This window comes from Spinacia oleracea, chromosome 4 (assembly GCF_020520425.1).
Source record: "Spinacia oleracea cultivar Varoflay chromosome 4, BTI_SOV_V1, whole genome shotgun sequence".
Classification (NCBI taxonomy): domain Eukaryota; kingdom Viridiplantae; phylum Streptophyta; class Magnoliopsida; order Caryophyllales; family Amaranthaceae; genus Spinacia; species Spinacia oleracea.
The window spans coordinates 27,429,905-27,501,993 of record NC_079490.1 but is presented as its reverse complement, the minus strand read 5'-3'; the positions used below and the strand labels follow the sequence as shown (position 1 = coordinate 27,501,993).

The following is a 72,089-nucleotide window of genomic DNA, read 5'->3' as shown; positions in this document are numbered from 1 at the left end:
CTCGGTGGGGAGTTCAGGAAATCAAGGGAGATCAACAAGAGTCCAAAGAGTGCTACAAAGCGGCCCTGAAGCCTTCGGCCACTAACAAATCCTCTTTATAGCAATTACAGTCCAGTTCTGAACCGGTAAGCTACAAAGAGCCCAAGTCCGAACAGCTCGATGAGGTCGTCCTGGATCCCGCAAAGCCAGACCAGGTTGTTTTTATTGGATGCGATGTTCCTGACAACATCAGGTCGGAAGTTGTCGCTTTTCTCAAAACCAACGCAGATTGTTTCGCGTGGTCCCATGAAGATATGCCCGGCATTAGCCCAGACGTCATCACTCACAAGCTCAGTGTCGACCCCAATCATAAGCCCGTCAAGCAGAAGCGACGAAAGTTCGCTCCTGAGCGCAACCAAATTATCAATGACGAAGTTCAGCAACTGCTAGATACAGGGAAGATCAGGGAAGTGAAGTATCCGGACTGGCTAGCCAATGTCGTCGTAGTAAGAAAGAAGAACGGGAAGTGGCGAGTCTGCATAGATTTCACCGACATCAACAAAGCATGCCCCAAAGATTCTTTTCCTCTACCCCACATCGACGCCATGGTTGATGCTACTGCAGGACATGAGATGCTCTCATTCATGGACGCGTTCAGTGGGTACAACCAAATTTTGATGCACCCAAAAGATCAAGAGAAAACCGCCTTCATCACGGAGTGGGGTACTTATTGTTACAAGGTCATGCCATTCGGCTTAAGGAATGCCGGCGCCACCTACCAACGCTTAGTCAACAAAATGTTCAGAAACCAGCTAGGCGACACAATGGAAGTCTACATCGACGACATGCTCGTAAAATCCAAAAAAGCCTCGGATCATATCACACATCTCCGACAAGCTTTCGACGTTTTGCGAGAATACAACATGAAGCTCAACCCCACCAAGTGCTCATTTGGGGTCTCTTCTGGAAAGTTCTTAGGCTACATGGTTACGCAAAGAGGGATCGAAGCAAGTCCTGATCAGATCCGTGCAATTATCAACCTACAATCACCTCGGAACCAGAAAGACGTGCAAAAATTAGCAGGCAGAGTGGCCGCCCTCAACCGCTTCATCTCCAGGTCGTCCGACAAATGCAAATTGTTCTACGACATTCTTAGGAAGAATGAGAAGTTCAGCTGGACCGACCGCCACGAAGCCGCTTTACAGCAACTCAAGCGGTACCTGACGAACCCTCCCCTGCTATCCAAACCAAAAGACAATGAAGAATTACAGGTGTACCTTGCGGTGACGGAGTCGACCATCAGTGCAGTATTAGTACGAGAGGAAGACGGGAAACAACTACCTGTTTATTACATCAGTAAGTCTCTACTTAGCGCCGAAACAAGGTACTCTCATCTCGAAAAACTTGTCCTTGCACTTGTTGTTGCTTCCGTTAAATTATGTCCTTACTTTGAATGCCATCCTGTTATTGTTAGAACTAACTATCCCATGAAGTCAATCATGAGGAAACCCGAGTTATCTGGCAGGATGTCCAAATGGGCGATTCAATTAGGTTGTTACGACATCAGGTATGAACCTCGCACAGCCATCAAGTCACAAGCTCTAGCAGATTTTGTGGCCGACTTCAGCCCGAACCTACAACTCGAAGTCGATCTTGAAGTAAACACACTAATCGACGCTGGATCCTCCTCAACATGGACCCTACACACCGACGGCTCCTCGAATATACGAGGAACAGGCCTCGGCATCGTGCTGAAATCACCACAAGGGGACACCATACTGCAGTCTGTCTGTTGCGAGTTCAAAGCTACCAACAACGAGGCAGAATATGAAGCTTTGATCCTAGGATTATCACTAGCGCTCGGCATGAACATCCGCCGACTTAAGGTACGTTGTGACTCTTTGTTAATTATCAGTCAGATTAATGGTTCGTATGCAGCGAAGGATTCAAAGATGCAGGCTTACTTGGAAATAGCAAAAAGGCTCGTGAACAAGTTTGACTCATGCATTTTACAACAAGTACCAAGAGATCAAAACACCCAGGCCGACGCCTTAGCCAATCTCGACTCCAACATCAAACCTAAACTCACCTCCATCCCCGTAGTCCACTTAATGTATCCAGCCATCACCAAAGATAACCTGCCCATCACCGAACAGCCCCAACCCACTCAAACGCCCTCATGGCGCGACCCATACATACACTGGCTCAAACACAACACCATCCCACCTGGAGTTACCCACGAAAGGTCCTTCCGCATGAAAGCCTCCAGATTCATCCTCATCCACGGAGTATTGTTCAGAAAATCAGTTGCAGCACCATACCTGAGGTGCCTAGATCATGACGAGATCGAATCGACACTGCGCAACATACATGATGGCGAGTGTGGAAACCACGCCGGAGGAAGAAGCTTAGCCCACAAAACCCTTACCATGGGATATTTCTGGCCCACCATGAAGAAGGACGCAATCACCTTTGCAAAGAAGTGCGACTCCTGCCAGCGGTTCGCATCCATCTCTCACCAACCTTGTGAAGTATTCCACCCCATCCTATCCCCTTGGCCCTTCATGAAATGGGGGATGGACATAGTGGGGCCATTACCACAAGCGTCAGGGCAGCGCGTCTTCATGCTGGCAATGACTGACTACTTCTCCGAATAGATCGAAGCAGAAGCTTTCAAGCGAGTTCGAGATACTGAAGTCATCTCGTTCATCAAACGCAACGTCCTCAGTCGGTTCGGTATCCCCTCCGAGATCGTCTGCGACAATGGTTCTCAGTTTATCAGTAACAAAACCAAGGAATTCTGCAGCAGGTATAACATCACCATGCACACTTCAACACCGAGATATCCTCAAGAAAACGGCCAAGCCGAATCCAGTAACAAAATCATCATCAAACAACCTCAAGAAACGTCTCGACGACGCCAAAGGGAGATGGGTAGACGAGTTACCTATGATCCTCTGGGCCGACAGGACGACACCCAAGACGGCGACCAATCACACTCCTTTCTCCTTGGTCTTCGGTTGTGAAGCAGTCATTCCTCCCGAAGTCGAGCTCCCCACAGCAAGAAGTAACTTCATGACTCCAGGGATGAACGACTCAGTCCTGGATTACGACATCGATACCGCTGACGAACTCAGAGAAGCAGCATTGGTTAGGATGGCATCCTACCAGCAAACAGTAGCAAACAGCTACAATAAGAATGTAAGGGTTCAAGTATTTCAGCAGGGAGATTAGGTTCTACGCAAGGTCTTCCCAAACAAGAAGGATCCTCGACACGGTAAACTGGCCCCGACATGGGAAGGTCCCTACCGGATCGTGAGACGAACAGGTCATGGAGCGTATGAGTTGGTTGACAAAGATGACACACCCATCCCAAGAAGTTGGAACGCAACACACCTAAAACTGTACCACTTTTGAACACTCACATGTTTTTTGCTTTCTAGTTTCTTTTTAAATGCAACAAGCACTCTAGCAGTCGTCACCATTATGTCGACATCCCCGAGATAGGGTGCGCACGACATATTGTGAAATCGAGAATATCTCGGGTTGTATGCACTTATAAGCAACCAGAAGTTAAGTTCTTCCCCTCTATCTTTTTCCTTTCCTTTTTACATGGTATCACCATTACTGACTTAAGCATCGGAGGGCCGTTGGCACCACCAACTGCCAAACCTCACGCCACCATCTCGTTTTGTAGACAACATCATGACGACATCATAAGTGTATACTTGGGAGGAACAGCAAACATAAGGATTCGACTCGACCTCGTCCAGTATTCTTCCTCGAACTCCCTCTTTCTCTTTTTTTCTCCTTGTCGTAATTTGCTTTCATTTTCATGTCGCTCCATACTGACTTAAGCATCGGAGGGCCGTTGGCTCCACCAACGGCCAATCCTCACGCTCTGCTATGTTGACAGTATGATGCCCACATGGTGAAGGTACAACAAGGAGAAAACAGATGAAACAAAAATATGCAGTACAACATACAGGAGAACATAATTGAAATTGTGTACGCGTATTCAGAGACACAAAGTGATGAGAAATAAACGCCTGTTTTATTCAAACTTGATTGTATACATTACATGTTACGAAGCTTACATTTGCAATTACATCTTACGAGTTGGGCCATACAAAATGCCTGAAAAACAACTGTACAAATTACAAAACACAATTTGGGCCATTACAAAAGCGCCTGGTACACTACAATGTACAATACACATACAATGGAATACAGTTATACATTTTCTACAGTTTACATCTTGCAGATTCTTCTCTGACAGGCTGGAGGCGTCGCCAAAGTCAATCTTGAGGTATGTGCCCAACCTGCAAAAACAAAACACATTTTTTCCAAACACAAACAAGCAAACACAAGATTGGAAATCCACACAAATATTTACATGACTTGTCCCCTTGGACAAGCCCAAAAACATCCAAAAGACTGCCGCCTTCAAGGCGAAACACAGCCACAAATATTTTTTCGACCTTCCCAAAGGCCGAACACACAAACACATTGTTTAAAAAACAAAAAAAACCATTGTTTGACAAACACAATATTCAAATACTTAATTTTTTAAGGAGGGGGGACAGAACTACTCCTGATGGTCTGCTGGGCCTGCATTCTCCCCTTGTTCGCCATCGCCTGGTGCCGCCATCGTCTCGACATCGGGGCTGGTTGCAGTCGCACCCTCCTCGACGTCCTCTTCATCGCTAACGGCACCAGGGGGGATATAGTCCTCGGGGAATGCAGTGTTAAACTGAGCAATGACCTCGTCAGGAGTCCAGTTCACATGTTCTCCCGCCTTGAACTCCTCCATCATCTCGGCCTTCATTTTCCAAGTGTAGTAACCAGCACACTCGTAAATCCTCGCCTTGACTTTGGAGAGAGACGTCTTCAGCTAGTCAACTTGGACAACCAACGTCTCCTTCTCAGCATTCAGCTGCGCGACCTCAGCAGCCCCCTTCTCCTGACTCACCTGCAGCGCCTCAGCCCTTGCCGTCGCCTCCTTGGCCACATCGCCAAGACGACCAGCCTCCTGCTTTGCCTTCTTCATGTCGTTTTTCAATTTTACTATTTGATCTTCTAACATTATGACATGATGACGTGTGGCTAAAGCAGATTGCAGGGACTGTTCAAAAAAAAGAAAATAATTTAAGTGTCACTACACTGACGAAACGAAGATGGCATGCAAGGAACGAAACTACAATAAAATAACAAAGGGAGTTGAGACATACCCTCCAGGCATCCGAGACGCTCTCAACAGTTGCAGCAACTGGGGACAAGGTCTCTTGACGCTCCCGGCTTGACGGCATCCACAAACGATCAACCTCGGGCCAAAGCTGAACCCTTGGCGCGTCTGTCGACCCATAGTCGTCAGGGAACTCCACTACAAACTTCCTCTTCCGGGGCGGAGGTGGCAGTTTCTTCTCAGCAGGCATGAGCAAGCTGGTCTCCCCTGTCATCGTGGTGTCCGTTGAAGTCTTTGGCGGCTTCGGAGGTGACAACATGGTGATGGGTTTGGCTCGGGACGTATTCCCTAGCGACTCGAGCCGCTTCTTCAGCAGTGCATCCGCAGAGGGAGCCTTACCAGAACGAGTCGGGGGGCCAGTTCCTGTTAAACAATACTTATTGACGACTTAGTCTCGTCTCAACGATTGTAATTTGAAAAAGGGCAACGAACCCGAAGGTGTAAACTAATCCTAACCCATGTTTACCTGTTGATGTCGACATGCTCACAGGTTCAGAGATCTCTTCTTCCTGAGGCTCTTCGTGCTTGAACTTGGTGCCGACAAAGGCTCTGTCCTTTAGAGGAATTCCCAGCAACACAGCAGTCTTCTCTATGGCTTCAGCACCGACACCAACTGTGTCGAAGGATGCACCTACAAAAACAAAAAAGTGAGACAAAGTCAAATCAACAACCCCATAAACATCAAAAAACAAACAAATACCTCTAGCCATCCACTCTCCCGTCAAAAAGTCGGAGTCAGACCCTAAACTAGCCAACTCCACAAAAAAGAACTGACCCATCCACCCACGGTCGTTCGACTTATCCGCACCAAGAAGGGCCTCTCTGTCATCCTTGACATGCAGCAAGTACCTACCAGCCCCATAATTCTGGACCTTGTAGGTGTACACAAGGTCCTCGACCCGGAACTCCATGTCCAGTTGGCCCGCCAAATGGTCAATCAGGCGCATTACCGTCCAGACCTGTGGCATCAGTTGCGCCGGCTGCACCGCCAGCGCCCTCAGAACCCCTCTCACCAGAGGCGAGAAAGGATAAGTGTATCCAATTTTGAAGGGGTACTCGCAGAAGCACACCCAACTGTCCGATACCCAGTCGGCCCGTTCATTGGGCTGCGGCAACCGAATTACCGCCGACGGAGGAAAGCCACACTCCTCCCTAAGTGCCTCCACATTCTGCTTTCCCCAAGTGGCCGGCCGAGCATTCTTCTTGTCCAGTATATGGGTAGGGGCGAAAATTGGGCGCTCAACCAGATCGCACTCCACCACCACCTTCTTGTTCTTCGCGCGAGTGGACTTCATTCCCATTCGCTGCGACATGAGGAAAATCGGAGAAGAAGAGGGAAAGTAAAGAAGAAGAAGAATTGAGCAGTTACATGAGGAAAGGAGAGAGAAAGGGCGCCGATCGTTTTTTCTGGGAAAGAGAGGAGAGAGATTGCAGAAGTGATTTCGGATGGTTGGAAGTGCAGCCTTATTTATTGGCGCAGTTGGGCGGTTGGTTTCCCCAAGGCAGAGATCATCATGACTCTAACGCCGTCAGTGTTGGGGAGGTTAAGAGGCAGTTTCTCCTTTTCCTATTTCATGAAACCCATTTTTCCTTTTTGAACTTCCCGGAATAAAATTCAAAATGGGTTTGGGGACAATTGTTAGGGGGGAAAATACCCTCTTGGTGACGTGGGCATACGTGGCAAGAATTGTGTGCGTGGATGCCAACAAGGCGTGAGGTGGTACTATTCGAATGGTCTTCCCAACTGCTGGGCTCAAAACGGACGTTACAACCGTTGATGGAGCCGGATTTCATTACGAATTTATTATCTAATTATGGGCAATTATTCCATAAACGTTACACTCATGTTGTAAATGCCTATAAAATGGCTTAGTCGTGTTTGTTTTAGATACGCAACTCTCAAACAATAAACTTACAATTACCTTATGCTTTTACAACTTGTTCTCACCATATTCAATTATCTAGCTCGATCGATTGTTAGCACCATCATCAAGACAAGTTCGTCCCTAAGTCGAATTTGTCCAAAACAGCCTACTAAAATTAAAGGTCCACTATAGGCCTACCAAACGAGGCTCACTCAGTCTCGCCTCGTGACTCAAAGACCACAACCATCTACCTTTTAGCCCAAATAAAAAGGGGGAGAAATCCCAAGCAAAACAGAAAAAAGAGAAAGAGAAAAGGGAGAGCGAAAAGAGCGAGCCATGAAATACTTAGCCCGTACCTCCCAAAGTGCGAAATTTACCCAAGTAAACGAAGGAAAAGAATTGAGTCAACCAATCCAAATCATACCACAAAAACTACATAAAGTTCTACGATCTTCTACCCTTTCCAATCCTCATGCTTGACTATACCTATACAAATTATCCTATCTCATTCAACCCATCTTTCAAGCCGTCTTGAGTCACGAATAAAAAAAAGACAAATGAAAAGTACATTCTACGCTTAACGTAAAAAATAATAATAATAATAATAATAATAATAATAATAATAAAAAAAGAAACTTTGCAAAGCGCCTGTAAAGTTCGTCTAAAAAAAAAAGCATTTAGCGCACAGAAAAGATTCGCAAATATTTGGCACAAAACAAAAAGGAGCAGCACAAAAAGGCAGCCCAGAACACGTTTTCAACGACCAAACCTGGGCGCTAAAAATAATAACGCCCAGCCCTTGGCGCCGTTCTTGCTTATCACTTTTCAACTCCCAATTCCTAAAAGTGTTCGTATATTTTCCTATATACATGCGGAAGAATAACGAACACTTGGGGGTAGAAGATCATATAAAATACGCAAAATACGCGCGCTCCAAAATTTTTGTACACTTATTTCACCCTATTTTAAACATTACGATTCCACTCGAACGTACTTGTTTAAAATCGGCATTCTAAGAAACCATTTTCTGGCTAAGAACTACGCAAGACCTGATTCCAAATTAAATCTATTCAAGGCGGATACGTAGGCAATCCATGATTCGGTCCAACCAATTTGCAAAAATGTTAAAGTCTATAGAATAACAAGAATAAAAAATAGAGTCCCTTATTGAAATCCAAGTCGAAAGAAAAATTTAAGTCAAAGGAAGATTCCGAGTCATCAAGATGCCAAAATGAGCACACATCGAAAAATAATAAGGGCACGTACCCTTGCCAGAAGGAGCACTCACACTCCTAGGCACTTAGCCAATACTCAAAAGATCGCTTTGCCTCAATTGAATGGGGGCTAGCGCGAGCGTCCATGACCTCTAAAGTACTCGACTTGACCCTCCGTAAAGCAAAGTAACTCACTTAAGACCTCCTTTCACCACTAGACACAGTCGTAATCGCCAAAAAGTGGAAAAGGCAGTAAGCTTGCAATAAAGAGGATTGTTCTACGGCATCGCCCCATCGTTCCTTCGAACTCAGGGCACCCGTTCATGGTAATTCAAATGCTTGCGAATCCCCTTTGAAAAAATCAGACATTGTCAATAGGACTTGGCACTTAACCAAGGCTCACCCTACTCAGACATATGACACGGGCATCTAAAATCGAAATCTGAAAGCATCATTAATGAGAAGACATAATAGCAACTGGGGCTAAAAATTGAAATGAAAGAACTAGGAAAAGAACTAAGTATACCTTGACCTTTTGTGCAGACATACACCAAGTAAATCTAAGTCAATTTGAAAGCGGTTTATATTCCCGCAATTCTGGAAAAGATGGCCCTAAAAGCCTAAAGCATGCGCCACACGGGCACAAGTAATATCTTGACGCCTGCACCCTGGCTTCCAGCAAATCCTTAGACAGCATTCCGAAAATCGTAACAGTATTTTGATTCACTCATGTAATCCTGTACGAACCCTTCTATAAGTCAACTTACTTAGGACACCTCGGATTGTACACAGTAGGACTCGGATTTCAAATAATTTTCAAAGACTTCTTCGAACATAATAAAGTGTCGTTGGTTTAAGCTAAGTATGCGTTTATCTCGATGTTGCAAGTGAGTCAAAAAGATTTCTAAATATGATTATGGGTAAAGAAAGGTACCTACCTTTTGGTCAAGGCACACTTCAACATGTGACTACCTTGACCATGGAAATGTCGCACAATACGACATTTACAAGAGAAGTAGCAAATCACTACTCGAACGTACCTCGAACTAAACGATTCTGGTTCAAACTATTCATGATCCATGTCACCATGAATGCGTAAAAACGTATGCCAAGCATTATAGCACCAAGCCAATCCCGTAGCTACAATTGGGGGCTTGAGAAAAACACTCTAAAAATGCTCGAAATGACGATTTTATCGCAAATTCTCGATGCTAATGCTATACACACGTCATAGGGACACAATCCTAAGGTTTGATCGTGTAAAACGAACCTTAGAATGGCTACAACCCCTCCCAAATTCTAAGCGCTACTTAGAATATATAAAGTCACCCCACTAACAAGGGTAACTGAAAATCGCGAGTCACCAAAACTCCGATCAAACTACTGCACATAACGCTCGCCCTACAAGCGCCCGTTACACAGTCTACGTCGTTCCAAAGCAAAAGCGAAAGAAAAATCAAGGATAAAAAAAAGAAAGAAACATCTATGAATCCTTGCATCGAACGAAGTAATAAGTCGTGCACACCCACGCAGAAGGTGCTACACTTGTTCGAGTACCTGAACGAGGCGTGAAGAAGTACTCCAATGCAAATAATAATAATGATATCCCAACACCTGGAGGAATGTTCTAAGACACGCTGTTAGGCCACACAAGCCTACGTCGCACCATAAGTTTAACCATCCCACGGTACAAGTCTAAAAAAAAAAGAGCAAGGCATATTGCACTAATGCGGGCACGACCAAGAGTATGAGGCAAAGACTACTTATCGCCCAAATTCAAAATGCAAGCCACACGACTTCTACATTAAGGATTAAAGGTAGCTAAATATTACCTACCACGGAAGGGATAGCTCGCACCTACACGAGCGGGGCCCCAAGGCATATTTCTCGAAAGAACCTACAAAAATCGTACGCCAAAAGAAAGCATCCCAACATGCATACTTGGGGGCTCCAAGCTAAGAAACGAACGTAGAAAAATAAAAAAAATATATACGCGATCAAAGTCTTATGCCTCAAGGTATGTTCCTCGGGCCATATAGACTCGCCCAACTATTGCAATAACTGTACGCCTTAAGAGCGACAGTTCCTTTAAATAATCGCCCCAAAGCGACAAACACCGTAGTCCACCAATCGGCTACGGCTTCTTGAGAAATCATCACGATCACTCAACTCATTGTAATCTCTAATAAAATTCTACGTTCCAAAAATAAAGAAAAACAAAAGAGAAGAGAATAAGTAGAATTTCCAAGTGAAATAAACGAACGAACAAGAGGCCAACTGTGTCATCAAAAGACCATCCCAAACAATATTTTCAACGCCCCACTTGGGCGTGAATTATTTCTAAAGCCCAGACCTGGGCGCCGAAAATGAGCCCAGGCCCAAAAGAAGTCCTGACTTCTATAGGGCCTTGCCGTATCCATTCGACTCAAAAATTGCCGATTTCTTTACTGAAAGTCGCACCTCACGGCTTTGTTAAGAGTAGCACACCACTACAAAGATCGCTCGCACTTACGAGCACGATCCCAAACACGATTAAGGACATTACAAAATGTGTATCCCCAAGGAACCTCTTTGACAAGAAATTACCGTCAAGCACGAGCGCTTGGGGGCTCGAAAGAAAATATATATTTCAAAAGAGAGTATGCAAAGTTAAAATAATATTCCCAGACTACGCTGTACGAAGTCCCGTGTTTGGATAATCTCAAAAGATAAAACTGGATTACGACCTCAAGATAAAGGTCGTCGTTGATACTTATACATAGTCCCCTAATCAAGGACCCAGGTAGTGGCAAAATTGAGCCGTAAAGACCAGCTCAAAACCATGAAGATGATGACCACGAGACAATGGTCTGTCTAAGCACGTTGTCAACCCACATTCAGGTTGCAACTAAATCCGAGCATCCCTCGAAAGAATTCGATCTTACAAGAATGAATAAAAAGAAATTCTCAAAAGAAATCACAAGAACAAATAAAATAGGGACTTACCCACCTCAATCGGGCAAGATCGCGGCACGTACCACGCGAGTCCCAAATCGAAAAGACGAATTCAGGTTCGCTCACCTCCAGCGGGCGGGGCGTCCACCCTTAGCGGACAGGGCTCGCCCACCTTCAGCGGGCGGGGTCTGCGTCACTAACCGCGCAGGTCCTCAGTTTTCGAAAATGAAAAGAAAATAAAATCTTCAAAAACAAAAGCAGGCTCGCCATCTTCAGCCGGCGGGGTCTACGTCACAAACCGCGTAGTTCCTTATTTTCAAAACATCAAAACAGATTCGTCCACTTCTATCGGACGGGGCGTCCACCCTCAGCAGACAGGCTCGCCCACCTTCAGCGGGCGGGATCTGCGCCACTAACCGCGTAGGTCCTTAGTCGCTGCAGCGATAACTTTTTCCTGGTTTCCCTTTTTCCAATAATCAAAGGATGGTTTCCCTTTTCCAAAAATCAAAGGTTTGGTTTTCCGTTTTTCCAAAAAAGAGCGATGTGCTGGATTTTCCTTCGTTTTACGTCCTATAAAAACAAGGGGGTTTTCTCGTTTAGCTAACCCTGAAAACGAGAATCTTTAAAAATGTTTTACCTCGTGATTGGGCTTGGCCAGGCCTAGTTACACTTTATAGCTTTGATTTCGAAAACATCTTTAGATACTTCCAATGACAAAGTGAGGGAGTTTCTATACTATCAGTTAACAAATTCCAATGACGCGTGAGGAATGTGTTAATGTTGGAGTTTTGTTCACTCCAAAGGGTTTTTGCTTCAAAAGAACAAATGTTTCCCGTTGCTAAAATACCCTCTTATATTTTGGGACAGAATAAGTGATTGGATTCGTGATTGATTTCGTGAAAGGTCATAATAATATGTTTGACCATTCAATTGCATTTTCCTTGATTTGCTCACTCTAATTATGGGCTAATTGATTCACCTTCCAACTTCATTATCACAAATTAATTACCTTCCTTTCTTGGCTCATTGATAAAAGAATATATAAGACATTCTCTTACCAAGGAAAAAGACACACAAAAATATTCTCTAGCTTCTCCATAAAAATTGCTTCAAACACTTTGTTCTTCGAGTTCTTGGGCAGTGTCAATTCGGTTCTCAATCTACCTCTTTGCTACACCAACGAGGTAGACGTCGTGTAACCCAGGAGGTTGATTGATAAGAGGCCGTGTGTATGTAACGGGGCAAATTCAACTTTAGGGCAGTGATATTTTGTCACGCCACGACATTTTCAGACAAGCCTTTTACATTTTATCTATTATTAATTTAGATACGTTTGTTATGATTCATTTGCTATTAGTCATATTTACTACAATCTAAAGTTGAATTTTTTCTGTTTTTGTTACTATGGCTAAATAGTATTTTGTTGAAGCCTATTTTGTTGTTATTCGACGATTTTCTAGAGTTTATGTGATTGTAAATTTTGAATTGATGGATAATAATCACTGATCGGAGGATTCAGAAGCCAATGCTGAGGTTTTTTTTGTAATTTTGTATTGAATATCGTGTGAATATTTGTTCTTTTGTTGATGCATTTTTACTTTTTTAGGATGATGATTAAAATGTATTCATATGAATGTAATGAGAATCCAACAAATTCCAGTTGCTTTCAATCTCAACTAATCGGGTTGATGCGTCATTATGTGTAGGACGGGCGCGACTTCTCGGTTGTTAAGAATTTTCTTTCAGAGTGATAGTGAGGGATATGAACTGATAATAAAATGCTGGGCGGTTCTTACGAATAATGTGGGAGGGAGACAACTGTTGTTTGGAGTAAATCAATTGGGCTTCCTCTTTGTAATTCCATTGTTTGGTTCGATGTTCTTCATTTATGATTATCAATTTATCATATCTCCCAAGCTAATATTTTTCATTACCTTGACAATTTTTCTGGGCTTTTCGTAGTCCTTGCCCCCCAAGCTCATCCAACTTTTCCCTTTTTTCTATTGCCTTGTGTGACTACCTAATCTATGTGTTGGTATCTTGTAATTAGCGTTTATTTCGAGATTATTATGGGTTATTATCCTCACGTTCTTATTAACTGGTATTTTTATTTTGTGATATACGCTGATAATACTTGCTTCATATATTATTGGTGTAAAATAGAGGCAGCAATACAGGAATGTATTTTGGTCATAATTGTACTATTTCGTCCGAACCTTTTTGTTTGTATTTTCCGGTAATGTCCAAGGATGTTGTTGCTGAAGTCTTGCGTACCAATATACTATTGTGCAAGTTTTTTCTCTAATTACATGAAATATGTATGGTCTGGTTTAATTGTAATGGCTATGTGTGTCTGTTTTGGTTGGTTAAATTTTCATAACTATGCGTGTAGGTATGAGATCAATGTCTCGTTTGATAATGACCAGAAATACAAAGCTCTTTCAGATGCTCTACTTACTTTGAAATGTAGAGTTTGGGGAATAGTGGAGACACTATGTCATAAGAACGAGTGGAATAAACAGATCTCTATAATATTAATATTCGTGCAATCTCTGGTATTATTTTGTCAATACTTTGTGTTGGTCAATGTGGGAAATTGAACTATAAAGAGTAAATTCATGAGGACTTTAATTGTTGGAATTGTAAATCTACTTTGTATAACTTCATATATTTTCTGTTTCATATACTTGAATCTCGAGGTATAATAATTTCATGTCAAAGGCCTAAGTGAGACCAATTCGACCTCATTCTTTATGTTTAGCGAAAGTTAAAAGTCTTATTTGACCAAACTCCAAATAAGTGTGTAAACATAAGCTATTATGTTCACCTGTTTGCACGAGGTATTGCATTATTGTTTCCTTTGAAATACCTAGTTGAGGTGGTTTCATTTATTTTTCTTGTATTGTTCATTAAGCAGTAGCAAGTTATTCTTGTGTCAAATGACTAATAAGGTCATGAGGTGTTTTCTAATAGTGAATGAGACTCATATGTTGTATGATGAATTAATGAGTATAATTTGACGCTAATGCCTTGAGTGTAACCAATTAAAGTGGACACATGAGTGCACAGTGATCCATTATCCTTGAGAGAATAGAGACTCGTCAAACGTTGAAGGAGCCAATACCTAATGACAACCTTTAAAATTATTTCGAGAGGAGAAGGTTGGTGATTAATGGGTTCTCTAAAACCTTGGTGTTTAACTATCTTGGTTACCTCTAAATCATGAATCTATCCTGAGTGGAGTTAATGCATGTGTGTGTTCAAATATGATTGGATTTGATCGTGTTCATATGGCTTGTGTGGATCATATTTTGTTGCATTATACACACGTTAATGCTTCGGATGAGACTACAGTTTTTTTATTTTTCACAAACAAGATGAAAGACAAAATGGGACAAATAAGTTGGTAAAGGTGCTACCCAACTAAAATGAATACGTAGAACAGGTGTTTGGTAAGAACCAATTTCCTATGGAGTTGCCTTCATTATATAGTATATTTCTAGCATATTGTTGTTGAATTTATGTGGAAATAGTCTTCCATGATTAAATATGCTAACGTGTTTGAAGGTCTAATGATTTATGTTTGGTTCTCAACTCGATGTTGCTTATGTGATAAGCATAATATGTAGACAATCTTGTGTTGCAGGTGGAGAATGTGAAGCGTTCTCCATTAATCACTGAAATGTACCTAGTGATGATGGTCAAACGAGTATGGTTGAGATGTCCGTTGGATTAATTGAAAGTGATAATTCTATTATGGAGTTGATATCCATATCAATGGATTCTATCATTAGAAAAACGTTTGGATGCTAGCTCATTGTGGGGGTAAGGTGGTTTTTCTGTCTCTCCACATTGTTATTTACATATTACTATGTATGTGGCTTGTCAGGTACTATGAGTTAATTGTAAAATGTGAAATCCATTGTTGGTAAAGTCAACTCCATTAGTATTATGTGTTGTGGCTTAATTACAAGCTTTAATTGAGACAGCTTGTAATGTAATTAGAATATATATACATGCTTGAGGCATGGACATTGATCATGAAAAAATGTTATATCGTGTGAAAATGAGAGGAATATTGAGATTCTCTCATCAAAGGCCTTTGTATAAATTTTTTTTGCTGGAGTCAGCATTGAGGAATGGATTTTAAGCCTATGTGGAGTGAATTGTGATTGATACCCGTCTTAGAAATAACTAAGTTCAATGGGTCAAACGAAGTCACAAAAGAACTCAAGTAATGTACTACAACCATTCCTATTAATAAAAGTGTAGTATTTTTTCACTGTCATATGTGTAAGGTTGAGCCAAGGCTCTTAATAAATTCATAGCCTTGTAAAGGTGGTTTGTGACAGTACAAACTTGATGAGCTTACCTATGTGAATGTGGGGGTTACGCCCAATCCCCTATGAGAGTCTTAAGGCTTAGACCTCTTGAGAATTCATGAAAATACAGGTAATTGTGGGGCAACTAAAATTACAAATTGCGAGAATACGTCTTGATCTGAGTGAAGTTTAGTGCGCATATATGTCTCACTAACATCGTGATAGGTTCAAAGAGAAATCTACCTAATACGACTGTGAGACATGTTTGTATGTACTGGGTGTTAATTCAAGTCCAAAAGACATTGACACTTACACAACTGAGTCTCCATTGCCCAACAACTCTCTATTCATTTTTTTGTTCTTTGGAATCATGTGGGGGATTGTTGGAGTTTTGTTCACTCCAAAGGGTTTTTGCTTCAAAAGAACAAATGTTTCCCGTTGCTAAAATACCCTCTTATATTTTTGGACAGAATAAGTGATTGGATTCGTGATTGATTTCGTGAAAGGTCATAATAATATGTTTGACCATTCAATTGCATTTTCCTTGATTTTCTCACTCTAATTATGGGCTAATTGATTCACCTTCCAACTTCATTATCACACATTAATTACCTTCCTTTCTTGGCTCATTGATAAAAGAATATATAAGACATTCTCTTACCAAGGAAAAAGACACAGAAAAATATTCTCTAGCTTCTCCATAAAAATTGCTTCAAACACTTTGTTCTTCGAGTTCTTGGGCAGTGTCAATTCGGTTCTCAATCTACCTCTTTGCTACACCAACGAGGTAGACGCCGTGTAACCCTGGAGGTTGATTGCTAAGAGGTCGTGTGTATGTAACGGGGCAAATTCAACTTTAGGGCAGTGATATTTTGTCACGCCACGACATTTTCAGATAAGCCTTTTACATTTTATCTATTATTAATTTAGATAAGTTTGTTATGATTCATTTGCTATTAGTCATATTTACTACAGTTAACACTTCAAGTGATGACCCTTAAGTCAAATGTTATCAATCGGGGGCTCGTGAGACCCTCGTAAAACAGGTCACATACGCCATGGCTTGTATGACGCACTCCGTCTAGTACTTTGACCATCGTCTCATCTCGAGACTCAGTCAAAGTGGGGGCTAACTGTAGACACCTACTTTTGTCCCCATTCCCGAAAGGGAAGGTTCGATGATGAGAACATAAATCTCCACTTGGCAACGCATCTCCTATAAAAATAACGGATCTCAATCACCCTTTCATTTCAGCCAAAGCTGCTATTTATAGAAACCTGCTAAGAATAGTAACTGCCGTAAAAGGTAGTTGTTAAAAGTGGCAAAGTCATAAAAGATAGAAACCTGTCAGAATTAGGTGTTGCACTCCAACATAAATCCTAAGAGAGATAGAATTTGCATTCCTGGTATAATTCGAAAATAAGAGTTACGTATTAATTAAATTCCTGACGAACCTAGAGTTCGTAATGGGCCCAGACGCATTCTGTCATAAGTTAATACGCACTAAAAGACTCGGATAAATCTCAAAAGCTCCGCGTTCTAAGAGTCCAAATCTGACAAAGAACTCGGCCCAGATCCCATTTTCAACGCCTAGATCTGGGCGCTGAAAGTGCCTGGGGCCGTTTTATCTCCGGATTCTTTTTGGATTCGTATCTTAAAATCTACAGCCTAAAACCGTCGTGAAAAGAACACACAATTCCATAATCTGAGTATTGACTCTAGCCTTAAGCCTAAGCCTCACGCTGCGAAATTGATCCAGCGTTCTGTCGCAATCGACCCAAAAGTCGAACAGAACGCATCCTGCCCCTTGTAGCTTGATGAATTAAGCCTAAATACTGGAACATTGCTTGGAAACCCGAGATTCGTTAAATAAAAGGAGAAATAGCAAAGCCAAGTGGTTAGTTTTCTGAGAACCACAACGCACCTCTCAAGGGTGCGTTGTAATGTGTCCCTCACATGATTTAATCGCTTTCATCACCCTTTTATAAAATTGTCAAACTATTAATTTGATTGATCTATCACGCCTAATAAGATAATACCTTGGACAATTGAATTATCATGCTAGGTACCTTAAATCAGTCTAAATAAGATAATCACGATCGATTTAGTATTATGTGTTGCATATTGCTAAAATCAATTCAGAATAGTTTAATAGTTTAACGCATGTCCCTTCAATTATTTATGTTGAGCTAGTAAGGATAACCTGCCTCTGGAGTATTATCGATGAGCACTCCTCTCGGTAGTTACAGTCCCCCGAACTCTCAATCTCTGCCATGCGGGTGTACGTTGAGCGATCCCCACACCAAGGATCACAAGGGAACCTATGGCCGTCGTGGTCGAACATAATGGCACTCCCTTTATGTCACGATAACCGGGTTTTGTCAGTTTTTCTCATTGTCGTTAAAAACTGAATGACGACTCCTATATTACTAGTCGATTGGGTGTAAAATCACACGAAATCCAATTACACTTGATCTGACAACGTTACGCCCACGAGGGACGAGGTCATGCATTAGCCTCGTGCTTTTTCGACCCCCTCACAGTCACTGAGGAAGATCTTGGAATCTCACCAGGTAGTTAATGATGCTGGTGGTTGGGACTCTTTATGCAAAAATGTTAGATTCTCTATTAAGAGTATGTACTAAAAGCTCTTGGGTTCTCATGAGAAAGTTAACTGGAGAAGAGTGCTTTGTAATAACAATGCTACCCCAAAAAGCTTGTTCATTACTTGGCTCACCTTATGGTGTAGGTTGCCTACTCTAGATAGATTAATCACTTGGAAAGTTGTGAACACCAATGTCTGTCCTTTGTGTACCAGCTCACATGAGTCTATTCAGCATCTATTCTTTGAGTGTTCTTACTCAGCTGTTATACCAGAACCCCTAGCACATTTGATCATGAACTGATGTGGATGATAACAGTAGCAAAGAGAACCAGTGACAAATGCAAACTTCTGATGATGTTCTTTGCTGAGTGCATTTATGGAATTTGGCTGCAATGCAATGCAAAAGTCTTTACTCAAGCCTGCAAGAGCCCTACTGATGTCTTGAATGAGATTAAATTTAAAGTAGCTTGTACAGCTACTGATAAACAGAAGTAGTTACTTTTGTTCTAGGCTAGGTTAGCCTTGTTTTGGTGTCTTTGTTGCTGTTGTTCTGTTGTTTGGCCTGTTGGTCTGTATTATTGGTAGCTAGCTTGCTAGTTGTAATCCTATTCTTTGGTAATAAAGAAATTTATTTGCCAAAAAAAAAATTTATTCTAAATTAGTAATAGGAAAAATTGATTTTAAAAATACAACCTTTAAGCGATTACTTAAAAAGGGTTGATGTTTATCTAAGAATAATACAACCTTTTGGACCTATCTTCTTTTAAAATGCTACTCTCTATAATAACTTTCTAAAATAGGTAATATTCTACAATATTTTTTAATCTTCATGTTAATTATATAAAGAAATGATATTTAATTTGTGAGGTTGGTTTTGATATTAGCTATTGTCGCAAGTCATTTATGAGGGGACCCCTTTAAAAGAAGACAAGTCTAAAAGGTTGTGTTATTCTTAGTTAAACGGAAAGTCAACCCTTTTTAAGCAGATCGCTTAAAGGTTGTATTTTTAGAATCAATTTTTCCTTAGTAATATTTTAGTCAAATGACTATATTAATAATGGAAAATATATCACTCAATATTTTGATCAAATTACCATATTAGCATTTTAAATATGCATATTAGATGAATAAATTTAAACGAGTATGTTAAAAATGTTATAACTATGCATTAATTTGGGAGATATTCAGTTAAATATTTTGTGAAAAATGATCAAAATCCGTGCGTGCACGGGATCTAATCTAGTATTATTAAAGTAACGTGTCAAAGTCCTCTAAAACCCCAACCAAGCTCTCTCATTCAATCCCTCCAATTTATCATTTTCAAATTCAAAATCCTTAAATCAAGCTAAATATAAAAGGCAAATTATCTCAATCCTAGATTAATAAGTCAACACAAAACTTGAAATTACCAACATTTTAACGTTTAAGATAGGAAAGTTGAATAATCTATATTATTAAAGCAGAGTGGTGAGGAATGTGGGGGCTCCAAAACCCCAATCCTCACCTCTCATGCTCGTTATCTAAGGAAACTTAGGAAATAAAAATATTAACAAAATTCAACATCACCCCACACACAATTAATGGGGAGACTAAATTGGAAATAAAAATAATAAAGGGTAATTAATGAACATGAAAGAATAAGGAAATAATGTAGAACAATTATTCACTTTCAAATTTCATGCAAATCTATGGTACAAAATGAAAATTTTACATATTTCAGCTTCTACCAAAAAAAAAACATATTTTAGCCATGTAAGATCGAATTATACATCGTTGCACAATACGAAAATAAAAAATATTATAACTTTGGCAGAATTATACATTGAAAATCAAATTACACAAAATTACTTCTAAGCCTACATGCACAATTGTACATATTTTCAACAACTCTGCATTTTCCACTTGCCGCTACATTTTAATTTCTCTAGTATTGTAATATGCATGTCTATATTCTACCAAATTTCATTTCATTGTAATTAAATTAAACGGGCAAACTCCAACAAAAGGGGAAAAAACTAACACATATATAAGAATATGAAGAACAAAATATTAACCGAGGATTATATCAATTAAAAGTAAATTTACAACTAAAGAAAAACAGAATAAGTGAAACTAGATCTGTGAAATTATTAAATCTAGAAAAAGGACGTTTTTCGAGTGAAATTCGCCTTTTCAACCATCGAAGCAGAATTGAAACATACCCTTAGAGTTTGTTTTTAAGGGAATACTCTTAGTTTACCAAGTATAAAAATATATGCAATTACACAAGTTAGCAAACCTATTAATTTTGTTGGCGTAAGGACGAGTAATTGTGTACATATTGTTGAAGATTGAAAGAGGAATCTTAGAAAGAGTAGAAAGAATGAAGCTTATGCTTAATAATTTGAGCTAGATGTCCTTTGAATAAGCTTGGTTACCACTATACCACATAGATTTTTTAACACATGAAAAAGATGATTATATTCACAAAACCTCAAGGTAGGTTCGGTACAAAACTAGCTTCCCTTCTGGTGAAGCAAATAACGATAAGATTAGTAATTAGCTAGTCCCAAGAACGACCGTAGTTCAGAGGCGTTATTTGGGGCTTCCAATCACGTATATCTTGAATTTTCTTCGGATCCATTCTGATATGGCCAGCTCCTACAAAGTGACCAAGGAAGCCAAACTCTGCCTGCGCGAACGCGCACTTCTCCCGCTTCACAAACAAGTGATGTTCTCTCAGTTTCTCGAACACCTTTCTCAGATGCTCAATGTGTTCTTCAAGTGTCTTGCTGTAGATTACAATGTCATCCAGGTATACCACTACAAACTTGTCGAGGTATTCATGGAAGACTTTATTCATGAGTGTGCAGAACGTGGCTGGAGCATTAGTTAGCCCAAAGGGTATGACGAGCCATTCAAACGCTCCGTACCTTGTAACACATGTTGTCTTTGGTTCGTCGCCTTGAGCGATCCGAACTTGATGGTACCCCGACCTCAAGTCTAACTTAGTAAAGTAGACTGCATCCCCCAACTGGTCGAACAAGTATGCCATTAGTGGAATTGGATAGTGGTTTCTCACGGTCACCTTGTTTAGCGCCCTATAATCGATGCACAAGCGGAGACTACCGTCTTGTTTTTTTCTGGAACAGTACCGGAGCACCATAGGGAGCCTTAGAAGGGCGGAAAAATCCACCTCTCAACAAATCATCTAACTTTCTTAGCAGTTCAGCAAGCTCTGGGGGAGCCATTCGATACGGACCTCGTACCGGAGGCTTGGCTCTGTGTACTAGTTCAATCTCGTGATCAATGGCCCTCCTTGGCAGGAGGACATTGGAAGTTCCTCTGGAAGGATATCAGCAAACTCTCTAAGTAGGTCCATGAGATCCGGTGGGGTATCTCCTTGTGTTTCATCATCTTTCATCAGGAATGTAGGCTCATTCCTCTTAAGCCCTTTCTTCAACTGCATAGCTGATAAAAGATGCCTCTTTTGTTTCTTTGTCTCTTTGCCAGGGGCACAAGTCTTGAGAAGGCATGGTTGTTGCCCTGCCACCAGTAAGGAACCCAGGTGCGACATTGGGACGGCTTTGCTGGCACGGAGGAAGTCCATGCCCAACACCAGACTGAAGTCGTCCATAGTCGACACTGAGAAGTTGAGATGTCCACTCCAGTCTCCCAACTTGGTGGGAACATTCTTTGCAATGTCGTGAATGGGCCTCGCTGCCGAGTTGAAAATTTTCATTTTCCCCCCTTCACGCATCAACTTTAACCCGAGCCTTTTTGCTTCGCTTTCAGTAACGAAGTTGTGAGTGGCACCTGTATCTACCATAGCTCGGGCTCCCTTCCCATTCACTTGGACTTCTACATACATCAAGTCAGTACTGTGGGGTTTTTCTCCTTGAGGTTCTTTTCCCATGGCATGCATCATGTGGGCGGCACCCAGTTTTGAGGGTTCCTCTTCTCCGTAGTCCGATTCTTCTCTATCATCCTCTTGATTCGGCTCAGAAGTGTCTGCAAATTACCAATTTCTCCTTTGTGCTTACATTCAAACCATTTGTGTGGTCCACGGCACAATATGCAAGTGAGGGTTTTGTTCCACAACGAAGATCCGGAATGAGCTCCCCCTTTATTCGAAGAGGAGGAACCACCATTCCTCCGTGAGTCTTCTCCCCCACTTCGGTACTTGTTCCCCACACTGTTGGAACTAGCTTGGGAGCCATTCCAAAAATTATTAGGAGTGCTCGCCGTAGAGTTGTTGTTCCCCTTCTTCTGAACGGATGCTCTATCGGACGAGTAATCCATCAATCTTTTTGCCGCCGCAATGGCCCCTGATAATGTGTCGATTTTTGAGCTCCAGATATCACGCTGAGCCCACTCCTTCAATCCCTTGACAAAGATGAACAACCGATCTTTCTCGGTCATGTCTTTAATGTCGAGCATACACGCGGAGTACTCCTTCACGTACTCACGAATGGAGCCCTTATGTTGCAAGGTTGTTAGCTTCGTCCGAGCGATGAATTCTGTGTTTTCAGGGTAAAATTGGGATATGAGAGCTCTGGCTTGAACTCTTCCCATGTTTCTATCACCACCTTCTTGGCTTGGATGTCGGCGTACTTACAATGCCACCAGAGTTTAGCATCATCCGCTAAATACATTGTTGTAGTGTCCACCATCAGGTTGTCCTTCAGTTGGAAAATCCTGAAGTATTGCTCCATGTCGAAGATGAAGTTGTCGACCTCTTTGGAGTCCCTCGCACCACAGAAGGTACGAGGCTTGGGTGGCTTGATTCGGCTTGTACCGCCACCACCATTGGCTCTATTAGCAAGCATCAGAGTAGCGCACTTGTCCTGCGAGTCATCAACCATTCCCTGTACATAGTTGAGATGCCCGCGCAATGAGTCTTTTTCAGCTTTCAGTTCTTCGACGTCGGCCTTAAGATCGTCTATCCGCTTATCTTACCTAATGACGATCTCTTTGGTCTGGGTCCATGATTCAGACTTGCCCTCTAGCCAGGCTAGTCTTTCCATTATTGCTTCCATCTTGAGGTGCTCCCCCGGATCTCTCGGGTCTAGGCTTGAGCCTTGGCTCTGATACCAACTGTCACGGTCCGGATGTTTTGGGCACCGGATCGTGCGGCGCACTCCTACCTAGTGGGCGGTAGGGACGCAAGCCTTGTGCGGAACGAATTCAAAGGGGCTCGTAGAGCACGAGTAAGAAAGGTTTCTGAGAATGAGCGCTCTTGTCTTTTGGCAACAAGAAAGGGACGCAGACGCCGATCGGGCACTTGTGTGAGCACAACAGTCACAAGTGGGGCCAACGACGCGAGTGTATTTGTTTGTGGGACTTTGTTGAGGAAAGAAAGCTTAAAAACGAGCGACAGCACAATATCTATAAAGGCATACAACAACGCTAGTGATTAAGCAAAGGCAACTTCTGGTGAGAGATATGGATTCATACCCCTCACAGAGGTTTATTTTGAATTAGCTAAAAACTGCCAGTGAACACTGGAATGACAGTAACATAATAATCTTATCTAAAGCCTAGGAACTTCAAAGAAAAGTCCTAGAAAGTTTAGATAAGATCAATACAAGGGAAAATAAGAAAAGTACAAGGCAAGGAAGGTTGGATTCTAACAACGGGCACATACTAGTGTCTAATATTTTCAAATGAATTACGAAATCAATCAATACCCGGTATTTAAAAAACATAACTATCATCATTTAAATGACACATAAGAAACACCATCTTGATGACATGTGTCCAAACCTTATTAATCTTCCTATTTACTTTTTGTTATAAAAAAATAATAGTCATTCATTATTCCACTTTATTGCCATTAGTTTTCACGTAGTATACTTTTAATCCCCGTTTCTTTAATTTATAGGAATTGTACTCCCTCCATCCAATATTTATACCCCTGTTGACTAAAAACACTGGGTTTAAAGAAAAATGGAATATAGTACATGGGAAATTAGAATATAATACATTGATAATTGATTTGTATGAGAAAGTGAAATATAGTACATAGAAAAGGGAATATAGTGCACGAAGAATTGATACATAGTACATGGGATAAGTTTGTTGGGTTTTCAATGCATTTTAAATTAATATAGTACATGGGAAAGTGGAAAAATTAATGACCAAAAATAGAAACATAACTATAATTTTGGGACGCTCAAAATAGAAACAAAACTATAAAAATGGGACAGAGGGAGTACCAAAAATTAGGATCAATACTAAACTTGATTATGCCTAAACAACCGTCCCCTACTTTATCTTCCCCATTCTTCAACTTCCCATTAACTCTCCAGCCTTAATTAATTTCAATGTCAATTTAATTCAATCCCCAAATCTTCTACCCTTCTGTAGCATTCATTCAAAATTTAACCTCCCACTAATAGACTCTTTGACTGGTCCGTTTTGAACGGTAGGAGATTATAAGGTGTTTTAATTCAACATTTAGATTGTTTATTTTCATGCATGCAATTCAAGTTATAGTACCACCTCCCCCCCCCCCCCCCTCTCTCTCTCTATCTCTCTCTCTCTCTCTCTCTCTCTTAGCACATGGTTCTTGATTTTCCTTAATTTTGGGACGCTCACAATAGAAACAAGACTATGGAAATGAGACAAAGGGAGTACCAAAAATTAGGATCGATACTCAACTTAATTATGCCTAAACAACCGTCCCCTACTTCATCTTCCCATTAACTTTCCAACCTTAATTATTTTCAATGTCAATTTAATTCAATCCCCATATATTTCCTCATTCTCATGTAGCGTTCATTCAAAATTTAACCTCCCACTAATAGAATTTTTACTGATCCTTTTTGAAAGGGTAGGAGGTTATAGGGGGTTTTAATTCAACATTTTGATTGTTTATTTTCATGCATGCAATTCAAGTTGAGTACCACCTCCCCCCCCCCCCCCCTTTAAGCACGTTGTTCTTGATTTTTCTTAAGCATATTGGAAGCATGTTGTTTATTTTTTTTTTGCTTAATTAGTTGCAATTCATTTTGCAGAGAAGGAGAATATTATAATGTATGGTTTCCATGCAAATGATTAAAGGTAGGTAAATTGTCATCAACATTTTAAGACTTTTAGGTGGGTTTTGTTTGTATATTTATGTTATTAGGGAACTTACAATTAGTTTTAGTTCTCCTGTAAGAAAAGTTTTGTCAATATAGTTCAATAGTTAGAATTTGTTAAGCCTTTCCCTTAATTGGATACCATGAGTATAGTCGTATACTATAAAAGTTTTGTTTGGTTTATGTACAAATGATATGTTATTGGTGGTAATAGGTGATTTAAAGTTGATCTATTTTTTCAGGGGAGATGAACATAAGTAGAAAAATGTAATGATTAAAAAGACAAGACTTCATAGGTCGTAAAGTTTTATTATTGTCGTTTGGTTTTAACACCTTCTAATACCTGCTTAAAAACAACATAACTTCTAAACTACACTACCAACATATAACCTGCCCGTTCATCGAACGGGCCCAAAAACTAGTTCCAAGTTAAAAAAAAACATGAGCAAATGCATAAGGTGTCAATGGAGATGGAGATAGAGAAAATTAATAATACGCACTCTAAAGAAAATTGATATACTACGTATCTATACTATTATTAAAACTCAATGACATTTCATGTCATCCCGCCACATGTCGCCCCCATTACATGGCAAGTGACATGGCGCCAAAAAATAGACACATTGACATATAATATTTTCTTACAAAAACATGAAGAAATGCTAACATCAATGCTTGAACCCACAACCTCATGTTCACGAGCTAGAACTTTGACCACTAATCCAATTACACAACTCATAATATTTAAGAAATTCAAAACATATAAGTGATGTTTATTAATATCCATATTAAAACTTTACTTCCTACCATAATTATATATTTTAATAATTTCTTATGAAACTAAACTATACTTACAGTTTTTTCATTTACATTTACTTTTTATTTTCATAGGTTCATTTTCAATTACATTTTTTTAGCACGCCAGTTCATTTACAATTACTTGAACTGTAGAAAAGGGAGAAAAAAAAAGTAATTGGAACTTAAGCTAGTAACCGACTACTACACTTTAAATTTAAATTTAGTTTACTAAGATTTTGAACCAAATTTTATATTCAATCACCCTTATAAAAAATAAATCATGCATAAAATATTTATCTCATATTATATGTAAGCATTTAAATATCAAACTATTGTATTTTTTTTATTTCAACTTATTTTTTATTAAGATTAATTCTCAAATTTCATATAATTACCGAGGCATCGCCCGGAGCAATAACTAGTTGTTTTCTATAACCAAAAAAATAAAATTGTCTATCGATAAAATAAAGTAAGTCAATAAATAAAGTAAAGAAACAAACATGCAAAATTTAGATTAGAGACTTCAATAAAATAAAGTTGTTTAGTTGAGAGAGGATATTGCAATTTGAAAGACTATTAGAGATGCAGAAAATGAAAATGAAAATGAGTAATATGCACTTTAAAAGTTGATAGAAGTATATTATTTTAACTAATGTGCTCGTAATTTAATCAATTTAATTTAATCAATAGACTTAAACGTCAGGTTGCGAGATGATAACAAACATACATGTGACCATCTAGTCGATGCATCGATTAAAACCATAAAGTATCTAAATGGTCCACGTGGGGATGTATTGGCCCACAAATATCCCCTTGTATACGTTCTAGAAAATAGATTGATTCAAAATTTATCTTAGCTGGTGATGGCTGAATTATTAACTTTCCTTGTGAGCAAGCAACACATGAAAAGTTATTATAAAGAATTCCTTGGCTCTTTAGTAAATGCCCATAAGAATTTCAATGATTTTTCGCATCATTATTGAACCGGGATAGCCTAACCGGTCATGCCAAACTATGAAGCTATTAGTAAACTTCTGGTTTACAATAACATGTGTTTCAATCGAATTAATTTTTGTGTAGTACAAACCAGTGGAGAAGGTAGGTAATCTCTCCAAGACAGTCTTTGTGCCATTGGTTATGCCCGTGATTTGAAGGAATTCGTCAATTTCTTCACTAATTGTCTCAATATTCTTTCTATTGTAGCGTTCATTCAATATTTTTAAAACTCAAAAAATTTCCTTGAGGATTGGGAGAATATAATGCATCAATGATGTCAAATTTAGTTCCCATAGGCAACAATATATTTTCTCTTCCGGAGCCTTCTATAATATTTGTACTACCTGATATAGTACTCACACTAGTCTTTATCATCATTAATTGAGAAAAATATTTCTTATTCTTAAGTATAGTATGAGTAGTTGCACTGTCTACAAGACATAATTCTTCATCATTTATTTCCCACTGAACTTGAGAGGTATTCATATTCTTCAAGGAAATAAAAATTTGTGTCAAAAAAATTAAATTTGTCCAAAATAAACATTATAAAACACCAAAATTCATAAAAACACCCAAAATAATACAATATCTTATAAATCATACAAAACACAAAGTTATAGTACAAACACAAAGTTCACAACATAAACAGATAATGTCATATATAGTTAAACTACTACAATTAATTTTATATCAAATCCAACATAATATATTAAAAACTTAATTATTCCCTTTAGGGTAAGTAAAGAAATCTGCAACTTCTAAGTGAGTTGTATCACCAGAATCAAAATCACCTTCGCCATCTTCAAACACAAGATTGTCTCAATATTCTTTCCTTTCCTGTTCAATGATTGTTGATAAAGATCTACAAGATGTTTTGGTGTGCGACAAACATGTGACCAATGACCTTTTCCTCCACAACGATAGCACACACTAGTCACAATGTCACTTTTACCTTTCTCACTTTTACCATCTTTGCGATCCCACTTCTGGTGGGAATGTGAGTTCTTGTAATAACCTTCAGGGCCTCTACTATATCCACCAAAACCACATCCACGACCACGGCCTCGCCATTGACCACGACCTGACCATTGCTGCTGGCATGGTCTTTTTTCTGTAATTCTTTCCCATTATGGGGTGTCACATTCGCTTCAAGGAATGGAGTTGAGCCAGTAGGGCGTTCTTCATGATTTTTCATCAACAACTCAATATTTTGTTCAGTCACAAGAAGACAAGATATCAATTCAGAATATTTCTTAAAACCTTTTTCTCGATCTTGTGTCTGCAGGACAACATTGTTTGCATGAAAAGTGGAGTATGTTTTTTCTAACATATCTGCATCAGTAATTTTCTCGCCACACAATTTCAGTTGAAAATTAATTTTAAACATGGCTGAGTTATATTCACTTACGGATTTAAAATCATGTAATCTTAAATGCAACCAATCATGACGAGCTTTTGGCAATATCACGGTTTTCTGTTGGTCATACCTTTCCTTTAGATTGCTCCAAAGGATTTGTGGGTTTTTAACTGTCAAATACTCAGTTTTAAGCCCTTCGTGGAGGTGATGGCGAAGAAATATCATAGCTTTAGCTTTATCTTGACATGTTGCTTTATTTCCTTCTTTTATTGTGTCACCAAGCCCTTTTTCATCTAGGTGTATTTCATAATCTAACACCCATGATAAATGGTTTTTTCCAGTAATATCAAGGGGCACAATCTCAAGTTTTGCAAGGTTCGACATAATTCATTATACAAAACCACGGTAATACAAATTAGGACATGGAAATTGTATACCAAACAAGTTTTGCAAGGTTCAACATATGCATACCAAGTTGTAATTGGTAAATGGTACACAATGAGACAAAAGTATACAAAGTCGATCAAAATAACAATATGCATACCAAACATCGACATATTGTGAATTTGCTAGCAAGGTTTAGCTCATGCCAGACCCGAAGGCATTGGAATGGGATTAAACATGTACTTCGTTATCTACAAGGTACGAATGATATGAGTTTGTTCTTTCTTAATTTATCCAAAGAAGGTTTAGTTGGTTTTGCAGATGCAGGGTATTTATCTGATCCTCATAATGGTCGATCACAAACTGGATATCTATTCACATGTGGAGGTACTGTCATATCTTGGCATTCTATGAAGCAAATTTTAGTAATCCATAAGGCTAGTCGTGAATGTGTATGGCTACGGTATGTGATTCAACATATAAGAAAAGATTGTGGTTTATCCTCCGGTAAAGAGGCACCAACAGTTCTATATATATGAAGATAATGCAACATGTATTGTACAGCTCAAGGAAGGATACATCAAAGGTGATAGAACAAAGCACATCTCACCAAAATTCTTTTTCACTCATGAACTTCTTAAGAATGGCGATATAAATGTCTTGCAGATTCGTTCAAGTGAAAATTTGGCAGATTTGTTTACTAAGGCGCTTCCTACTTCTACATTTAAAAAGTTGATTCACCTTATTGGATTTCGTCGTCACAAAGATCCCAGTGATGTTGTCATTAGGGGGAGTAAATGCGCGCTGCACTTTTTTTTCCCTTAACCATGGTTTTTCCCATTGAGTTTTCCTAGTAAGGTTTTTAATGAGGCCGCATTTCATGCGCATTATAGAACATTGTATTGTTTTGGATAATGGACATCCAAGGGGGAGTGTTATAAAATATATATTAGGGTGGATGTCCATTATACCCTTACCCCTATATGATATATGTATGTGTATATATTATGCCTTTTTAATAAGAAATAATAGAGAGTTTCTAGTTTTCTCTTTTCCTCTCTCTCCCTTTCCTCCCTATTCATGATAACATTCATTTTAAGAGGTACGCTTTTATTTTTTGTATTTTGCACTTTTACTGTAACACCCCGACCTCTAATTCAATTATTAAAGCATAATTAGCAGCGAAATTAACCTAATTTGGTCGGGACATTACCTGCCGCAATTCCCTCTTGGAAATTACAAGGCAACATCATACATAAGCCATAAAAACCTCCAATTTAATATAATAATCATTTATATTCCCAAAATACAAGTACATAAATTACTAAAAGTCTTTAATTAAACTATTTGTGAGGGGGTCGAAAAAGCACGAGGCTACTGCGTGACCTTGACCCTCGTGGGTGTGACGTTTCTTTTTGTTAAATCAAGTGTAATTGGATTTCCTATGAGTTTACACCCAATTGCCTAGTAATATAGGAGTCGCCATTCAGTTTTTAACGACAATGAGAAAAACTGACAAAACCCGGTTATCGTGACATAAAGGGAGTGCAATTATGTTTGACCACGACGGCCGTAGGTTCCCTTGGGATCCCTGGTGTGGGGATCTCTCAACATACACCCGCAAGGTAGAGATTGAGGGTTTGGGGGACTGTAACTACTGAGAGGAGTACTCGCTCATCGATAACTCCAGAGGCAGGATATCCTTACTAGCTCAGCATAAATAATTGAAGGGACATGCGTTAACTATTAAACTAATCTGAGTTGATTTTAACAATATGCAACATATAGTACTAGATCGAGCGCGATTATCTGATTTAGATTGTTTTAAGGGACCTAGCATGATAATCCAATTTCCCAACATATTATCTTTATTAGGCGTGATAGAACAATCAGATTTAATTAGTTTAACAGTTCATAAAAGGGCGAGGAAAACAATTAAATCATGGAAAAGGGACACATTACGACGCACCCTTGAGAGGTGCGTCACGGTTCTCAGAAAACTAACCGCTTTGACTTTGCTATTTCTCCTTTTATTTAACGAATCTCAAGTTATGGGACAGGATACGTTCTGTTCGATTTATGGATCGATTGCGACAGAACGCGTGATCAGTTTTGCAGCGTGAGGCTTAGGCTTAGGGGTTTAGAGTCAATACTTAGAATAATAATTGTGTGTTGTTGTCGAACTTAGGGCCCTATTTATAGAAAAGAGTTCGTGGAAAGATATAATTGTAGAACTCTAATCCACCAAGAATTAGCAAATAACACGTCCCAGGTATTTTCAGCGCCCAGGGCTGGGCGTCAAAGATTTCGGCGCCCAGCTCTGGGCGTTGGAAATAGGATCCAGACAGTTTCAGCGCCCAGGGCTGGGCGTTGAAATTAATGTTTGGGCCGTTTCTTTGTCAGATTCGGACTCTTAGAATCCGGAGTGTATGAGATTTAATCGAGTCTTTAAGTGCGTATTAATTTTATGATGGAATGCATCTGGGCCCGTTACGAACTCTAGGCTCGTTAGGATTTTAGTTAATACGTAACTCTTATTTCGAATCGTATTAGGAACAGGATTCTCTCGCAATTTCTATCTCATTTAGGATTTATGTTGGAGTGCAACACCTAATTCTGACAGGTTTCTATCTTTTATGACTTGCCACTTTTAACAACTACCCATTACGGCAGTTACTATTTTTAGCAGGTTTCCATAAATAGCAGGTTTCTATAAATAGCAGGTTTCGGGTGAAATAAAAAGGGGAATTGAGATTCGTTATTTTATAGGAGATGCGTTGTCAAGTGGAGATTTATGTTCTCATCATCGAACCTTCCCTTTCGGGAATGGGGACAAAAGTAGGTGTCTACAGTTAGCCCCCACTTTGACTGAGTCTTGGAGTAAGACGATGGTCAAAGTATTAGACGAAGTGCGCCACACAAGTCATGGTGACCTGCTTTTGCGAGGGTCTCACGAGCCCCCGAGTGATGACATTTGACTTAAGGGTCATCACTTGAAGTGTCGAAATATCCCTTACGTGTCATTGGGATTTGTCAACGGATAGTATAGAAACTCCGTCACTTTGTCATTGGAAGTATCTAAAGAGGCGTTGAAACTCCCTCACTTTGTCATTGGGAGTAGCTACAGATGTTTTCGAAATCAAAGATATAAAGTGTAATTGGGCCTGGCCAAGCCCAATCACGAGGTAAAAATGTTTTTAAAGATTCTCATTTTCAGGGCTAGCTAAACGAGAAAACCCCCTTGTTTTTATGGGACGTAAAACGAAGGAAAATCCAGCACATCGTTCTTTTTTGAAAAAACGAAAAAACCAATCCTTTTATTTTTTGGAAAAGGGAAAACCAGAAAAAGTTATCGCTGCAGTGACTAAGGACCTGCGCGGTTAGTGACGCAGACCCCGCCCGCAGAAGGTGGGCGAGCCTGTCCGTTGAGGCTGGACGCTCCGTCCGATAGAAGTGGACGAATCTGTTTTGATGTTTTGAAAATAAGGACCTACGCGGTTTGTGACGTAGACCCCGCCGGCTGAAGATGGCGAACCTGTCCGCTAAGGGTGGACACCCCGTCCGATTGAAGTGGACGAATCTATTTTGAAATTTGTTTGTGCTTTTTTGAAAATAAGGACCTACGTGGTTTGTGACGTAGACCCCGCCGACTGAAGATGGCGAGCCTATTTTGAATTTGAAGATTTTATTTTTCGAAAACTGAGGACCTGCGCGGCTAGTGACGCAGACCCCTCCCGCTGAAGGTGGGCGAACCCTGTCCGTTGAGGGTGGACGTCCCTGAATTCGTTTCTTCTTGATTTGGAACTCGCGTGGTTCGTGGCGCGATCTTGCCCGATTGAGATGGACAAGTCCCTATCGTGATTTCTTTTGAGAATTTCTTTTATTCATTCTTGTAAGAGCGAATTCTTTCGAGGGATGCTCGGATTTAGTTGTAACCTGAATGTGGGTTGACAACGGGTTTAGACGGACCTTTGTCTTGTGACCGTCTTCTTTTGTGGTTTTGACTAGTCTTTACGGCTCAATTTTTGCCACTACCTGGGTCCTTGATTAGAGGACTATGTATAAGTATCAACGGCGACCTTTGTCTCGAGGTCGTAATCCGGTTTTATCTTTTGAGATTATCCAAACACGAGACTTCGTACAACGTAGTCTGGGAATATTGTTTTAACTTTGCATACACTCTTTTGAAATACGTATTTTCTTTCGAGCCCCAAAGCACTCGTGCTTGGCGGTCATTTCTTGTCAAAGAGGTTCCTTGGGGATACGCATTTTGTAATGTCCTTGATCGTGTTTGAGATCGTGCTCGTAAGTGCGAGTGATCTTTGTAGTGGTGTGCTACTCTTGACAAAGCCGTGAGGTGCGACTTTTAGTAAAGAAATCGGTAATTTTCAAGTCGAATGAATACGGCAGGGCCCTATAGAAGTCAGGGGCCTTTTTGGGTCTGGGTTTATTTTCGGCGCCCAGGCCTGGGCGTTGAAATAATTCACGCCCAGGTGGGGCGTTGAAAGTGTTGTTTGGGCTGGTCTTTTGATGACACAGTTGGCCTCTTGTTCATTCGTTTATTTCACTTGGAAGTTCTATGTATTCTCTTCTCTTTTGTTTTTTCTTTATTTTTAGAACGTGATGATTTTCTTGAGAAGCCGTAGCCGATTGGTGGACTACGGTGCTTGTCGCTTTGGGGCGATTATTTTAAGGAACTGTTGCTCTTAAGGCGTACAGTTATTGCGATAGTTGGATGAGTCTATATGGGCCGAGGAACATACTTTGAGGCGTAAGACTTTGACTGCTCTTGTTGTAGTATATTTTTCCTTTTGAACACGTTCGTGAATGTTCGATACTTAGAATGATGATATGTATGTGCGAACGAGCGTTCATAGAATGGTCGTTGTGTGCGGTCCATCAATCAGTTTGCTTGAATCATTTTTTTTTGAGCAATGACTGATTTTGAATAGTTTGCTTAGAAGGTTCAGGCCCACTCATGAAGTGGGCTCAAACATCGTGCCCTTTTGATTGTTCAAACATTTGCTTCGAGATTTTTTATTTTGCTATGCATGGTTGTTTCGTATCTTGGAGCCCCCAAGTATGCATGTTGGGATGCTTCCTTTTGGCGTACGATTTTTGTAGGTTCTTTCGAGAAGGATGCCTTGGGGTTCCGCTCGTGTAGGTGCGAGCTATCCCTTTCGTGGTAGGTAATATTTTGCTACCTCTAATCCTTAATGTAGAAGTCGTGTGGCTTGTATTTTGAATTCGGGCGATAAGTAGTCTTTGCCACTTTTACACGTGCTCTTGCTCGTGCCTGCGTTAGTGCAATATGCCTTACTCTTTTTTAGACTTGTACCGTGGGACGGTTGAACTTATGGTGCGACGTAGGCTTGTGTGGCCTAACGGCGTGTCTTAGAACATTCCTCCAGGCGTTGGGATATCATTATTATTTTTTGCTTTGGAGTACTTCATCATGCCTCGTTCAGGTGCTCGAACAAGTGTAGCACCTACGACTTATTACCTCGTTCGATGCGAGGATTCATAGATGTTTCTTTCTTGTTTTTATCCTCGATAGCCTTTGCCCGGAGTTGATTTTCAGCGCCCAGAGCTGGGCGTCGGAATCTCTGGCGCCTGGTCCTGGGCGTTGAAAAAGCGCCCCAGGCAGCACTTTCGTTTTTGCTTTGGAACGACGTGGACTGTGTAACGGGCGCTTATAGGGCGAGCGTTATGTGCAGTAGTTCGGTCGAAGTTTTGGTGACTCGCGATTTTCAGTTACCCTTGTTAGTGGGGTGACTTTGTATATTCTAAGTAGCGCTTAGAATTTGGGAGGGGTTGTGGCCATTCTAAGGTTCGTTTTACACGATTGACTTTAGGATTTTGCCCCTATGACGTGTGTATAGCATTAGCGTCGAGAATTTGCGATAAAATCGTCATTTCGAGCATTTTTAGAGTGTTTTTCATAAGCCTCCAACTGTAGCTACGGGATGGGCTTGGTGCTATAATGCTTTGCATACGTCTTTATGTATTCATGGTGACATGGATCATGAATAGTTTGAACCAGACTCGTTTAGTGCGAGGTACGTTCGAGTAGTGATCTCCTACTTCTCTTGTAAATGTCGTATTGTGCGACATTGCCTATGGTCAAGGTAGTCACATGTTGAAGTGTGCCTTGACCAAAAGCTAGGTGCCTTTCTTTACCCATAATCATATTTAGAAATCTTTTTGACTCACTTGCAATATTGAGATAAACGCATACTTACCTTAAACCAACGACACTTTATTATGTTCGAAGAAGTCTTTGAAAATTATTTGAAATCCGAGTCCTACTGTGAACAATCTGAGGTGTCCTAAGTAAGTTGACTTATAGAAGGGTTCGTACAGGATTACATGAGTGAATCAAAATATTGTTACGATTTTTGGAATGTTGTCTAAGGATTTGCTGGAAGCCAAGGTGCAGGCGTCAAGATATTACTTGTGCCCGTTTGGCATATACTTTAGGCTTTTAGGGCCATCTTTTCCAGAATTGCGGGAATATAAACCGTTTTCAAATTGACTTAGATTTACTTGGTGTATGTCTGCACAAAAGGTCAAGGTATACTTAGTTCTTTCCCTAGCTCTGTCATTTCAATTTTTAGCCCCTAGTTGCTGTTATGTCTTCCCATTAATGATGCTTTCAGATTTCGATTTTAGATGCCCGTGTCATATGTCTGAGTAGGGTGAGCCTTGGTTAAGTGCCAAGTCGTATTGACAATGTCTGATTTTTTTTTTCAAAGGGGGTTAGCAAGCATTTGAATTGCCATGAACGGGTGCCCTAAGTTCGAAGGAACGATGGGGCGATGCCGTAGAACAATCCTCTTTACTGCCTTTACTACTTGTTGGCGATTATGACAGTGTCTAGTGGTGAAAGAAGGTGTTTAAGTGAGTTAGTTCGCTTTAGGGAGGGTCAAGTCGAGTACTTTAGAGGTCATGGACGCTTGCGCTATCCCCCATTCAATTGAGGCAAAGCGATCTTTTGAGTCTTGGCTAAGTGCCTAGGAGTGTGAGTGCTCCTTCTGGCAAGGGTACGTGCCCTTATTATTTTTCGATGTGTGCTCATTTTGGCATCTTGATGACTTGGATTCTTCTTCGTGCTTTCAATTTTTCTTTCGACTTGGATTGCAAGTAATTAAATTTCAATAAGGGACTTCTATTTTTTATTCATGTGTTTTCTATAGGCTTTAATATTTTTGCAAATTGGTTGGACCGAATCATGGATTGCCTACGTATCCGCCTTAAATAGATTTAATTTGGAATCAGGTCTTGCGTAGTTCTTAGCCAGAAAATGGTTTCTTAGAATGCCGATTTTAAACAAGTACGTTCTGAGGTGGAAACATATTATTTGAAACGGTAGAATAAGTGAAGTTTATTATTATTTTAATCTGCTGCCTTGCCGTAAGCCATAAATTTATTTTTTATTTTTTTTGAGTACATGTATTTTTTGGTGGTACGTATATCTGAATACGTGTTGTACCCCTCCAAGTGTTCGTTATTTTTCCGTGCATGTGCGGATAAAATGACGAGCAATTCTGGACAAATTTTGGCAAGCAAAGAGATTCAGCGCCCAGGCTGGGGCGTTAAAGATTTCGGCGCCCAGCTGTAGGCGCTGAAAATGATTTCTGGGCGGATCTTTTTTGGTGCGCTAAATGCTTCTTTTTCTCTTTAGACGATCTTTTAAAGGCGCTTTGCAAAGTTTGCTTTTTTATTATTTTTGTACTTTTCATTGGTCTTCTTTTTTTATTCGTGACTCAAGACAGCTTGAAAGATGGGTTGAATGAGATAGGATAATTTGTATAGGTATTAGTCAAGCATGAGGATTACATCTGCTAGGACTCACGATTTGCAGCCTCGTGCTAGTGTCAGGAGTTTACATCAACCAAGGCCAATGAGTAGCATGGGGACGGCTCAAGGGTATATCAACAGGATGTATCCAAACAAGTTATATGGTCATTACGCTAATGGTGGTGTAAGAGCAGGTTTTGGAAATAATGGGTATGACGCACGTGTCAATGGTCGTACGGTTTGCAGTTAACAAGTCCAAGAACAAGAGTCGAGGTAATGGTTTCTTGGGTTACGGCAATGAGAACATGGATGGGTTAAATGAGCTGAACAGGGGCCCCAGAGCGAAGGCGTCTAAGAACATAAGGATTGGAAAGGGTAGACATCGTAGAATTTTATGATTTGGATTGGTTGACTCAATTCTTTTCCTTCGTTTACTTGGGTAAATTTCGCACTTTGGGAGGTACGGGCTAAGTATTTCATGGCTCGTTCTTTTCGCTCTCCCTTTTATTTTTGCTTGGGATTTCTCCCCAACATAAATGCTTCAAAATTTTTTATTTGGGCTAAAAGGTAGATGGTTGTGGTCTTTGAGTCACGAGGCGAGACTGAGTGACCCTCGTTTGGTAGGCCTATAGTGGACCTTTAACTTTAGTAGGCCTAGGGTGGACCTTTAGCTTTAATAGGCCTAGGGTGAACCTTTTAATTGTCTTACTTTGCAAGCGTATTTAGTCATTTCTTAAAATGTGCAAATAGCGTAGATTCAAAATGTTATTTTTACTTTATTGAAATTTAACGAAAGAATTACATCGAAAATAAATTTTTTTGTTTCTTTTCAGACTCCAGTTTCTGGGATTTAATTGGAAGTTGTGATTTAGACTCAAACTTTCATTAATCTTTCTGATTATAACCCGTGTATGAATACAAGGAGGTGGCCTAGACTCAAAATAATGACGTGGCGTAAGCCTATAATACTTGACCAAGCGACTCTCAGATTTAGGCTAATCGGACCTTAACTTTCGTTGGTTGACACTTTAGATTTTAACCCTTGGGTGTTCATTTGTCATGCGCCATTTTGCTTAATGTTGGCAAGGTAGTTAATTGGGGAGATCGAATTTTTATTTTTGCAAGACTAGAATCATTAGTGCAGCTTCTCTCTTAGTGTGTACTGCTTTACCCCAATGGTAGCCTTATGGCATGCCGATTTGGGTATTTTCATGATTTGTCATGTTGCATTCATGGAAAATCTTTTAGTCCGTATTTAGAAATACTTCAAGGGGCGAGTGGCTCGAGAGGACTATGATAGTCGTGACCCAATGTGATCATAAGCCTTGAGGCCATTAATTTTTTGCCAATGGTATTGACACCTTAGGTTCACTTTGGGGGTTGTGCGACTATGGGGGAATGATTTTCAGAATGTGACTGTTTCCATTTTGCAAATACTATAATATATTCTTTTTATTGGTGAGAGAGAGTATTGAGGCCGTAGATTCTTAGCAAGGGATGACAATTACATATGGGTGCTTATTGATTTAAATGTTAGGAAGGGAGACTCAATATGGTTTAACCTTTTAACTTGCAGAACGACACCAAGAATTAGGACCGATTCTATGGATAAGACAACTAAGACTAAGGAGTTAGATTGTACTTTGGCATAGCCTAGTCTAGACTCGGATTTATTTTTTTTATTCGAACATTACATTTCTTGAAAACTTCATTTGAACATTATTTTTTGAATACTTTGCCCATGTGACATTCAAGGTTATTTCAATTAGCGTGCTCAGTTTTGGAGCCGAACATTGCCGTCGTAGGAGGCCTATCAACGACACAAAGAGTTATATTTTTTTTTATAAGTCGCTTTTGGAATCGAGTACTTTTTCATACGCCCTCGTAGCAATTTTTTTTTCACGAAAAGTTTTTTTTTGCTACGTATATTTTTTTATGCGCGGGCACCGAGGCTGATGTGCCTGACCAAAAGGCCAGGCAGCAACTTCAGCGCCCAGCAGCGGGCGTGAGAAATTTTGGCGCCCAGCAAGGGGCGTTGAAAATGCATCCCTGGTTGGTTCTCGTTTTCTGTTCACGTCTATTTTTTGTTAATGCGACTTTGATTTAGCGTGCTTGCCTAATAACGTCCTTACGCGTTGTGCAGCGTTTGTGGGATTCGTTACAGGCCATCCCGAGCGTCGCTTATTTTTGTGGCGATCGTTCAGGCTTGCGGAACACGTATCTTGGTATAACTCTTTGGCCAATTGGTTTATAAATGTTTGGGCAATTTTTTAAGGTCGTTGGTTTTCTAACGTTGTTTGTCACACACAATCACATATTTCGCTACACATAACTAACATTACATCATGAGGCAATAATAATATGTCATGTAGTTTATGATAGGCTTCTATAGGTAGTATTCTCACCTGGCTTGGTACCGCTTCTATCGCAGATCCAACACATGCCCCGGTCGAGGTAGTGCCTTCAACAGACGAATTTCGCCCAAGAGGCCTATCACGATGCAAGCCAAGGGGGCATGCACCAATGAGAGGGACCTAATGGGCGAGCGATTGGGTTTGGGACGGGTGTACTACTAGCGAAAGTGCCGAGTGGACAACATTCGAAGCGTATGCACCCCCCGGTTGGCGATGGGTATCCTTAGTCCCAACTCCCGAGACGAAACATCCATGGGAGCCAAGATTCGTTATGCGGTTCTGTCCGTTCACATTAATATGCTGATTTTCAGGTCGTCCCAACTTGATGGGGAAATAAACGCGGGGTAGGATCGTTTCACCCTTCGGCTATTTTGATTACCTACGAGCACGAGTATTTCCTTCACTTTCCCCAGTGGAGTCGCCACTGTGAGGGGGTCGAAAAAGCACGAGGCTAATGCGTGACCTTGTCCCTCGTGGGTGTGACGTTTCTTTTTGTCAAATCAAGTGTAATTGGATTTCCTGTGAGTTTACACCCAATTGAATAGTAATATAGGAGTCGTCATTCAGTTTTTAACGACAATGAGAAAAACTGACAAAACCCGGTTATCGTGACATAAAGGGAGTGCAATTATGTTTGACCACGACGGCCGTAGGTTACCTTGTGATCCCTGGTCTGGGGATCTCTCAACATACACCCGCAAGGTAGAGATTGAGGGTTCGGGGGACTGTAACTACCGAGAGGAGTACTCGCTCATCGATAACTCCAGAGGCAGGATATCCTTACTAGCTCAGCATAAATAATTGAAGGGACATGCGTTAACTATTAAACTAGTCTGAGTTGATTTTAACAATATGCAACATATAGTACTAGATCGAGCGCGATTATCTGATTTAGATTGTTTTAAGGGACCTAGCATGATAATCCAATTTCCCAACATATTATCTTTATTAGGCGTGATAGAACAATCAGATTTAATTAGTTTAACAGTTCATAAAAGGGCGAGGAAAGCAATTAAATCATGGAAAAGGGACACATTACGACGCACCCTTGAGAGGTGCGTCACGGTTCTCAGATAACTAACCGCTTTGACTTTGCTATTTCTCCTTTTATTTAACGAATCTCAAGTTATGGGACAGGATACGTTCTGTTCGATTTATGGATCGATTGTGACAGAACGCGTGATCAGTTTTGCAGCGTGAGGCTTAGTCTTAAGGGTTTATAGTCAATACTCAGAATAATAATTGTGTGTTGTTGTCGAACTTAGGGCCCTATTTATAGAAAAGAGTTCGTGGAAAAATAGAATTGTAGAACTCTAATCCACGAAGAATTAGGACAGAACACGTCCCAGGTATTTTCAGCGCCCAGGGCTGGGCGTCAAAGATTTTGGCGCCCAGCTCTGGGCGTTGGAAATAGGATCCAGGCAGTTTCAGCGCCCAGGGCTGGGCGTTGAAATTGATGTTTGGGCCGTTTCTTTGTCAGATTCGGACTCTTAGAATCCGAAGTGTATGAGATTTAATCGAGTCTTTTAGTGCGTATTAATTTTATGATGGAATGCATCTGGGCCCGTTACGAACTCTAGGCTCGTTAGGATTTTAATTAATACGTAACTCTTATTTCGAATCGTATTAGGAACAGGATTCTCTCACAATTTCTATCTCATTTAGGATTTATGTTGGAGTGCAACACCTGATTCTGACAGGTTTCTATCTTTTATGACTTGCCACTTTTAACAACTACCCATTACGACAGTTACTATTTTTAGAAGGTTTCCATAAATAGCAGGTTTCTATAAATAGCAGGTTTCGGGTGAAATGAAAAGGGGAATTGAGATTCGTTATTTATAGGAGATGTGTTGTCAAGTGGAGATTTATGTTCTACACTATTACATCATTACGCATAAACTAGGTGAAATTCCTCGCCACTACTCGTTTCCATCGTTCCCCGCAGTACCTAAAATGGAAAACAAAACGGTGAGCCGAAGAGTCAGTAACGACTACCCTAGCAACGTAAATTCATTTCAATTCATTTCATTTAATAACACAGGGAGAATAGAATAAGTAAAACATTTAATAAAACATCATAATTAATTCATTCATAAAAAAAAAAAACTTTTTAATTAACATGCTAGTTGTCGGCAGGTACGAACCGTGAAGGAATTCTCCACTGGGCCTGGGCCCATAAGAGCCTAGGCTCATCATCGTAACATGGGGCCTGGGCCCTGAGCCTGGGCTCATAAACCATGGGAGCCTGGGCTCGTAATCCATGGGTGGACAGGTGTCCGTGGTGCATGCATGACCGATAGATAGGAAGATAGTAGTTTATATACCGCCAGACAAACTATGTCTTTCACTTTCATTTATCATGTTTTATGCATTTTTACTAAGCCTTGGCTTGTATTTCAGTTGAAATAGCATAACTCTTTTAGATCATATAAACATCATTTGGATCATGGGATCCATAAAATATCAATTTTTTCATAGCATTGCATAAACATCGTTTTATGAGAAAACTCAATCAAATCATATTATAGGAAACAATTCAATCAAATCATATTTCATCCCACAATCCATAAAACACATCAAAACATTTAATCAATAAATTCAATCATAACGTCATAATTTAATAAATCATATTTATAAGGGGATTGCGGGTACTAGCAATAGCCGTTACCTCAACCGTGGTTTTATACTTCCCGTTTGATGGATCGTTCTTCCTGAGCTCCAAGTCCGATTTCTTTCAGAATATTAAATTATTGAATTAGTATTAAAAGGATAAATAATCTAAAAGCGATATTTATAAATAATAAAATTTTATAAGTAGTGATGTTATAAATAACGAATTTTGATAAAATATAATTTCATAATTTAAATCGAAATTTTAATCGAAATATTTATTTATATTTCATAAATCGATTTTCATGAAAATATTATTTAAACTCCATTTTGTTAAGTAAAGCTAGTAATTAGCAAAATCGATGTTCAATAATTAAACCTGAAAATAATAACGATTTATTAGTAAATAATTTCATCATAAAAAACTTATTAAAAACATGGAAACTAATAAATCAGAAAATAAGTTAGGTTCTTACCCAAAAGCCCAAACTAGTATGGCCCAATTAATTTGTGGATTTTAAGAAGAATAAAACCAAAAACCAAAAATTGGTTTTGGTTTCTGGAAGCAGGGGCACGAAACAGGGGAAGGGAAGAGGAGATGGACGAGGAGGAGGGAAGAGCCGAAGAGGAGGAGGAAGGGCCTGGGCTGGGTGGCTCAACGTCGCGGCTGCGCGCGCCGAAGGGCGGTGGTGGTGATAGATGATTGGTCGCGGCGGGACGGCGAGGGAGACAGAGAGAGGGCACGAGATGGGCGAACCAAAACAGGGGAGTTTTGGGCGGTTCGGGGCGGAGGCAGGCGGCTCGCCGAGGTTTACAAGGCGAGGGTTGGTTGGTGGAAGGATGGGGGTGGCTTGAGGTGGTTGTGCGAGACGGTGGTGGTGCAGGCAGGGCCGAGAAATGGAGAGAGTCAGGGGAAAGAGGCAGGGGATGTTGCGACGAAGGAGGAGGAGAGCAGGGGGAAGTACGGTGGGGCGTAGTGGTGGTTCTGGGTGGCCGAGTGGTGCTGGGGTGGTTGAGATGTTGTTAATCGGTGGTGATAATGGTGGTAGCCGGTGGTTGCACTGGTGTTTGGTGTGGTGGTTCGATTCACAGGAACCAAAAGGGAGTGAAATTGGGTTTGCTTTTTGATTTCGATTTTTGTTGAGAAATTTGGTTTCTGATGGTTGGGTTTGTAAAGGAAGAAAATGAAGAATTCAATTTGAACTTTGCAATGAACATGGATCAGATTGAGGGAAAAGAAGAAGGAAGGAAGAAGTTGGTTCCTTCCTCTGGTTCACGTGAAAAGCAGGAGAAAAGAAGAGAAGTAAAACTCTTACTCCCAAGGGTATTTTGGACATTTCACGTAGTTAGGCAAGAATTCTGAAAATTGGTTTTTATTTTAGGAATTGATAAAAATAAAAAGGTTTAATTAAAACTAAGTTTCGATATAATTCTTTATATAAATATCGTTAACAAGAAATAAATTTAGTTTCCGAATAAAATAAGAACATTTCGAAATTATTAGAAATCCGAAAATAATTAAGATTTAAAACGGTCGTTAAGCTCGTATATTAAATTGTTTAAATATGAAAGTTGAATCGAGTAATCGGTATTAAAAATCCAAGTGAAATAAAATTTCGTTAGTTAAAATAAAGTTCGAAATTAGGATTTAAAACGATTTTAGCTAAATAAAAACAATTAAGCATAATTAATCGAGTTTTAAAAATTCGGGGTATTACATTCTTACCCCCTTAGAAAAAGTTTCGTCCTCGAAACATGAAAATTAGATTTATAAAATGATTGTGAAAATGGGAAATACTTGAATAAAAGTATGATGTTTTATTTAAAAACCAAGATCTCACAATTTCAATTCGGACAATGTCTAGCCTTCATTCTGCCATCATCTTTGAGGACTCCGCTTCAACTCGAGACCTAGAATCGAAGAATAAAGAATACAAAAGGGGCAAAATTATATATTGATCCTTAATCGTCATTAAGGTCAATTACATTCCGCCATCGTCTTTTGTATCTCCACTTTACTTCATAAAATAGGATCGAGGAGCAAAGAACATAAAAGGGGCAAACTTGTTAGCATAGACTAGGCTCTCATTACTTTGCGAGATCCTGTTTGAAAATATTTCCCACCAAAAATATTAATTTTTAATGCAAAGTTGTAATTCTGAAAATAAATATTTATCTAACAATTATAATAGTCAAGTAATTTGTAAAAATCATTTATTATAATAATCTCGTACTCTGAGCTCAGGAGAACTTCCATCGAAAACGGCTTCCATGTATACGATTAGATTACCAATACTATCATGTCAGCATAAACATAATCCATAAAGCATATCATAAAGACATAATTCATAAATTGAAAATTTCACATTCAACATAAGTATAACATTCATATCATAATCATTTGATCTAACACACGAGCATGGTTGATTCACAACAAGTTTACATAAAACATCGTGATTCGTAGATTATATCATTCTTAGGCGACTATTTGAATATATTGCGTTTTCGTTTTGCTCTTGAGCTTCTTTGCTGCAGGAATCTTGTCGTTGTCTTTCCTTATTCGATACATTTTGATTTCGATCTCCGATCTTTTCTTCTACGTCGAATAATTTCGTTGACCACGTTCGTTGCAGGGGTTCGAGTCCAATCACGTGACTAGAGATATATCGTTAGACATATGACTTTGTTATTTATCCTTAATATTTTAAGTCAGTATATCTCGTATTTTGCGGATAAGGCTAAGCCATCAGGTGTACCTTTGTTAGAAACAATCTAGCTCCTAGAAAATTCAGTTCAAACTACCTGGTCCTACAGACATGTCATTTCCTCTATTCTCAACTCCATTGCATTCCTCAATCATTCATAATTCTTTTGAATTTCACAGCATTCATTGATACCATCAATCTGATAGACAGACTAATTCTCGGTAACTTGTATTGGTAAGATCCTCAAAGTTTTATGTCAACTCGGTTTCATGTTTCCACCATAATTCATATATAACATCTTTGTAATTCTCTAGTTCAACTTCCTTTATGGAGATTATCAAGCATCCTTTTTCATGAATACACAAAAATAATCCCTATCAAAGATGCGGAAAGGTAAACCAAGAACACCATCAACCTAACTGGCAGACTAATTCCTGATAACTCCTTTTGTTATAATCCTCAAAGCTTCATGCGTACATTTAATTTCATCTTTTGACCATAAATCATATTTGGTTGCGCATAATATTTTTGCATAACTTTTAAAATTCTAGCTTAACTTCCTTAACATATTTGATACACTCAGGTACTTAGAACCACAAAACAATCACTAGGAAGGGTGCGGGAAAGTAACTCATAAATGAATCTTAATCATAGCTTAAACGCTTTAAACCTTGAATGACCTTAATTGAATTGGTGATTCGCCGCTCATAAAAATACAAACTCAGACTAATTCTTGATAACTTCTTTTGATAAAATCCTCAAGATCTTATTCATGTGTCAACTCAGATGGGTCTTTTATCATAACTCATGTTGGGTTCATAACTTTTCTGTATAACTTCTTAGCTTCCTTACTCAATCATCTTCCAGATAATAGACCTTAGTAGTTATAAACATCAAAATATTCATCGGAAAGGTAACCCAAAAATCACTTTTGTTCATAACTTTAACACTTTAAAAATTCGAATAATCTTAACTTAATTAGTGATCAACCATAACCTTATTCTCGTTTGGTACTCCTAGCGTTTATATTATCCTTAAAGATTTCACAACCATCAAAATTCCTCAAAACCATTCATATCCACAAAATCTTTGAGTTCGCACCGTGCTTAACTTAACTTCTTCTAAAATATAAAGCTTAAACTTTGCCTAGTCTATCTAGGGTAGAAAACTCATAACATGACATGTGACGATAACATAAAATCAAGGGAAGTTCGATTCTAAAGCGAGAGAGAGTTAAATCAAAATAATATCAGCGTTGGCGTCATCTTTGTCCTTTATCATGTAATCTATTACGTACGTTGACGAGCGTGATGGATTTAGCATTGTTGTTGTTTCGTTCATGATTGGTCGAGGTTAATGTTCCGATATTCGTTGGGGGTGGTTTAGGACAATGTTTAACGAAATGATCTTTTCATCGACATCGATAACAAGTTTTCGTTTTAGCACGATATCCGCTTCCATTCGTTAGAGCATTTCGAAAGTCTCGAGTAGTTGATCCATATGATTTATCTAGTCTTCAAATTCCATCGAATCGGCTTGCGATCATAGATTGGTGGATTCGGAGGTAAAAACTTCTTAAATAGTGACGCATTTTCGTTCGCATTAGTGACTTTCGTTTTCCGAGAATCTTTGACCACTTCAGTTGACAACGTACTTGCAGTTCTTAATCGTTCCATCATCTCCTTGGGGTCTACTATAGATTGCTCGTCATAGAAATCATCATAGGAAACATCATTGTGAGCGACGTTATCGTGAATGTTGCGCTTTTTTGTGAGCTTCGTCCGTAGCACCGTTGGTAAGTTCGATAATCGATATTTCGCATAACATATTCAATCAGAAAAACATACATAACAGGAGAATGAATCCCTTTTATCCCGTGCGTTCCTACGCTCACACTCATTTCATTTTACTTAACATGATTTTAACATATTCTTTTTAACTTATTCCTTAAAACTCTTTGCTTAAAGCCTAATGAATTCTATTACGTGCAAAACCCGTAAGGTTTAGCACTTATGGTCCAGAACCTTTGCTCTGAATACCAAACTGTAACACCCCGACCTCTAATTCAATTATTAAAGCATAATTAGCAGCGGAATTAACCTAATTTGGTCGGGACATTACCTGTCGTAATTCCCTCTTGGAAATTACAAGGCAACATCATACATAAGCCATAAAAACCTCCAATTTAATATAATAATCATTTATATTCCCAAAATACAAGTACATAAATTACTAAAAGTCTTTAATTAAACTATTACATCATTACGCATAAACTAGGTGAAATTCCTCGCCACTACTCGTTTCCATCGTTCCCCGCAGTACCTAAAATGGAAAACAAAACGGTGAGCCGAAGACTCAGTAACGACTACCCTAGCAACGTAAATTCATTTCAATTCATTTTATTTAATAACACAGGGAGAATAGAATAAGTAAAACATTTAATAAAACATCATAATTAATTCATTCATAAAAAAAAACTTTTTAATTAACATGCTAGTTGTCGGCAGGTACGAACCGTGAAGGAATTCTCCACTGGGCCTGGGCCCATAAGAGCTTGGGCTCATCATCGCAACATGGGGTCTGGGCCCTGAGCCTGGGCTCATAAACCATGGGAGCCTGGGCTCGTAATCCATGAGTGGACATGTGTCCGTGGTGCATGCATGACCGATAGATAGGAAGATAGTAGTTTATATACCGCCAGACAAACTATGTCTTTCACTTTCATTTATCATGTTTTATGCATTTTTACTAAGCCTTGGCTTGTATTTCAGTTGAAATAGCATAACTCTTTTAGATCATAAAAACATCATTTGGATCATGGGATCCATAAAATATCAATTTTTTCATAGCATTGCATAAACATCGTTTTATGAGAAAACTCAATCAAATCATATTATAGGAAACAATTCAATCAAATCATATTTCATTCCACAATCCATAAAACACATCAAAACATTTAATCAATAAATTCAATCATAACGTCATAATTTAATAAATCATATTTATAAGGGGATTGCGGGTACTAGCAATAGCCGTTACCTCAACCGTGGTTTTATACTTCCCGTTTGATGGATCGTTCTTCCTGAGCTCCAAGTCCGATTTCTTTCAGAATATAAAATTATTGAATTATTTTTAAAACGATAAATAATCTAAAAGCGATATTTATAAATAATAAAATTTTATAAGTAGTGATGTTATAAATAACGAATTTTGATAAAATATAATTTCATAATTTAAATCGAAATTTTAATCGAAATATTTATTTATATTTCATAAATGTATTTTCATGAAAATATTATTTAAACTCCATTTTGTTAAGTAAAGCTAGTAATTAGCAAAATCGATATTCAATAATTAAAACTGAAAATAATAACGATTTATTAGTAAATAATTTTATCATAAAAAACTTATTAAAAACATGGAAACTAATAATCAGAAACTAAGTTAGGTTCTTACCCAAAAGCCCAAACTAGTATGGCCCAATTAATTTGTGGATTTTAAGAAGAATAAAACCAAAAACCAAAAATTGGTTTTGGTTTCTGGAAGCAGGGGCACGAAACAGGGGAAGGGAAGAGGAGATGGACGAGGAGGAGGGAAGAGCCGAAGATGAGGGAGGAAGGGCCTGGGCTGGGTGGCTCAACGCCGCGGCTGCGCGCGCCGGAGGGCGGTGGTGGTGATAGATGATTGGTCGCGGCAGGACGGCGAGGGAGACAGAGAGAGGGCCCGAGATGGGTGAACCAAAACAGGGGAGTTTTGGGCGGTTCGGGGCGGAGGCAGGCGGCTCGCCGGGGTTTACAGGGCGGGGGTTGGTTGGTGGAAGGATGGGGGTGGCTGGAGGTGGTTGTGCGAGACGGTGGTGGTGCAGGCAGGGCCGAGAAAGGGAGAGAGTCAGGGGAAAGAGGCAGGGGATGTTGCGACGAAGGAGGAGGAGAGCAGGGGGAAGTACGGTGGGGCGTGGTGGTGGTTCTGGGTGGCCGAGTGGTGCTGGGGTGGTTGAGAAGTTGTTAATCGGTGGTGATAATGGTGGTAGCCGGTGGTTGCACTGGTGTTTGGTGTGGTGGTTCGATTCACAGGAACCAAAAGGGAGTGAAATTGGGTTTGCTTTTTGATTTCGATTTTTGTTGAGAAATTTGGTTTCTGATGGTTGGGTTTGTAAAGGAAGAAAATGAAGAATTCAATTTAAACTTTGCAATGAACATGGATCAGATTGAGGGAAAAGAAGAAGGAAGGAAGAAGTTGGTTCCTTTCTCTGGTTCACGTGAAAAGCAGGAGAAAAGAAGAGAAGTAAAACTCTTACTCCCAAGGGTATTTTGGACATTTCACGTAGTTAGGCAAGAATTCTGAAAATTGGTTTTTATTTTAGGAATTGATAAAAATAAAAAGGTTTAATTAAATCTAAGTTTTGAAATAATTCTTTATATAAATATCGTTAACAAGAAATAAATTTAGTTTTCGAATAAAATAAAACATTTCGAAATTATTAGAAATCCGAAAATAATTAAGATTTAAAACGGTCGTTAAGCTCGTATATTAAATTGTTTAAATATGAAAGTTGAATCGAGTAATCGGTATTAAAAATCCAAGTGAAATAAAATTTCGTTAGTTAAAATAAAGTTCGAAATTAGGATTTAAAACGATTTTAGCTAAATAAAAACAATTAAGCATAATTAATCGAGTTTTAAAAATTCGGGGTATTACATTTACTATGTCCACATCTTAATATTTCTCATTTTTTTAAAATTATTAGTTAATAATAATTTTTTTTGCTATTAGAAGAAATTACTTCGACGATTATTACTCCTGGATTTTGTTTAGGTTGATTTTATAATAACCTTAAAGTGGAAAATGAGTAATAAACATACAATTTTTCTATTTTATTATTATTATTCTCTTACACTAACAAAATATTTGTGAATCCATAGAAAAAATTACTTCCTCCGTTGACATTTGGAATTCTTGTATTAATACGAATTTAACACGATCTCAATTGGCTATATTTTTTCTTATACAACAGTGAAAGAAGGGTTGTCAAAGTTGATTGATGAATAGTGCGCAAATGAGAAATGATGCATCTATTGTGGAACGGAGGAAGTATATTTTATGATACCTAAAAATTATATGTTGAGCAATGTAAATTTTACAATTAATACTTCAATTACTCCATAATAGAGATAAGAAACTGAAATATTTTATACTCACAAAACGATTTTAATTAAAAGACATTTTTTTTGGCAGGAACTACAAACGTGCAACATTAATTAAAAGTTGATATGCCGATTATTTCAATCGAATTGCAGTCGGCTTCCGAGTTACGAACTTACGACTACTTAATCCTTAACTTTATTTTATTTAATTTTATTTTTGGTTGTAAAAAAAATTTAGGGACTCAATTTCCCGACAGGAGGGGTAGTGGCAACTCGCAAGTCTCGCAGATTTTAAAGAAGTACGTAATTGTTTTTTACAATTAAAAAAATTTCCAAAAATTAAAACTCTTCAATCTTCATCATTCCTGTTTTTTTGGATTCGTGTGAGGAAGGAAATTCCAAAGTAACATTCCTGTCAGTTTTGGAAACACGTTTGAGAATTGAGAGTGTTTCTCTCCCTCCGTCGTCTCCTCCACATCTCTGTCGCCGTCATCTTCTCCGCCACCGTGTCTCCGCCCCAGGTAAGGGTAAACCGCCCGCTTTGCTAAATGTCCTAAGTTGTTGATTAATTGGGGAATGCTAAATGCTGAATTTTCTGAATTTCATTGACCATGCATGTAACTCGATCGAATAGGGAAATGCTAATATTGTTTACCTAGTTATTTATGTTTATGATATTGTAAGGATCGCAAATTTCGTTGTTTCTTATGCAAATGTTGGAGTGAGTTATTATTCTATTTGCGTCAACCTTTTTTTATTGGTATACTTCCGTTTATTACACTATAATCTACTTTCGTTTGTCAATAAGTGGGTAAATGTTTGAAATTGGACAATTTTGCCCGTGTTAGGAAAGAGAAAATATGCTTTATTTTATTTTGTTGCAGAGTGCAGACGTGGGTTAGAAAACCCGACTAAAAATAAGAGATTACACTACAAAACCCATGGCCATAATGTCTTCAAAGAGAAGAGTAGAGATTTCATACGGAGATGTATGGAAGAATCTCACTTTCTCTTCTTGGACGACCCCTAAATTGGCAAGCCGATCGGCTACCTTATTACCTTCCCTAAAAGTATGAATAATTTTGACTTCCCAACCTGAAAAAGAAATTAAGCTTCTACAATAATTGATTATATGATGGCATTCTCCCCCTGGGAATTCTTCACTCTTTAGAACTTGGATGCACGCTTCGTTGTCCATTTGTAATACTAGCTTTGGGATGCCCATCTCCTTGGCCATATTTAACCCCAACATTGCAGCCATAATTTCTGCCTTGTATGCTGAACATACCCCAAAATTTGCTGAAAATGCTTGAAGAAAAATACCACTGCTATTGCGAATTATACCCCCTCCTCCAGCAGGGCCTGGTGTACCTTTGGATGCTCCGTCTGTATTTAGGGAGAGCCAATCAGTTGGGGGTGCTAACCATTTGATGTATATCTCCCTTCGAATCCTGCTAGTTCCTGCTTCATTTTCTTCATACTTTTTAAAGCTTTCCCAAGTTTCTTCCACACGGTCATGAATGAAGGTGCCCACATGGATAGGAACTTCATTGTCTCGGCCAAACACAATGCAATTTCTCCAACGCCATATCCACCATAGAGTCACTGCAAAGCATGTGGGCCATTTCTCAGAATGAATAAGACCAGTTGCCTTCAGATTTCTAGTTAGCCATTCAGACAGGTTGCCATTGTAGAAGGATGGGTATTGAGCTGATCCCCCTACTGCTCTCCATATATGTCTTGCAGTTGGGCAGTCACGAAATATGTGCACTAGAGTTTCTTCCCTGCTACCACAACGCTTGCAACCTGGATCAGTAGTGAGCTTTCGAATGGTCCTATTGGCATTGCATAAGAGTCTGTTATGAAGGCCTAACCAAATAAAGACTCGCACTCTTTGTTGAACTGGTGTGTGCCACGCTAACTCCCATCTTGTATCTTTTTCTTCAGTTTCTTCGTTGCGGATGATCCTTAGTGCACTTTTAATAGAAAACACACCCTTGTTGGTCCCTCGCCAGTAGTGGAGGTCACTAGCCGAATCATCATTCACTACTTGGTGTGCTGCAATTTTTTTGAGAATATGATTAGGTAGAAGATTAGCAAATTCATCCCACTTCCAATCATTATCCATCTCCCACATTTCCCCCACTGTTGCACCCTCTATAGCTTCTGGAGTTGGATGTGTAACAAGGCTACGAAGTGGGATGTCAGTTACCCAAAGGTGGTCCCAAAAGAGCGTGTGTCTCCCGTTTCCTATAGCTGTGGAAGTGCCTTTTTTTAGCCATTGAACATTGTCAGTAATCCCCCTCCAGACGTTTGACATGTTGGTTGTTGGGGTAAACATGTCTATGTCGCAACGCCCCTTGCAGTATTTGTGGCGAAGGACTCTTGACCATAGAGCATTGGGTTCGGTGAGTACCCTCCATCCTAACTTTGTCAAGAAAGCTGAATTTGCTTGCCGAGCCGATCTCATCCCTATTCCACCTTGGTCTCTTGGTTTTTGGAGAGTCTCCCAAGAAAGGAGATGTATTTTTCGCCTTTCATCATCACCTCCCCATATAAACTGTCGAGTTTTCTTGTCAAGTTTATCACAAATTGAGCGAGGGATCTTAGCTGTCTGCATAGAGTAATAAGCTAAGAAAATATGCTTTATAATAGGGTAAAAAAATGAAAATAATGCCAAAGTATTGTGATTTGTGAAACATACCAAAAAGTTATACTCTCACTGTCCCGGAATACTTGCACCGCTTTCCTTATAAAGCCGTCCCGGATTACTTGTACCGTTTCTATAAATGATAAAATTTTATTAATATTATATCAACTATCTCTTTACATGTCACTTTGTGGTCTCATGCACCCTCCCCCTACCCCCGTGCCCCTCTAAAAAGTTGACACATATCCCTATTTATATTAAAAAATACCCACTATCAACTATCATCTAATTAAATAATAAGTCAATTACTTTGTATTAAACTTTGTGCCAGTCAAAGCGGTTCATGTATTTCGTGACGGAGGGAGTATTCAATATGATACATGTATTGTGAAACGAAGGTAGTCGGTTAAAGCAAAATACAAACTTGCTCGATTACAAGAATCAAGTACATCAATAGTGTATGAGTTAAGCCCTATGGTATAATGGAGATTTACAGTGTGAAAACAACTACTTCCTCCATTTCAATATTATTACACCATTTACCTCTTTTAAGGAACTTTCACAAATATTACAACATTTCCATTATAGGTAATAAAACAGTTGCTTCACACTACAAATATGAAATATCCAATATAACATTATATCTTAACCCTTCTTGCTTTTTTTTAATGTTTGCAATCATAAGAGCAAGTTTGTATTTTTGTATTTCTCTTTCTTATTTTTACCCATTACCAAAATTGTTAGACAATAGACATAACCTACCTGGTGCGATATTGGAACGGAGGAAATATGTTATTTCCTAAAATGGAAGTGGTTGCTATGTTTGTGAAACTTCATAGGTAAATGAGCAACAATATTGGTACGCAGAAAGTATGTTTTTAAAATTTTCACCTTAAGTTGTATATATTGCGATAGAGGCACATAACAACTAACTTGTTTGGAAGATCACTATCAGGTGGTCCTCCACCTGAAAATTACAATTAACAGAAATGATCCAAATATGAGTATATGACACAATTGAAACTAATCATTTGAAGGAAATTAATTGACACTCATTATTTCCCAAAAAAAAAAGAAAAACAGAACGAACTTCAGTGCTTCACTAATAATGAAGGAGGAAATGAGAGTGCAGCTTCTACTCAATATTCATAATAATAATGATAAGCTAGATGATGAAGCTGATAATGGATTGTCATCACCACAACCACCACCAATGGATACGTCATTGGCTGCGCCAATTACTCCTATGTTGCTTCTCTCCGTTTTCATAGCAGTCGTGGGTTCTTTTTCTGCTGGCTTTGTTGTAAGTTCAATTCCTCCATCTCCTTCTGCAACTTAATAACCATACCCTTAACCAAATTCATTGATATTATTAACACTTTTAGTCAATTATGTCCTGTCATATCGTGTTGTGCTATGTCGTGTCACTGAGTTCAAATGGCATCTCTTGGCATGACATAACCCATGGACTTGGTCTCAATTTATTGATATTATTAACATTTTTAGTCAATTATGTCATGTCATATCGTGTTGTGTTATGTCGTGTCACTGAATTCATAACCCATCTCTTGGCATGACATAACCCATGGTCTTGGTATCGTGCTAACACACACGTACCTTGAGAATTGTCCCACATAAAAAACGAAGGATGGCTAATATATATCGTGTAGGATTTTACCCCACTTATTATATTGGTTTTAGATTGAATGGAACATACTTAACTGATTGGAGTTGTATGTGGTCCGGTTGTGCTATTTTCAAATCGTAATAGGCCCCTGTGGGAATTGTCTAGAAGTGGGATTGGAAGTCACATTAGGATGAACATTCGATTAGATTAATACCAGAGCTGTAGCTTATAGTAATCAGAAGGGGTGTAAGGTATTAGAAATAGAGGAAAATATGACATTCCTCCTTGGTAAAATAGTTTTCTACCCCTTAACAAAACAAGCGAAGATAAATGGGGAAATCATTTTCACTGAAAATGTTTCCCGTCAAAACAAACAGCATAAGGGTATCATTAAGAAAAATATATAAACCTGCAAATTTAATGGACGCTATTTCGAAATTGGCCTATAATTTTGGGAAGACCTGTAACAAATGCAACAAAGATAATGAAGATTTAAGAACATAAGTAAGAACACCGAGATTTAACGTGACTCACTAACAATGTGTTAGCTACGTCCACGAGAAAAACTTTATTGATTTTGAGGAGTACAAATTACAGACTACAGCTAGGTTATGACCTAAAGAGTTCATATAGTACTCCCTAAACGATGCAGAAAAAGCAAAGAAAATAGGCCAAACAGATAACCCTAACCTAGAATAACATAACCGTAAGTCTTTCTTTCAATCTCAATTCTGGTGAACCTTACGAGTACGAATTTTAACTGATGTAGTGTTTAACAGGTGGGATATACATCGCCTGTGCAAACTGAGCTTATAAAGGAACTTGATCTATCAACAGCCCAAGTATGGACTTCTCTGAGTCTTTCTTTCAATACACAACTTACTAATCATGTATGGCTTAGAGCCTTGCACAATGTATGTGAAATTTTTATTGTTCCTCAAATAATCTATGTGTTTTTCCAGTTTTCTCTCTTTGGATCACTGGTTTCCGTTGGATCGGCATTAGGATCTGTAGTATGTGGCAAGTTAACAGATTATCTAGGTCGAAGGCATGTAAGTTTTTATGTTCTAAATTCGCGATGTTACAACTGCGGATTAGTTCTGTTTTCTTGATCAACTTTAACTTGTATTTTGGCAAGCCAGGTACTACAACTAACTTCTCTAGTAAACATCCTTGGGTGGTTTGCCATATCAGTTAGCCAGGTTCTTAAATTCTATTATTTGTTTGGTTTAGCTTCAATTGTGTCAATTTTGGAAACATATAAGAAAAGGTCTGGTCTGATTTCAACAATTTATTATCCTGATGAAAGGGTACAAGGCTGCTCGACCTTGGTAGATGGATGTTGGGTTTTACTGGGGGCGTTTGCAGCTTTGCTGTAAGCTTGGAATTTTGCATTTTCAAATTTTTTTTATCATACATCAAAGTTAAGTAAAGTTAGCAATTTATGCATCATATGCTATTTCAGATTCCAGTATATGTAGCAGAATTTACACCCAAAAATTTCAGAGGAGGGTTTGTGATTCTCCATGTGGTAATTATCAATACTGAAATAAGTTGGGTGTCTACATCTAACATACGGAATAAATTGAATTCTTATTCCTCGCTACTTACATATCCTATTTCAGTTAATGATAACAGTCGGAGCATCAGCAGCCTTTCTCATAGGACTAATCACGTCTTGGCGTACTTTAGCTCTTATTGGTAATTTAATTGTTTCTTGATGTACCTTACTTCAGTTCTTTCAGTCTAAAATTTCTCTGATGATGAAAACCTTATGTACCAGGAATGATTCCGAATCTTGTACAGATAGTCGGTGTACTCTTCATTCCAGAATCTCCTAGATGGCTGGTAATGCATGTTAATTCCAATTTTCTTTGCTGCTTAACATTAATTAATTGATGCTGAAATGATGATTGAACATACTCTTACAACAGATGATGATGGGTAAAAATAAGGAGTTTGAAGCAGCCTTGCAGTGTTTTAGGGGAGGTTTTGTTGACATCTCTCAGGAAGCAGCTGATATAAGGGTAATAGATTTTAGGGTCTAAAGATCAAATGTTTACTTTGAAATATTTGGTGTATGATACGATTTATTGTTTCTCCTTATTCTGAAGGACTCTGCTGAAACCCTTGATCAAATAGAAAAAGTTAGCACCCTACAACTGTTTCAGAGGAAATATGCTTATGCACACACAGTAAGTTTAGCTTCTAACAAATCGATCATGAACTTGTATAAAGTGCGCGCATGTGTTTATCTAACTGCTAATTATTATTATTCATTATTTAATTGAGGTTAATATGCACGAGTTTAGGTGGGAATCGGTCTGTCAGCACTAGGCGGCCTTGTTGGTTTAAATGGGATCATGTTCTACGCCGGCTCTATATTCGAATCAGCGGGTCAGTTCACACTTATTAGCTCCTTATTTTACTAACTAACTTCCAATAATATTTGTTTCTCAATATTTTCATTTTAGTTTTACCATTCGTTTTAAACCTCTGTCCTGCTTAGAAGTAGGAAGATAAATATGGGATTGGATTGAGCATCTGAGACGGAATTTCTTTTGGTGTTGATCAGGCTTTCCAGTTAAAGTGGGAACTGCAGCAGTGGCCTTTTTCCAGGTACTTGACTTTTAATTAATCTCAGGTGATTATCAAAGTAGTAGTAACTGATGTTAATCTGTGTTCGTATATGCAGCTTCCAAGTGTGGTTTTGGGTGTAATTCTGATGGATAAATGTGGGAGGCGTCCTCTTATTATGGTTAGTGAAATATTTATCAAGTAGTTAGAGTTTTGATCATAAATAAATTAGATACAGTAAGGTCATGAGATAATCTGTGAGAAATAATGAGATTATAACTTGCAGATTTCAGCAGCTGGTATTTTCTTAGGTTGCTCTCTGACAGGGGTCGCATTTCTGTTTAAGGTATGCATTTTTCCTTGCAATAATTTCTCTGAGGTGCACCTTAATGACTGATTTACTTACTCTATTATGTGTTTGTTGTTGAATCAGGAGCATCATTTGCTGGGTGGTTTCAGTCCTTGTATTGCTCTAATTGGCATATTGGTAAAACAAACTTAAACTCAAGCGTTGTATCGATCTGATGTTGTTATATCTTTAACGCGCAGATACAATTTCATTCTGTTACCTTATAGTCTGATAAACTCAAATAAACAAAATTTGCTTGTGCAGATGTATGTTGCTTTTTATCCAATTGGCGTAGGGGGAGGAACTTGTATTATTATTTCAGAGGTATGACTACTTAATTGCAGTTTTTAATCTCTCTAAAAGTTCAATGCATGGTTTAATTAATTAATTAGTTAAATGAGATTAATTAAAAAAGTGGATATTACTTTCAGATATACCCCTTGAACATAAAAGGGTCAGCAGGCAGTATTGCTGCTGTAGTATCGAGTCTATCATCGTGGATTGTTTCGTATGCTTTTAACTTTTCTATGGAATGGAGTTCTTCAGGTAAACTGGAACTCGTATTTTGTTTTAAATTTTTGCCCTTCCAATACATATTCATACAATAGTAATATCGTGTGGCATTATGTATCTTAGGGACGTTTTTTGTAATGGCGGGTGTTTGTGTGTTTACACTAATATTTGTGGCGAAATTGGTGCCGGAAACAAAAGGAAAGACACTCGAAGAAGTTCATATGACAATGAGTAATGCTTGGCAATGATGCTTAGTTGGTGTTGAGTTATTATTCGATCATAACTACCTATTTAAATATAGATCAGTAGTCTGTCAAAAAAAAAAAAATATACTGTGGATGACTAATAATGAATGATGTAAACTCAGAGTACCATATATTGATAAATGATAATGTGGGGAGCCGGGGATAATGTATTGCTCAGTGCTCACATGGTATACGCAACCTGGTGGTGTCCAAATAGCTCAACCAAGTTTCCCCAACAAAAATCAACACAAGTAGTTCATCCAACAATCGAGCCTCCCAAGAGAAGAGATTACTAGCTTTTATATATCAACTAGTTTGTTGTTTGTATCTTTTTAGTTTGTTGTTGTTCATGTACTAGTTTGCAGTCATATGTAGAAAACAAATAATGTGGCCGGCCGGAAATGGAAAGGTCAATCAAGGTAGGTTGTTAACTTGATATGCAAGATATCAATGTTTGTAGTGATTACTTGATGCAAACATATCAACAGTTGTAACTGACAAGTTGAAGATACCCTTGGAAGGTCGAACAAGGTCTTACAAAGATGATATCCCAAACTTAGTCGATCTTGTTTAGATTCAAGGCAGCGGAGAGGAACTGCTATGTGAAGCTCTATAGGATATATGATATTTATATTTATCTTTTTCATTTTACAAAAGTTTGTTAGTGAGTTTGTTGCAAGTTAGTTAGGGTTAGTTGCTTGCTTGTATATAAAGCAATGTTGGCTTCTCTTCCAAGCCAAGAAACTTAATCAGTAAATTCAAGTTTTCTTCAACTATTTTCTCTCTAGCATTCTGAAACTCTCTTAGATTCTTCATGGTATCAGAGCTGAATCTCATTTTCGAGATTTAGGTTTTCGATTTAGTGAATCAATAATGCACGAATTGCTTGGATTGCTGCGAAACTTCTTGCAATTGCGAAGTTTCTTGCACAATTTTGCGATTTCAAATCTGCGATTGTGATTGTATTTGATTGATTGTTGATATAATGGCGACTGATAGCTTTGAAACTCATCAAGATTCTTATCAAAACAATGGTGAAAATGGAGGTAATCTTGATCCTTATTTCATAGCTAATTCAGACAGTCCAACTTCTTCTTTAGTTTCTGCTGTTTTCAATGGTTCGAATTTCTTGCGATGGAAAAGGAATGTTATGAGAGCATTGATAGCTAAAAACAAAGAAGGTTTTGTGAATGGAGGAATTATCAAACCTGCTGTGAATCACAAAGATTATTGTAAGTGGAAACGTGCTGATTTCATGGTAGTGAGTTGGATTTTAAGCTCTATGAACAATGAGTTAGCAGATGATTTTGGATACATTGATAATGCTGGAGAATTATGGAAGGAATTAAATGAGAGGTTTGGACAGTCCAATGGACCTTTGATCTATCAACTGAAGAAGGAAATTGATAGTTTAAAACAAGATAATATGACTATTGTTACCTATTATGGTAAGTTGAAGAAGCTGTGGGAAGAAATGCAGAGTTTGAGGGCATTCCCTACTTGTATTTGTGGTGCTTTGAACAGCTGTAGTTGCCAAATCTTGAAGAAAATAGCTGAGTTTGAAGAAGAAGATAGAATGATGAAGTTTTTGTTAGGGTTAAATGGAGGATTTGAAGGAACTGTGACAAATGTGCTATCCATGGATCCTTTACCAAGTATAAACAGAGTTTTTGCTATCACTCAACAAATAGAGAAGCAGAAAGAAGTCAGTGGTGCAGCTGTTGAGGCTAGTGCTATGAGTAGCAGTGCTATGGCTGCTCAATCATACAAAGGTGATCAATCTCAGAGGTTTGCTGGTGTAAAGAAAGACTGGAAAGAGATAAAGAAAGAAAAAATGCACAAGATATGCACACATTGCAAAGGTAAGGGGCATACTGTGGATCAATGTTTCAAGCTCATAGGCTATCCTGATTGGTACAACACAATTAAGGCCTCAAAAGGGTCAAAGTATCAAGCAAATGGAAGCAGACTTGTTGCTAATGTAAACTCAGCTGTTGATGTTGGAGATAATCCTCTTGATGATCAGTTGAATGGTTCTGCTGGTTCTGTGAACAATGAAATGATCAATGCAATTTGCCAAGAGTTTTTGAAAGCAATGAAAGGCAAGCAAGTTCAGTATGGTGATACTTCTGGAGTTTCTGGTTCTTATGCAAACTATGCAGGTATCATTTCTCACTCTTTTAACTGCACTGTGAATAAAATGCTTAATTGTGGATTATGGATTGTGGAATCTGGAGCTTGTGATCATATGACATATGATGAGAGTATTTTGATAAACAAGAGACCACTTCAAAAGACAATTAAAGTTGGCTTGCCTGATGGAACACAATTGAATGTTGACACAGTTGGTGATGTTGTTCTTAGTGATAAACTGGTTTTGTCAAATGTGTTATTGGTCAAAGGTTTCAAACACAATCTGATGTCTGTTGGTAGGTTGATTGAACAAACTGGCATTCATGTTATATTTACTGGTGATGGGTATTCTTTCCAGGACCCTTCTAGTTCAGCTATGCTTGGTGCTGGAAACAAGACTCAAGGTCTTTACTACTTTGCTAAACACACAGATCTTCAAGATCTTAAGTGTAGTGGAAACACAGCTGCTACTGTAGTACAGGATGGTAATACTCATGTAAATACTGGTGTTTTGCCAAATAAGACTGCTACTAGTATGTTTCAGTCTAAAATGGATAACAGGAATAAATTAGATCTTTTACATGCCAGATTAGGACATCCTTCTCTGTCAAAAATGAAGTATGTTGATGAAGCATATTGTAAAGGATTTACTGAATATAATTGTGATGTTTGTTTTCATTCAAAGCATCATAGATTTCCATTCAAAAAGAGTGACAGTAGAGCATCTGAATGTTTTGAACTGATTCATCTGGATTTATGGGGGTCATATAGGGTCAGAAATTTAGATGGTTCAGCTTATTTCTTGACTGTGTTGGATGATCATAGTAGAGTTACATGGACCTTTTTGCTTCACAACAAGATGCAAGTAGAAAAGGTGGTGGCAGATTTTATCTCTATGGTTGACACTCAATATCACAAAAGAATAAAAAGAATAAGGTCTGACAATGGAACTGAAGTAGTGAAAGATTCTTGCAGAGTTTTGTTTGCTAGTAAAGGTATCATACATGAAAAAAGTGTTCCTTATGTTCCTCAACAAAATGGTAGGGTTGAGAGGAAACACAGAAGTCTTCTTGAAATAGCTAGAGCCTTAAGATTTCATGCTGGATTGCCTAAGAAGTTTTGGGGAGAATGTGTACTTACAGCCACACATTTGATAAACAAAATTCCAGTTAAGGTGTTGAATTGGAAAACTCCATTTGAGGTTATGTTTCAGAGTGTTCCTGTATATGACACACTAAGGGTCTTTGGCTGTTTATGTTTTGCTCACAACACTCAAGTCAAAAAAGATAAGTTTGATTCTAGAACTAGGAAGTGTATTTTCCTAGGCTATCCTGCTGGTTATAGGGCTTTCAAGCTTTATGATATGGATACACACACTGTCTTTGTTTCTAGAGATGTCATCTTCTTTGAGGATGCATTTCCATACAAATCTCAACCTACACATAATCCTGATATTTTGAAACGTGTTCAAACAGTTCATTTTGGTTCTGAAGCCAATTCTCATTCTGTTGATCTTTCTTCTGATATACAGAATCATATTCACACTGAATTTCCACTTTTATCCTTAAACACTTCTCCACCACATTCATCTCAAAATTCTTTACATTTTGCTCCCAATTCTTCTTCTTCTTCTCATAGTTCTGGTTCAACACACAATACTGAACCTGAAATTCACATTACTTCTCCTAATACTCAACTTAATCAGTCTCCTAATATCATACAACCTATTGTTCCAACTCTTGTTACCAGACAAAGTTCCAGAACAATTAAACCTTCAACTGCTCTCAAAGACTTTGTTGGAGCATATATTCCACACAGACATGACACTTCTTCTTCTGAATCTGTTTCTTTTGCTGTAAAAGACTGCTCTCTTGACAATGATTGTGATGATCTTTGGTTAACTGATTTGGCACTCAATAGCTTTGACACTTGGGAATCATTAGCTTTTACTGTGTTTCAGTCTCCCAATGATCCCAAGCATTACAATCAAGCTAAACATGATGCTAACTGGTTAACTGCTATGGATAAAGAAATCCAAGCCTTGGAGAGTAATGATACTTGGGAACTTACTCAGTTACCCAAAGATAAGAAAGCAATTGGCTCTAAGTGGGTTTACAGAACCAAACTCAATCCTGATTACACTATAGATAGGCATAAAGCTAGATTAGTGGCAATTGGTTATCAGCAAGTGGAAGGAAAGGATTTTACTCAGACTTTTTCCCCTGTTGCTAAATTAGCTACGGTGAGAATTGTCATTGCACTTGCTGCTGTAAGAGGTTGGCCACTATATCAGCTGGATGTCAATAATGCCTTTTTACATGGCTATATTGATGAGGAGGTTTACATGAAGCCACCTCCTGGTTATCTTAAAGCTCAGCCTGGACAAGTTTGTAAACTCAAGAGATCCTTATATGGTTTGAGACAAGCATCTAGGCAATGGAACAAGGAACTGAACAAATTTCTGATTTCTCTCAACTTTCAGCAATCTAAGCAGGATTATTCTCTGTTTACAAGGACTTATGATGCAGAATTTCTTGTGATTTTGGTTTATGTGGATGATATATTGATTACTGGTACTTCAAAGGCTCAAATTGAAGAAGTGAAAGTTGCTTTAGACACTGCTTTTACAATCAAGGATCTTGGTCTGCTTGCTTATTTCCTTGGTATTGAAATCCACAGAACTGATAATGGTATTTTTCTTTCTCAAAGAAAATACATTCAGGACATTCTAATTGATGCTGGTATGGAAGAATGTACTCCTGCACCAGCTCCTCTTTCATGTGGTCTAAAATTGTCCATTGCTGATGGGGTTTTGCTTGATGATCCTGATGTATATAGAAGGCTTGTTGGTAGATTGCTTTACCTAGGCATCACAAGACCTGATTTGTCCTACTGTGTGCAGCATCTCAGTCAATTTGTTCATTCTCCAAGAGTTCCTCATCTCAAGGCTGCTCTTCATGTCTTAAAGTACTTAAAGGGTACAATAGATAATGGTTTATGGTATACAGCTGATTCTAATACAGAGTTAAGTGCATATAGTGATGCTGACTGGAGTGCCTGTCAATACAGCAGCAGATCTTTAAGTGCATATGCTGTCTTCCTTGGCAACAATTTGGTTTCTTGGAAGACTAAAAAGCAGCGTAGTGTGAGTAAATCTTCAGCTGAGGCAGAGTACAGAAGCATGTCTGCAACTGCCAGTGAGCTTGTTTGGATTCAGGGATTACTTGAAGACCTTCAAGTTCACATTTCATTGCCTGTTAAGTTATTGTGTGATAATACTTCTGCTGAACATCTTGCCAAGAATCCCATGTTTCATGACAAGACCAAACACTTGAAAAGGGATATGCATTATGTTCGTGAGCAAGTAGAGGATGGTTTCATTGAAACTGCTCATGTTTCTGGTGCCCTACAACTTGCAGATTTGTTAACTAAACCACTTGCTTCTTCTCGACATCAGTTTCTATCTGCCAAGCTTGGACTTGTGTCTAAAGTCCAGCTTGAAGGGGGAGTATAGGATATATGATATTTATATTTATCTTTTTCATTTTACAAAAGTTTGTTAGTGAGTTTGTTGCAAGTTAGTTAGGGTTAGTTGCTTGCTTGTATATAAAGCAATGTTGGCTTCTCTTCCAAGCCAAGAAACTTAATCAGTAAATTCAAGTTTTCTTCGACTATTTTCTCTCTAGCATTCTGAAACTCTCTTAGATTCTTCAAGCTCTTCTAAAACAGTTGCATTACTCAGAAGGTAAGCTATCAAACAAAGCTCAGGAGTTAACCCAAACAGTCCAAGTATTGTTATTCTCTTGAGTTTATTCACCAAACAATCTGCTGGTTCATCACTTGGTGCATACCAAATCACGTGCTCCACTCCAACATCATAATGTAGCACCACAAGATTGTTTAAGTTGGGAAAACATTGCAAACAAAGTAGCAAATCCTTCCACCCAATCAGACCAATCTCTTTCAAATCCAATCCAAGAGTGGCTAAATTACCAAACATAAGTCCATGATTTACAAGGTAACCGATTATATTCGAGTTTCTCTTTAGTCTTAAGTCAAGTCTGTTACTAACATTACACATTCTTTTAACAAACTTGGCCATGTCTTGACGATAATCATCATCTTCTCCAACTACCATTGCATACGCACTTGTAATTGTGGTCAAATCAAGTGATGCTTCCACTAATGTAGTTGGAATTTGGGTCAAGTAATAACATGAATAGCCATCAACTATAGTCAGGTATTCCTATTTGGATGCATCAATCAAGAATTTGTTGCGATGTGTACTTAAGTTGTAGTAGTTATGACGAGTCTCTATCCTCAATGACTTCAAATTGGTACCAAATGTTGGTAATTATAATGCAATACGGACCCCTTTAACATGATAATGCTTGTGGGCCCGTTTTATTGTTGTCGTGGGTATTGGTTTTTGGAATATTGTTTTGGACTTGCGTTTTATACCAGATTCCTTATAAACACTCCTTTATTTATTCCAGTAAAACAACCCAGAGACACAGAAAAACATATAAACCCTAAAAATTATTATCTCTGTCATTATTGTCCCATAGAGATCTGAGCAGTTCCGAGAACCTTGTACCGGTGGTGGCGAAATACGCTTATAGGGCAGGCATAAAACCCGTCACAGCTTTTGAGATCAATTATTGAGTAATATGTTTCTTCCCTATTATTTTTATTGTTAATTTTCATGGTTACAACGCATAATTTCCAACAATCTAGAAGCGTATTTTTTGTTGTTACCATGATTAGCGATCGATTATGTCTCATATGTGATTTCGGTTGCGGTAGAGATATTTAATTTTGATAAGTTCCCCAGATTTGGACTTACCGCTAGTTGTAGGTTTTGATTTTGGTGGATTCTCTATGCTTGAATCTTGTGGCCGTAGTTAATATATCCAAGTTGTGTTAGTCAAAGTAAAAGTATGGGAACTGAATTTGTAGAATAAGAATTGGACGGAGGGAAGTAGTGTTGGAAGAAGGAGCCTTTTTTACTCAATGATAATAATATTGTCTGGTGTTGGAGTACTATGACAAAATTAAGTGGAGGTATTGAGGATTTGAGGGAGATTGTCTTTATCTTAATTTCTATGGTGAAATATAAATAATGATTTGTATTCCTTCAACCTAATTCATCAAACAGGGACCATCCTTTAGTCAGAATTTATTGTAGTGTCATCAAGTTGGATGGAACTTATTACTTTTCAATTGATCAAAATCACCAGTTGTCAAGCTACGATGATTTCCTTTATCCCTTGAATAGTTAATTGCAATTGAGGAAGATACAATGGGATCACAATCATTATTTATTAAGTTAAAGAAGATTACAATTGGCTGAATGCAATTGCCTTACGAGTTTACGGCTCCCATAAGAGTATTTGATTTTCAGCGTAATTCTGATCAGTAGATACCACAACCTATCCGCGGCAAAGAGGATTGGCCGCACTCAGGTCGTGGAGTAGGCTGTCCCATATTTTGTGTAAGAGGATATCTTGGATATTGCCGACTTGTTCTGTTATGGGTCGTCGTTAGCAATGACGTTTAGGCACTTTACTAGCATGAGTATATATTATTGATCGAAGACGATCAACAACCCACTTGACACCAAGGAAGTTCTTTTCTAATTCTTTTATTATCAAACTTATCTTTACATAATATGTTTATTATGTGACCTCTTTTATGTATGATATTATCTTTGATAAATTGTTGTGCAATGTGAGGGTTAAAGCTAAAGTTCGAAGACTAACAAGTATGTTAGTTGTGATTTTGTGCGTTGGACACTAACAAGGTTGTGCAGGTTCATTATACTTGGACGCGTAGCTAATGTGAATACCTGTTTGCAAAGCTAGCAATAAAAATAAGGATGCTCGTCTACTACTTTGGAGAGCACTATCATTAATGATAGTGTATCCATCATGCTTGATGTCAGGGAAGTTTCTTATCTAGATTTATGTTGGCAAACTCTAACTTATTTACATAATATGTGGATATGTCCCCTCCTTTGATGTGTGGTACATTGTTATTTGATACTTTGTTGGTCAATGTGGGGGTGTGAGTTAATGTCTGAGGCCAATGGGCTAGTTTAATAGCTAGAAATGAGGAGTATGTTGGAAAACGAACACTTAAGCATTGATATTAGTAGTTTTATTAAAATAATTTCATGCTATTGATTTTATTATGAGCATACTTGATGCATATGCGTGTTCCTATATGTGGTTGGCTTTGATAGTGTTCATATGCCTTGTGTGAATCATATGTTGTTGCATGGTACACACGTTAGTGTTAGGTTATGATACATATGACAATTCATAAATCATGCGGAAAAACCAAAAAGCCAGGAAAGCATATTATTTACACATAATCATTTAGCATAGTTTAGATGCATACACTTTGTTGCGTGCCTTCCCTAGCTGCGCCCGAACAAGAACAAGTCTTTAGGACTCCAAGTGTCGTCCCTCCGTAGATAGTCCACAGCACGTCCGGATCCGCCTTAAGCTTGACCAACTAGGATCGCCCTTAAGGTACTTAGAATTTTCGGCTAGTATAGGCAATTGTATGACTGAATTTTTGCTCTCAAAAATCACTTTGAATACTTGAATACTCTATGTAAAATAATGACCCTAGGCCTTTATTTATAGAGGTATGGAAAGGGAATCGTAATCCTATTAGGATACGAATTAATTAAACTAGAATCCTAATAGAATTCTTATTTAATTAATTCATCCTTTTAGGTTTAGGAATTTAATCATTAGTCGAAACCTGATAGCTTTAAGATTCGTATAGCACACCAACACACACGCACGCACAGCAGCCCACGAGGGGCGCCATGCGCGCGCGCGCAGCCCGCGAGCTCGCAGCCCCATTGCCACGAGGCCCACACGCTGCCGCAGCGTTGGCGCGCGCTGGGCCTGCCTTGCGGTGGGCCTGGCGCAGCCTTGGCTGGTGCATTGTGGCGCGCTGGCTTGCTGGGCGATGGCCCGGCTTCGTGCTGGGCCTTCGTCTGGCAGGCCTCGTCCGATGCTAATTCGTACGATACGCTTCCGATTAATTTCCCGATTCCGGAATTCATTTCCGATACGAACAATATTTAATATTTCCGATTCCGGAATTAATTTCCGTTTCGAACAAATATTTAATATTTCCGTTTCCGGAATTATTTTCCGATTCCGATAATATTTCCGATTCTGACAATATTTCCGATTCCGGCAATATTTCCGATTCCGGCAATATTTCCATTTCCGATAATATTTTCCGATACGTACCATGTTTCCGTTTCCGGCAACATCTACAACTTGGATAATATTTATATTTCCGATACGATCCATATTTCCGTTTCCGGCAATATCATCGTTTCCGGAGCATTCATTTCTTGCCTGTGACGATCTCAGCTCCCACTGAAACCAAGATCCGTCGATTCCGAATATCCATAGATGGAGTATTTAATGCCATTAAATACTTGATCAGTTTACGTACTATTTGTGTGACCCTACGGGTTCAGTCAAGAGTAAGCTGTGGATTAATATCATTAATTCCACTTGAACTGAAGCGGCCTCTAGCTAGGCAGTCAGCTCACTTGATCTCACTGAATTATTAACTTGTTAATTAATACTGAACCGCATTTATTAGACTTAATATTATATGCATACTTGGACCAAGGGCACTATTTCCTTCAGTCTCTCACTTGTCCTTAGGGACAAGTGTGCATTTCCTAATTCCTTTGTCGCTCGATGCTTGCTCTTGAACATAAGGTAAGAGTTGTCATCCTTATTATGTCCAGAGGTGTTCCTCGGTTTCAGAGTTCAACTGATCAAATAAACAGATAATCATAGCCTATGATTCATCCGAGCACGGCCATGCATTTCATAGTTTCTAGCTCTCCGAGTGGCCTTGTACAACTTTTAAGCATCTCATCCCGATTTATGGGAGGACAATCCCAATCTTGCGATCTTGAGATTAGACTTCGTTTGATAGGTGATTACCTGAGCGTTGCCTTTATAGCCTCCTTTTACAGTGCGACGGTTGGTCAACGTCAAAGTAACCAGTTCTCAAACAAGTAATCTCAAATCACTCAGGTATTGAGGATTTAGTGTCTAATAATTTAAATGAAATTTACTTAGGACAGACTTTCATCTCTTACAGTAAAGTTTCATAGGTCTTGGCCGATACTAGTCTTCCCAAAGTAAGTATCTATGCAAATGATTATGACATTGTCATGTCCACATAGTTCAAGAAACAGAACTACTAGTCATCTTGCATTCTAGTCGTCTAACGTTTTCTATGCGGCCATCTTTATAGAAAACTCCGACCAGGGACCATTTTCAACTTTTGACATTCAAGTTCACTTGATAGACATTTTTTAGTCACAGGACTGGTCCTGACAGTCTATCTTGAATATATCGTCAAATTTGAAGGGACTCATCATTTAATACTAAACCAAGATTAAATGGAATATGAAAACACATTTCATATATGATAAATGTTCAACCCCAATGTTTTATAACCATGGGCCTCAAACCCATCTTTAAAACAGTTCATGGAATTCAAAGCTATGCTTGATTTCCAGTGCCACAATGTGAGTGTTGTTTCTCACTTGTTGCATAGGTTTAGTTATCATGCTTTGCCAATCTTAATATCCTTTTCATCGAATGTTCTTCGAGATAGATGATAAGATCTTTTGAGTATGTTTATTTTGTGATCTCGTCTTTCTTGCTACAATAGTGGTTCTACGCATTTTGCAATGAAGAACTATTAAGTCAACAGACATGTGATCTACCCAAGTTCAGTGAAGAACTCTTTAACTTAAACAATCCTGTTTCATTGCTTCTTAGGCAATAATTACTTTTACTTCAACTGTATAGGTTGCTAGTGATGCTTTGTTTGGATTTGCTTATCCAAGCAGTTCACAAATATGTGGAAGACTTTCCAGCTGTATCTTAGAACATAGAAATTAATATTTAATTTCCCACGCAACAACTCATGGTCTCCAATCCATGTTGCCATTTCAAAACACAATGCTCTATAGCTCGTCCTTGTCAATGGTTAACTTCAAAGGAATCTTGCTTGATCCTTTGCCAGTGTTTATGCGTGTAGCATCAATATTTAGCATATCTTTATTTCCTTGAATCAAGAACTATTCCTATGTACCTTTTCAAGTACCATAAGTTTTTCTTGATCTCAATCTAGTTGATCTTCACTTAGATCAATAGAGATTGGTATATGTTCGTTATGCCTAAAGCCATACGATACGTTTTTGGCGATCCTCATATTATATCATACATGATAAATTCTTTTGCAGAATAATTCCCAATTGAATTCTATTCATGTAAGTTTAGCTCATCTAGTTTCAGTAGATACTAAATCTAGCTAAATTCTTTGACATATACTATAGGTTAAGAATCTTACTTAGATCCTTTGATGTTTAACTTAGTAAACGCTTATACATAGTTCAGACATCTTTTACTTAGATTTATTCACATGGGTCGAATATCTCCAATGGAGTATTTCGTGTTTGATTTAGTAAATGCCATTACTTAATCCAAAACAATATTATAAGATCTTTGTAAATAGATCTTAGTACCCAGTATGTACTAAGTTTTGCCTTGGTCCATCATTGATGAATAAACTCAAATCTAAGTATTTAGCATTTGAATGTTATTTCACAATAGAGAGATATGTGTGTGATACACATAGGACCAATTAAGTTTTATGTACTCCCACTAAACTTCATATATATTTATAAGAATCATGTACATTTTATGAAACTAAAATACTTATTAGCTTCACTAAAATACATTTCTAATTCCCAATTGCTTGCTTAAATCTGTACTTAGATTTTATAAACTAGCTTTTCTTTTCAAGCATTTATTTGGATCCACAAATCCTATGACATACCATGTACATAGTTTCTTCCAACATTTGACTGAGGAAGATGTTTTGTCATCCAATTGCCATATGTACCAATATGCAATCATTGCTTGAATTATAGACTTAAGCATTACGATTTTGCATGAGGTTTCAACACAATCCACATCGTGAATTTGCTTGTAACCTTTAGCAACTAATCTAGCTTTGTGTGTGAACATAATTTCATGTTTGATGGTTTTTATCCTTAAAACAAACTTTGCAACCAATAGGTGTGAAACTATTCTTGCTAATCAACAAAATTTCAATTTTGTCATCAAAACATTGAGTATGTTTTATGGCCTCTAACCATTTAAAACATTTGAGTCTATATATGGCCTCTAACCATTTTAGGGAATCTGGGTTTCGTCATAGCTTTCTTACAGGTCACAAACTCATTAATAGTTTGACTGCAAGTTGTAGGTTTCTTTACTATCTAATAGAAGAATTGCATAGCTTCAGTGACCTGAACTCCATGTTTCTTCACTATCTAATAGAAGAATCTCATAGTTTCAGTGACTTGAACTCTATGCCTACTTGGGTATAGAACATCAAACAATAGAATATCAATAGCCACTTGAAAGTCCTTTGAATATTCTGTTCTCCTTGAAGCACTTGTAAAGTCTTCTAAGAGATGTCTATTCATTAAAAGCCACTTCTAAAGTCCTTAAAGAATACGTGTTCGGATTTTCTAAAGAACTTCGAAAAAGCCTCCGGAATGTCCGTCTATGTTTGTTGTTCGCCTCGAAGACTTTCGAGGTCTATTTTCTCCCATTTGTCATTTTGGAAACGAATCTCCAAAAGGACATTATTTCGAGCAAACAAACATTATGTTCTCAAAAATTCGTGGTAGAAACAATACCCTTGTGTTTCATTTGAATAAATCACAATGAAACATATATCTATACTTGGGCCTTAGTTTGTTGAATAACAAACACTAAGCTCCCACTGAGTTTAGGAACTCTCTAGATGTATTTTACGAAAAGTTATTCTGAAATTACTTTTCAACAGCTTTGACGAATTTGGTTTAGTTTGGTGGTAGTTGAGCATTTTGTTTTAGAAATTATAGGAAAAGTCTTTATGATTCATCATTAATCGAATCAAGTACTAATTGACTTCGATTATTCCAACTAAGATATGCCATATCTTATGGACCTAGATTGTGAAATTACAACACACAATCATTGATGATCATATTTGGTCTCAAGTAATCATCAACATGATCTAACCTAGATCTTTATGATTTCTTGCCAAGTGGATTTTATACTTCTGAATCTTTGAACTAGTCAAACAGATTCAAACTTATATCACTTTGAGTAAATAAACCTATATTCACTCAAATCCATGTGAAATAATAAAGTCATAAAATCTTTCTTTAGCTTTGAACTCTATTGTCTAGGCGTTCTAACAATATTTCATATTTTTTGTTACTTTCAACAAGTAAGACTAGTCGTCTTAAATTGATCTAGAAATCAATGAACTTTCAAAAGTCCATCAAAATAGAGCTTTTGAATGTTAACTTGTTGATATGGTCTAAGCAACAATGCCAAAGATTAGTGGAACTCAAATCAAGGGGTTGATTTGAACCTAGTAAAGTTTTTATTGTTAAAGAGTTGTTTGTTTTAATCAAGCATATTGACTCAACCCGTAATTGACCATTTCACTCAAATAAACAAACAAACATTGTTTTTGTTTTTCTTGAATGTGAGTCTTTCTGTGTTTGAAAAACAGAAATTTAGGTATGCTGATTATGGAACAAAATAGCCATTAAGTTCCAGCCTTTGAAAGGACTTAAAACAAACTAGATGACCCTACAACTAATGTAGCATTGCCATGCTTCATTTCCCACTTGTAGGCCATTAGTGTAGCCTAGCTTCCATTGTTTGAGTTATTACCGAAGTAAGAACCTCAAGCGGTATATGATACCAAGGAAGTTTGATTGCTAGGTCACTTTTCTTTAAACATAAACTTACAGGTAGAAACGGAATTGTAAATTCCTTTCATCTGTTCCTTTGTTTTCCTATTTCTTGTACCCTTTCTTATAGCCTTAAGAATTGAATTCTCTAGTGTTGACTTTTATATTTTGTTAGACATGTCCAATATCACTCCAACAAGGTTCTTTCCATTTAATTTATGTTGAATATTCTGTTTCAACTAGATGATCTTACCAGAAGCTTCTAAAGTTCTCTAAGCATCGATCTATTCGAATGTCTAGGGACTAGACTCATTCGAGAATTAAATGGACAAAGATATTAGGTTGTTAACCATTGGTAAAGCTGAGCGTTTAAGCTCAATGCTTTATGATCTCAAAACTACAGTGTATTTTGAATTCACAAGCACCAATTGGTTTGCCATTCGATTTTGATATTCGAAAACAACCATAAAAGTCGCTAAAAAAACGTACATTTTAAATCGCTCATTTTCTCTCATTTCCGTGAATCGTTCTTGAATTCACTACCAATCGAGGAAATTTACTGTTACCTTTCTAAAAGGATTTACCGCAGTGTAAGATATTTAATTATAAACAATAATTAAAACATACATTGAAGCATGCAAAGTCTAAACATTTATCATGAATAATAACTTGAAAATTAAAGCAATCATGCAATTAAAACAAGTTATTAGCATTTTATTCGAATT

At 38.5% G+C, this 72,089-nt stretch overlaps 2 protein-coding genes across 3 annotated transcripts; one reads left to right on the top strand and one right to left on the bottom strand.

Annotated features, from left to right (window-relative positions):
• Positions 1 to 27,957: 27,957 nt before the first annotated feature.
• On the bottom strand, positions 27,958 to 28,764 carry LOC130471413 (uncharacterized). The gene has a single exon (XM_056841520.1). It carries the CDS (start codon positions 28,762 to 28,764, stop codon positions 27,958 to 27,960), a length of 807 nt encoding a protein of 268 aa, XP_056697498.1.
• A 20,853-nt stretch (positions 28,765 to 49,617) lies between these two features.
• LOC110792445 (sugar transporter ERD6-like 5) lies at positions 49,618 to 58,188 on the top strand. Of its 2 annotated transcripts, XM_056826620.1 has the most exons (19): positions 49,618 to 49,961; positions 53,166 to 53,393; positions 54,497 to 54,559; positions 54,680 to 54,769; positions 54,860 to 54,919; positions 55,027 to 55,092; positions 55,183 to 55,248; positions 55,343 to 55,418; positions 55,501 to 55,565; positions 55,652 to 55,744; positions 55,832 to 55,912; positions 56,030 to 56,114; positions 56,293 to 56,336; positions 56,413 to 56,475; positions 56,581 to 56,640; positions 56,728 to 56,781; positions 56,908 to 56,967; positions 57,075 to 57,189; positions 57,280 to 58,188. In XM_056826620.1, exons 2-19 carry the CDS (start codon positions 53,199 to 53,201, stop codon positions 57,402 to 57,404), a joined length of 1,461 nt encoding a protein of 486 aa, XP_056682598.1. In that variant the 5' UTR covers positions 49,618 to 49,961; positions 53,166 to 53,198; the 3' UTR covers positions 57,405 to 58,188. The 2 variants fall into 2 exon arrangements, with proteins under 2 accessions (XP_056682598.1, XP_056682599.1); XM_056826621.1 differs by lacking the exons at positions 49,618 to 49,961; positions 56,413 to 56,475; positions 56,581 to 56,640; positions 56,728 to 56,781 and having other exon boundaries at positions 53,115 to 53,393.
• The last annotated feature ends 13,901 nt before the right edge of the window (positions 58,189 to 72,089 follow it).

What these genes read in the sequence shown, in the direction of transcription:
- LOC130471413 (XM_056841520.1), bottom strand. Translation starts at nt 28,764, where the DNA reads ATGTCGAACCTTGCAAAACTTGAGATTGTGCCCCTTGATATTACTGGA.
- LOC110792445 (XM_056826620.1), top strand. Translation starts at nt 53,199, where the DNA reads ATGAAGGAGGAAATGAGAGTGCAGCTTCTACTCAATATTCATAATAAT. An exon ending in GGAGGCGTCCTCTTATTATG is followed by an intron (nt 56,476 to 56,580) that starts GTTAGTGAAATA and finishes TATAACTTGCAG; the next exon opens with ATTTCAGCAGCTGGTATTTT. An exon ending in CTTGTATTATTATTTCAGAG is followed by an intron (nt 56,968 to 57,074) that starts GTATGACTACTT and finishes TATTACTTTCAG; the next exon opens with ATATACCCCTTGAACATAAA.